This window comes from Primulina huaijiensis, chromosome 1 (assembly GCF_012295235.1).
Source record: "Primulina huaijiensis isolate GDHJ02 chromosome 1, ASM1229523v2, whole genome shotgun sequence".
Taxonomy (NCBI): domain Eukaryota; kingdom Viridiplantae; phylum Streptophyta; class Magnoliopsida; order Lamiales; family Gesneriaceae; genus Primulina; species Primulina huaijiensis.
The window spans coordinates 20,069,448-20,135,078 of NC_133306.1; the positions used below are offsets into that span (position 1 = coordinate 20,069,448).

Consider the following 65,631-nt stretch of genomic DNA (forward strand, 5'->3'; position numbering starts at 1 on the left):
GGGTTCAAAATTAATTGCAGATGACTTTGTAACCATTAGTCTATCTGATGTGACAATACCCTAAAAAATACATGTGAAAGGATATGACAAAAACTCTTGATCTGGACCTCTCAGCCACGCAGCAACGCGTCACAGACGTACGATCACCTAAACCTAAACCCTGGATCTGGGCAACACGTGTCGCCAACCCTTTTCACGAATTCAATTTTGTCAGCAAATTAGTTTCCTCTACAGGCGGATCCCTGTTGTTATTATTACATGACAATTGTATGTATACTCAGGTTTTCCCGAGTAGCAGTTCTTTTCTGCAAATGTTTCTTGGAAGCTATGGCGGCACTGATTTCCACGTGCCATTTTTGGAGTACTAATAATAATAAATTTTAACGGATCCAATAAATTTATTTTAAAGAACTCACAAATCCCATTTTTTAATAAAAAAATATTTTAAAAAATGCAGAAAGAGATAAAAATATCTTCTCTGTATAGATTGATATGAGGTGGCGTCATAGATTTGATTTCTGGATGAATTTCAAATGACAAATGTTTTAGTTGTATTTGAAATCTACTATAGTCATTATATATCATAATAGTATAATTTGATATAAAGTAAATTTGGAATCCACCTGAATTTTTTTCTTATGAGGAAGACAAAGAATTTGAAATCAATGAATTTAAAATCATATATGGTTGTATTTGAATTGATGAGTTTCAAATATATATTTGTAGTTTTGACCATGAACTTCAATCCGCATCTTGCATATTTATGTAGTGTTTATTGTTAATTATGATGAATTTCAAGTTAACTCAATAACAGAATAATTTGAAATCAAATTTACTTTGTGTAACTTATGTGTGAATAAATAATATATGAATTTAATGTTTTATCTATAGTTTTATTGTTAAAAATAAAGCTATAATCCAAATTCATAGACTTCAAATCTATTCATCCAAATACAACTTACGTTAATTATTCTACCAACTATTTAACGACTCAAATTACCAAGATACGATATTCATAATGGCGGAGCCATGAGTAATCAAGGGGGTTTAAATTAGACACACTCTCAAATATATATTACCTATGTAAATTTGTATTCTTTATTTAAATTAATACTCTTTATTATATAAGTTTTATATATCTCTGTTTTTTTTTCATAAGAACGTATTGATAATTTTAAGAAATTTTAAAATAATGATTTTTTTAAAAAAAAATTACGAGTTTATAGTGCTAAAAAATTTAAAATTTACTGAAGTTATAATTATTAGTTAAAAATATCATAATTGCTCAAAATATAGATACATTATTAGTTGTTTTAACCGTAAAAATTAATCATAACCATAGTCTTTGTTATTTTCCATGTCACATTTTTAATTAGATATCAAATTTTAAAATTAGAAAAAATTATGAGAGTTTTAATACTTTGACCCAAATTAATTATTTGGGCATTTGTATTAAAAAATGGTAAACTGTCTTATATATTACATTTTAAATATTAAGATAAAATAATTAATTTCATCAACCTTGAAAAAATAATTTCGTTTCATTAAATTTTTTTTGATGATCATTCTTTAATTTTAGTTAATTCAGAATTATTTTTAATAAATTTATAACATGCAATAATTTTATTCAAATGTAATTATATATTCGTACACTATCTAAATCAGAATCCGAATTTAATAAATAATAATAACTAGTTTAGAAACAAGATTTATTTATTACATATTTGAAATAAAAAAATCAAGAAATCCAAAATATTTGAAATAAAGTTAAAAAAAAACGAAATTACGATTCTGATGTCACTTCATTCTACCCATCAGTATTTGGCTAATTCTTTTTGCCTCTCTTTTTATTGTGACTGATCCGATCCATCTTTCTTATCTGAATAAACAACTGACTGAAGTTACTGCTCTCAGAAGCTACGTACAGTTCAAAAGATCTGCTGCATGCCATGAAACAATGCTACCCTTTTATTTTCTATAATAATAATAATAATAATAATAATTTATATTTTATTTTTGGGTAATTAACCATATTTATTTATTTAGATTTTTCATGATTCTATTTAATGAGATTAATTAATAATCCATGTGCGAAGAAGTAGAGTCAAAGAGACACCCAAAATTTCCGGTTTGCCAAGCATATAATATTATTATCTTCTATCGTATATGTCCAAATTATATATATATATATATATATAGTTTTGATATCCTGCACACCTACCGTGCACACCTATGTGAGCACCGATGAGGTGTCACTCATCCATTGGATGCGCAGTTTTTCTATATTTCATCACATCCAATGGGTGAGTGACACCTCATCAGTGCTCACATAGGTGTGCACGGTAGGTGTGCAGGATATCAAAACTGTNCAAAGTGGTCATATAAAAAAGAGTGTGTTTCATAATACGGTTTCACATATCTTTATTCGTGAGACTCATATTCACAAGAAAAAATTAATATATTTGACATAAAAAGTAATATTTTTTCATAGATGATCTATATAAAATATCGTTTTCACAAAATTGACCTGTGAGAATGTTTTATATGAGTTTTTGTGTATAAAAAATAACTAATATGCTCATTCTTTATGATATATAATATAGAATTATATGTATTAATTTTCATTCAAGTCATTTTCTCATTAATCAAATTGACTATAAAAAGATATGAACTGGATATACGAAAATGATAGATGCCAGAATTGTTTAGCCGTGGCTAGCGTAAATTCAAATTTATATAATCAAATAATATTATATAAATTTTTTTTATATAATAATTATCACCGACACACACGTTATATATTATAGATCTAGCGAGTCATATAATTGTAATAGAACTTCAAAATTTACATTAATATTTTTAGGTATTGAGTTGTGATTAAGTTAATTTGTTCATAATCTTCGCCTATAAAACTTGTTAATGCAAGTAATTAAATAAAAACCTAAACAATTTTTTTTATTAAACAAAAGTTTTTTTATAAATACACAAAAAATAAAAATAATATTTAATATAAAAATGTAAGGGGAGAAGAGGACAAATGAATTAAAACTAACCAGATACTATAAATGAGTGAAAGAAGGATGAAGGGTCCCTTAGCCCCGACAAGCGTGGGGTTGTCTAGTCTTGTCATCTTTAATTAGTTTTTAAATACCTTTCGTATTTCTTTTTTAACATATAATATAAATATTAATTAATTAATAATATTAATAATATAATAATATTATAATTATTATTATTACAACATACCCATCAATCAATGTTGCTCCATTTAATGAATGCCCACCTCATAAAACAAGTACTAGATTTATTCAAGATTTGAGTCTCGCTCTAAATTTAATTTGACGTGAATCAAAGTTGATTTACATTATATTTATATGAAAAATTGATTATTTTGTATTATTGGGTGAATAAATGACACATTAAGATTTTAAGATATGTTTGGTTCTATTTTGGATAATTTTTTAAGAACACTTTTTAGAAATTAATTTGGGAAATTGTGATGTATATTTTGTTATTATCCTTCTTGGATATTTAAAATTTTTTGAGTTAAACTATAATACAATGATAAAATAAAATAATTAATATATGATGCTGATTAAAGATTTTCTTTTTTTTAAAAAAAGTGAACATGCTAATTTATGTTTTCAAAGAGAAACTATTTTTGAAAAAGATATAGACATAAGGAAGCATTATGAATCTTACGGCTCGTTTAGATAAGTATTTATAAAATATTTTTTCTAAAAAATACTTTTATGTAAAAAAGTTTATAGAGTTATTATTTGGACAACTATTTAAATTAACTATTTTATAGTTAAAATAATTAAAAAGATGTTTGAAAAATTATTCTTTGAAAATATTTTAATTCTCATTTAACCCTATTTTTTAATCTCAAAAATATAAAAAAAAAACATATCTCAATTGTTATTTAAAAACTATATTTTAAAAACATTTTCATTCAAAAATATCATCCAACACATATATTTTAATTTTTTCACTTATAAAACACTCAAAATATTTTTAAAGTACTTATAAAAATTAAAACTTTAAAATTTTAGTCCTGTTTTTGTTTTGGTGTTTTCGAGTCCAGATGAATGAGCCCACTGGACTTGTTCTGACCTGAGTCGAGCCCAAATTGTATTTCCACAAGGCCCAATTCATGCTGTGTTATACAAAGCAATATTTGGCTAAGCCAGGATTTTTAGCACTAATAGACACTAGCAAGTTTGAGGAAGCGAAATCATATTTCTGCATCCACTGATCTAATCTAAAACAATCAAACGGATATATAAAAGAATAACAAGTTTTAATGAGAAAACCACGACCATTTTCTTTCCAAACTACGGTAATGGAGACCGGTACAAGACGCTCGATCAGTCGAAGTCCAAAAGAGCGGTGCAATCGATGTCTTGAAGAGTCAATCTCCCCATGTATACTTCGCTTACATGGAAACGACACAAGGGAGCACACTTTCTATGTAAACTCTCATGAATCGAGCCCATCAGACAACCTTGTATACTCTTATTGATGAGGTTTTTTTCGAGGCCGTTCAGCTGTAACTGAATCCTGTAAACGGTTGTATCACTTCTGTCACAGAAGTGAGCGATACAGCGGTGAGAAGGTTCATCAGAGGCTAATCTGATCAAAACCAAATCCAACGCCCCATCCACGGGAATCGGTTCTGAGAGATTCCTATCTCCCATCATCTTGATCTCCTTTTCAGAAGGAAAGTGCACGTCTTCAACTCCATTAATATTGTTTGAAACTTTTAAATCCTTAGTGAAATGCTTAATTGTCTCGCGCTTGGTGGCTTCGTGTTTTTCTGCTAAAGTCAAGATACAAGAGAATCTAAGATGATAAGTTACGATGATTTTCACTGCTCGGAAGTTGTGGCAGCAGCAATAGAAATCAAGCCATCTTCTTCCCACCCCGGCATACCATTTGATTATGTCAATATCTTCAAGAACCATAAGCCAAGTTAGAGGCCTAGGACGACCCATGCTATTGGTGAATCCAACCATCCTGACTGCTTTCCGGATGAGTTCCATGGGTGCATCGACTTTGATGCACCGTCTTGTCAAATCCTCAATGGTTCTTTGGGCATATTTCTGTTCATCTTCCTCTTCTGCTCTTTTCAATTTTTCCTCCAACATCTTCTTCGCCTTCATCGGTTTCAAATACTTATCAACTTGATGTTGGAAGTTGTCATATGCATCAACAAGATCATGTGGAAGAGAATTTCGAATCCTTTCCAAAGAGAGAAAATCACCAGCAGACAAATTCCGGTGCCATTCAGCTCGTTCATCCACGGAGCCAAGAAACTCTTGAACCACTTCCTCCCCCCAAGTGCGAAAAATTTGTCTCACCTCATTCTCAATCTGAAACCCAAATTCGAATTCACTGTCTTGTTTCAACTTCCTGAACACATGCTTCAATAATTTCAATCCTAACTTCTTCCTATTTCTCTCTTTTGCATTTTTCAACTCCAAAAGCCGGACTTCTTTTTGCCTAAGATACTTTTTTCGTGCCCTGATAGCTTTCTCTGTCTTAGGAGGACGGAGCACTGAAGGTGCAACTGCCTGAAGCTCCATTCCCATGAAGTCTATCTTCTCATCGACCGCACTATGAATGACAGTTGAAAGTCCATCCACTCTCAAATCCAAATCATGTTCTAAAAACTTTACAACTTTATTTTTCAATTCTAACGTCATGATCTTTGTTCCTGAAGTAACAATCAATATCTCATCCAAGAATCGGACTGCATGAATCTTCAATGGCTTATAAAAAACATGGTCTGAATCTCTTTCAGCTGAGACAAGACCAATTTCCATGAACTTAGGATTCTCTTTATTCGTCCTTAACCGTAATTCTTGAACTTCCTTATCAAACCCATTAAAGTAAACATTGATCAAAATCGAACTCAAGGCAGATTCTTGAGGCAGCCCCCTGCCTAAACAAACCCCACCCAATTCAATGTTGACTATCTTACACTCAAATAACCTTCTTATCAAATCAAGAAATGCATTATCTTCAATTTTGTCCCCCAGCATCAAACACAATTTATCAATATGGCTAGAACTGAATAATTCACGATCAAGTTTAACACTAAACCACCAACTAGGATTCTCCACCGAATTCTTTAAATACCGAATCGCGGTGTGGCGGCCCAAGTTTGCTCGCCCACCATAACAAAAGGTAGCAAACCTGTCATCATAAATAACTTCAAGCACAATCCTAATAGCTTCAATCACAACTTTAAGCTTCAAGTTGGGTAGCACAAGGGGTGTACCTCTCTTCCCTCGTTGAGAAACAGGAATGCAGCAAGATTCAACGTCAAATGAATTTTGACATAGCTGAAAGGACAATTCTTGGAGGGAGAAGAAGTGGGTGGAAACTGAATCAATAGTGAGTGGCGGCGGAGGAGTCTCTGGGGTATGCTTTTTGAGGTTCTGGCAGGCGGTGAGGAGGAGAGTGGGTGCAGCGACGACGTCAGAGAGGAGGCCGTGGAATTTGCCGTGACGATAGCGGGAGAGTACTAGGGATTCAAGCGCTTGCTTTGAGAGAGAATGAGTTTCGGTGGAGAAGTGGGGCTGTTGGCGGCGAAGGGTGGAGGAGAGGTGGAAGTTTGCGGTGGTGACGGTGGCGGATTTGGACTTTCGGAGGAGGCTCAAGAGCATTATATTGGCCCGTCTAAACTCGGACTCCGTTGCTTTGAAATGTCACCTCATATTCGAGGTTTATTTTCCAAATAAATAAATTATTATTATTATTATTTATCTAAATATTCTTAAATTTAATATTTTGTCGATTTTTCTTTTTAAAAAAACTTGTGCATAATACGTGTACATTACACCATCTCCAAAGTAATTCTTTTATTAAATGTTAAAATTTTCCAAAAATATAATAAAAATTTCAAAACAAAACCGACAAAATTCTATTTTGCCCTCTCCTTACTATTTTTTTTACGCAAAATTTGTTGACGTGAAAATATAAGTTGTATCATATAATTTTGAAAATATTAAGGTCATGTTTAGATAAGTTTAAAATTTTTTTTAGCATTTTATAAGTGAAAAAACTCATAATATGTGTTGGATAATATTTTTGTAAAACATTTTTGAAAAATAATTTTTAAAAGTGTTCTCAAAGTATTATTTTAAAAAACAATTAAGATATCTTTTTTGATATTTTTATAAATGAAAATGGTAATAGAAATTAAAAAAAAAATTGTTATTATTTAATTATAAAAATATTTTTTATAAAATAATTGTCAAAACACATATTTGTTCTTAAAACAATTTTAAAACATTTTCATAAAAATATTTTATAAATACTTTTCCAAAGAATATAACTGTAACGTTTAAACACGATATTCATATGGCAGAGTCTATTGTTGGGAGCTTCAAGCAAGGAAAATCACAGTATTCATGGTTTTATTTCTATGAATTTGGTGAAAACTGGTGATTCAGGGAAAAATTGCAAGAAAAATCTTTACAGGAAGAACCATAAATTTGGCATATAAACAAGTAGATATTCGGTAAAAGAGCTGGACTCAGACAAGTATTTACTTATGTTTCCAACATCAGTCACAGCAAAATTATGTTCACCATATCTATAGTTCTTCCCATTCAAAAATCACGCATTTTAACGCATTTACGAAAATTGTCCTTCCCAGATGACTTCAGGATATTGTTGCTCGTCCCCACCTGCTCCGTTCAGGAAATCTTTCGATATATAAATATTCTATTCAACGTTTCCTTTCCTATCGCCATTTATACACGGGTCTTGAAGTGGGACTAACCATTTCAGGTACAATTAAAAAAATTGGATTAATACATAAAAAATTTAAAAAAGAAGGATTTTGATTTTTTTTTTCTAAAAAAAAGAAGGAGTTGACTCTTAATTATTATATTAAACCTTAATTGAACTGTCAACTTAATAAATTCATTGTTCTCTTGTCGTTTTTTCTCTTTCTTCTCAGTCGACCCAGTTCTTCCTCTTCATTCCCGGGAAATTTGGGTTACCAGCTGTCCAAATGTAAAAACCTCATCTACCACATCAACGGCTGCCGCATTACATTAATTAAATAGTGTAAAAACCTCATCTACCACATCAACGGCTGACGCACTACATTAAAGAGAAGTTGACAATCTGTTGTACCTCATTCTTCATATCTAGATCTATATCTATGGCCCGATTCTTCTGTATTTGAAGATCAAGTCGTCTCCTTTTGAAGAAAAAACACGGTAATTTTTCTCCATTTCCATCAAACCCCATTCATTGTTTTCTTCGTCTAGCCATCTACCAAAATTAACCTCGCCGAAAATTAAGTCTGTCGTTGAAGAAGAATTTTTTTTCCTCAACTTGGTCGATCAAGAAGAATTCCTTCTTGGTCGACCAAGAATGGAGTTTGGTCGACCAAGAAGACCATTCTTGGTCGACCAAGAAGAATTCTTGTTGGTCGACCATTCAAGAAAGAATACTTCTTGGTCGACCGAACAAATTGAGGGTGGACATAGTGTGGTCTTTTTTTATAATTATAATTTAATAAATTTTGCTCATTCTAATTATTATATGTTTTGTTGACTAATTATCATATGTTTTGGTGAATTTTGTAGATATGCCAACAGTTATTGTTGTTCATTTCGATTGGAAATGGGAAAACGAGGAGCTGGTATATAAATGGAATCCAGGGCCCAATGCAAAGTTTGTTGCTATTCCAGTGGACGATGATATTTGTGATTTTGAAAATTTAAAAAGTGAACTATAAAGAGCTGAAAAATTAGAAGATAGTGTCATCTTGAGGATGAGTTGTCTTCTAGATTTGCCGTGCAACATTCAACCGATTTACATAGAGAATGACCATGATTTGAAAGTATATTTTTATCTTGGTTGTCCGAGAAGTAGACCAGTGCTTCAAGTTGAAATTGAACGTGCTGCTTCTGTTGATGTTTTTGATAATGTGCATGAAAGCAATTACAATTTTATCGAACAGAGACATTTTGATGATTATTTTCACTTGAATATTGTTTCTGTGGATGGTAATAACAGCACTGACTTTTTCGACGAAGCACATAACGTGGATGCCATGCATGTGGATCGTAGTAACACAGACGAGTTATATGATGAAGCACGTAATGACGCAAACGATGTCGAGGCAAATCTTGTTGCAAGTGTTGACGCAAATTTGATTGCGGATGTGAATATTGATAATGACACATTTTCATTCACTGATGGTTCAAACTTGTTTGTTGGTCAGGAACTTCCAAACCGAGAAGCAGTGAAAAAAGAGATAATTAGAATAAGTTTGGAAGCTTGCTTTGAATTTGAGACGGTTAAAAGTAGCCAAAAAGTGAACGCCGTAAGATGTGTAGTGTCTGATTGTAAGTGGAGAATTTGGATCTCAAAGATTATGAATAATTCACATGCATTTTCTGTTCGGACATATTGCAATACACACACATGTGGTTTGACTGGGAGACGAAAAAGAATCCGTGGAGCGAGTTCTGCTGTTGTTCGTGATATTTTGGTGGATAATTTCCAAGGTCATCCAGTGCCAATTGTACCAAAAGCAGTGATGGCGATGATGCGCAATAGTATGAATGCTGATATATCATACTACAAGGCTTGAAAAGGGGAAAGAACTAGCAGACAATATGTTGAAAGGTGATCCTACGAAGAGTATTGCTTTATTGACTTGTTATTTGCACATGGTTGAGCAGATGAATCGAGGAAGCATAACAGACATTTTGTCGACGAGGAAAAGCGATTCAAGTATATGTTTCTTGCCTTTGGTGCATGCGTCAGAGGATATCGAAGTATGCGGAAAGTTGTATCAATTGATGGTACGTGGTTGAAGGGCAAGTATAATGGTGTTTTACTGGTGGCATCGGCACAAGATGGAAATTATCACCAATATCCTTTGGTGTGGGGAATCGTAAATGTCGAGTATACTTCTTCGTGGAGTTGGTTTTTGACGAAGTTGTTAGAAATAGTACCAGACGAGGCTGAATTGGTGATAATTTCATACAGGCATCAAAAAATCATAAATGCGATTTCTACTGTATATAGAAATGTGCATCATGGTCATTGTACGTGGCATTTATCTCAAAACCTGAAAACTAGATGCAAAAAGAAGGGTGCAACCGAAATGTTTTTGCACATTGCAAAAATTTATAAGCCTTTCGAGTTTGATAATGCATACAATGAATTTAGGAATAGATATCCTAAGGCAGCGCAATTTTTGGACGAGAGAGATTCACTTGATAGATGGACTCGAGCATATTGTCCAAAGACCCGTTACAATATTTTTTGAAATATAACATCATTTTGAGATTGATTCATATGTAAATTATAACATATAACATAATTTTGAGATCGTGACACCTGTAAATTATATCATATAACATAATTGTGAATTTACGATTCATATTTTTTGAAATGTAACATCATTTTGAGATTGATTCATATGTAAATTATAACATATAACATAATTTTGAGATCATGACACCTGTAAATTATATCATATAACATAATTGTGAATTTACGATTCATATTTTTTGAAATGTAACATCATTTTGAGATTGATTCATATGTAAATTATAACATATAACATAATTTTGAGATCATGACACCTGTAAATTATATCATATAACATAATTGTGAATTTACGATTCATATTTTTTGAAATGTAACATCATTTTGAGATTGATTCATATGTAAATTATAACATATAACATAATTTTGAGATCGTGACACCTGTAAATTATATCATATAACATAATTGTGAATTTACGATTCATATTTTTTGAAATGTAACATTATTTTGAGATTGATTCATATGTAAATTATAACATATAACATAATTTTGAGATCATGACACCTGTAAATTATAACATATAACATAATTGTGAATTTACGATTCATTTTTTTTTTTTTGAAATGTAACATCATTTTGGGATTGATTCATATGTAAATTATAACATATAACATAATTTTGAGATCGTGACACCTGTAAATTATAAACCCTAAACCCTAAACCCTAAACCCTAAACCTAAAGCATTGTGGTCGACCAAAAAACACAGTGGTCGACCAAAAAGCACAGACTTGGTCGACCATAGTTGTATGGTCGACCAAAAAAGAGAGTGTTTCACTTTGCCTCCAGAGCTCGAGCACCCGAGTGATGACCGCATCAGGTGCAGAATCAACAAAAATCCCGGTTGTGTAATAAGGTGAAACTAGCTCCTCAGGAGTAGAAGTCAAAAATCCAAGACAATCCTGCATATAACTAATAACAGATCATATTAATAAAAAAATTAATGTCCACAGTTATTATATCAAATCAATTCATATTACTTACATCTATAGGAGAACCACCAAAGCCTGCAGCGATATCAGCGCTAGTTGGGGCACGGTTTGACGACCATGTGTTAGTCACCCACTGAAACATCCTGGGCAATATCAAACCTTCCACATCTCTTCTCCTTGCTACCTTTTGTGCCACGCTCGGATAACATTCATAAGCAAGGATCTGTAACATAACTTTCAAACAATGTTACTAGTAGAAATAAAGATATCAAATCCGCTTTAACATTCAAAAAATAATATACCTGCAGAGTTAGAACAAAACCGCCGACAAGGAAGCTGCCGTCAACTTCTTTCCGACCTTGTGCCTCGATGAGGTAATTATATTGCCCTAAAAGGTCCTTCTTCAAATATCGAACAGCATCCCGATAGGCTACTCTACCCCAGGGATAATGGTTGAACCTATCCAAATCATCTATAAGCCTCAAGTATTTAGGGTCGATCTTCATCGTCTTTTTCCTCGTCGCCTGACCAAATACACCACAACAAAAGTATAGACTAGCCAACTTTATCTTCTCCACATCTATACCAGTCTCATTATGCTCTTCGACAATAATCTTTCCCTCCAAATCACTCAAAGCAACCTCAGACTTACCGGGAAAGTGTGTGGTGCCAAATACTTCTCTATCTGATAAATCTTCGGGCTCTATAGAGCAATCGAGACCCGTTATTAAACAATATTCTAAAAAAAAAATCTAACCGGCCTTTTGCGCACCACCATCCACAAATCATCACTACTACTATCAACAATCTGATTACTCATTAAATACCATATAATTTGACTGAAAATATTAAAATCTCTATAATACCTAACCAAATTACCAAAAGCCGACTGCACAAAAAAATGGGTTCTCTCGTCGTTGTTCAAATAGCGATGAATCTTCTCAGAAACCTCTTTATATCTCGATTGAATTGTCAATTTGCATCGAAAAATTGCATCTCTGCCAAGTTTCCTCGGCAAATAAACCTGTGACAAAAAAAATTAGTACAGTTAGGAAAATATAAACATGTACACAGAAATATTGGTTGACCACAAATTGTCGACCATAACCATTTGTGGTCGACCATAACCTATGGTCGGCCAATAGATTATGGTCGACCACCTTGTTTGTATGGTCAAGGTGGTCGACCATGTGGTCAAATGGTCGACCATAGGTTATGGTCGACAAATGGTCGACCACAAATTGTCGACCATAACCTATGGTCGACCATTTGACCACATGGTCGACCATACAACAAGGTGATCGACCATAATCTATTGGCTTTTTCACTTTGATGGTCGACCATGTGAGGTCGACCATACGTTATGGTAGACCTCTCATCGTCGACCATCAAAGTAAAAAAAGAAACGGCGATTCACACGCACACAACATACATAAATCACAAAAATGGACAAAAACACAGAAGCAACAAATCGAAATAAACGCGAATCTTACCACATTTTCGTTTGTCATTCCTTCGATTGAGTAAGCGTCGCCTTGAGGGAAGGGTTTTTCGAGGGTTTTACGGGAACGGTCGGAGATTTTGAAATTTTTTTCGAAAAGAGCTATGGATGTTTAATCGGGGATAATTAGCGAAAAAGGGTGTGTTTAAAGAATTTAAACTTAAAACGTAGGGACATAAAGGTAATTTTAACCATGAATCTTTTTTTTTAAAAAAATCACAATACAGTCCCTTTTTCCTAATTTTCCCAACCATTTCATCTTCGCGCATTTTGCGTTTTGTACCCTTTTTCTGCACCACCGAAGTATTCATGTATATTTTCTCTAGATCTTTCTGCATAGACATATCCATGTATATTTTCTCTAGATCTTTTAATCGGTCTTTTCTAGCCTTTAGCTCTCGACACGAACAATCCGTCTTCCTGCATGTCGACCATGTTTCCATACAGCATAAGAAAAAGATTAAACTTAAAAGGAAGAATCCAGCACCGGTTACCAACAAGCAAGACCCTTTGGGGAATCTGATAAATATTAGTTCATGCTACAAGAAAATTCAGTTGGATTTAAATGCTCTAACGCAGTTACACTAGTGCAGCAATTCATTTTCTTAAACTAAAGTCCATCAAGTGGCAAGGATCAAAGACGTAGAGAAGTATCATTCCCTAATTCCCATAAAAATTAATATAAAGATACAACACTCTCAACGACAGGATAGAATTGATCTCTGGAAAGGATAAGAAGGCAGTAGAAAGTCCAGACAAGACAAAAGAGGACATATGGCCATAAATATTTACCATGCCAACATAAATGGAATAAAAATTAACTCAATCGCAAGCGATTTATACTCCCAATTGATAAATAACTGTGTCCAACAAATCCATCAAAATTTTTTAAGAAATGCTTGAACAATAGCAGGGAATGCTAAAGAAGCGGAACTTAAATAATATATTCAGTAAGAAAAAAGAAGATACTATGATAAGTCACCAAATATCGAGATATTCAATTAATAAGTGAGGTATTGATAACTTCAAAGGGGAAAAGTACAGGTGGTGAAGAGGGGCTAGGTGGACAAGCAGACCTCCAAATTCAGATAACCAAAGCAAATTATTTCTGATTGTCAAGCAAAATCTCTAATCCACTACGTTTTTGCAATATAGCCTATGGATTGACAGTAACGATCTCATTCAGTAGGGATCTTAATTTTGGGGAGGCAAGTAGAAACAAGTTTTCAACCTGGCCATCAGATTTTGTAGGAGGCAACGACTACAAACATAGCGTGATTAGTTCAGTACTTTTAATAAATTTTGGCAAATCTTCAAAAGCAGATGGTTTCCCTTGTTATGAAACTTTTTTGCACACTTCTCTTGCTTCCTCCCTAGAAATAAATCAACAGCCAGTCAAGTCAATATGCTGCATGAAACACAAGAATATCTACTAATCTCAAAAACACTATACTACGGAGCAATAATTACAACTTACAATCTTATGACCCAGTAATGTGTGTGATCTGTACATATTACCACCAAATCACTGTCTTGGATGAAACCAAAAATTTTCTTCATTTGCAAACATATAAGAGTAAGCATGGAGTTAAAGTAATTCAAACAGAAGTTTCAGAGAATACAATCTGATTGCCTGTCGATCATTGAATTATGGAAATCCGCATTCGGATAATTTTATCTTTGTTGCCTAGATGACATTTAGATGTTCATTCTAAAGCAAAAGTTTGCATAAATGATTTTGAAGAAATGAATCAACTGAGAATATCGGAAGCGACCATAACTAGTAGCTAAAAATGAGAATAGAAAAAACTTTGGCGTAACATGACTGATTTAACATGAAATCTACTTAACTATATGGAATGGCTATCAAAACTATCAAGAAACAGCAGAAAAACAGCTTGATCACTCACCAGTTGTCTGCATAATAAACATGTATTGTTGATGACTGATGGTCAAGAGAATGCAGCATACCATTTAGTCTTTCAATTTTCTGGATCCAAAAAGCTAATTTTCAGAATAAAGACCCGTGACAGCTATCTCGAGGTCCAAAAAACCAGAGACTCTGAAATAAAACCTTTATCTCAGTTCGAAGTTTCTGCTAAATATATCCAATGCCTCGGGTCTTCATCAACATTTGATCTTCGTTAGTGTGCTTATTAGTCTGGCTCCTATGGTCACATTCAACAGCTCATATTCAAAATACATTCAAATGAATATCCTCAAAAGGAAACGGATAACCTTATAATAAAATAAAACTTTCCAGCTTACTCGGGTTTATGGACTCTGCCAAGAGTTTTTTAATCATCTTGAAGTAAAATTCATCTGGATTCCTAAATGATGTTTTTTCCTTAAGTTTCTGTAATAAACACGCACAGGTGACTTACCACCATAATAAAAACCCACCAAATATCATTCATGAAATGTTACCAAAACCAACAACATGCAAGGTCATAAAAATTAACGGTAAAGTCTGCTCCTTTTGGTGATAGGCTGGAGCACGATTGACATAATCTTTATGTTTTTCGAGCATCCCAAATTTCCTTCTCAAATACCTGATATACACAATAAATCATCAATCAATTGAACACAAATTATACATCTAATATTTCAAAACGGACAATTAAGAAATGAATGGCCCCAAAAATAATCACACTTACGGCAGAGCACGCTCCTTCTGAGATTTTCTTGGAATAACATTTTCCTTAAAGACGACATCTTTACGCCACTTTAACAAAGGAATTTCACAGTAAACTTCAAAACAAATTAACACAATTCAGAAACGTAAAACCACTACAGAAAACAAAAAGGGCTAGTAAAAATCTTGAGATGAAATCCTTTACCACGAAACAGCAAAGATTATCGGTACAACATGTAGAATACAAAGAACAAAACAATAAATTTCTCTCGTGTTTCACCAAATTCTAAAGAATTATTAACCACAGAAAAAGGTTGAGAACTCACCGGTGGAAAGCAGATAAGGATTAGGGTTTAGACGAGATGCCAACGCAGAGATTCCTCCGGCAGCAGCCTACAGAGAGATTCTTGAGAGAAATATAATTTATCTTACCTCTCACATTTTAGGTTGCTGAAATATTCGATTTTTCTCTCAGCCCTCGATTCAACCATGATAGCTTCATACACATATGATGATAAATCATCCTAGGATATCATCGTCGTCGTTCAAAGTAACATACATCTTGTATTGTAAAGCTACATATTGCAAAATATAGATTTGGTAGTAATCTCCGCACATTTCTTTCCAAACCTCACAAATATATCCATCAGATTACCACAATTTGTAAATTGAAATCACAAAGCTTGTACTTACAACTATCCAAAAACGAAATGATGCAATACCCATTTACAGCTTTCATTTTGCACCTAATACCATGGTTTGCAATCGTGGTCGCGAAGACTGTCGCGGAGGTCACCGTTCCAGTTCTCGTGATATTTCACAGAACGATCACGGCATCGATATTTTTTAAAAATTAATATAAATTAAAAATTTTGGAAAAATATTTAAAAATATGTAAATCAAAATAAATATCATTTAAATAGATTATTTGATGAAAACATTATAGTAAATATATTTTTAAAATTTTATTTTAGTCATATTGAATCACAAAGCATATATTTGTTATATATCAAAATTTTCACAACCCTCTCAAAATTGAAATATACTATTAAGAAAGTTTTGGGTTATGATCAATTAAACTTTTGAAAAAAATTTAATTAGAAGTACATATGTTAACCCAAATTGAAATCAAATTTCTTCCAAGCTTATTTTATAGTAACATATTATTTAAGATCAACTAAAATCAATATTTTACAATCGATTTAATTATTTTATTATTACATATTCTAATTAAAATTTCTCAATATAAATAGCTAAATCTCTTTATAGCTCTTCTTTCTTTGATGGATAGAGTGAGAAGTAGACTCGAGATTCACCATCTTAGATCAATTGATGTGCTTTCCAACGTTCCTAGTCAAATTATTGTTAACACTGTGTTTTACAGCAATGCAATGTACATTATTTGAGAAGATATATAGCAACTGTAGGTTCACTTGGAGACGTTATTTGAAAAGATATTTTGCATCTAGATCGATCAACTCGACCCAAAAGATACCAGAATTTGGGTCGAGCTCGACCCATGTGTGAAGAGCTCGACCCAAGAGCTCTTCACATCCAGAAGAGACCAGAGTGATGTGAAGAGCTCTTCACTTTTGTAAAGAACTCGACCCAACCTGGGTCGAACTCGACCCAAAAAAAGAGCTTGACCTCGAGGTGGGTCGAAGACTCGACCCAATTTTTAACGATTTTAATGTTCCGTTCCGTGACATTTCGTCGATCCGCGCCGTTCCACCGATAATACTGCATTTTTTATCTACGTAACGATGATCCAAAGCATCGACGTTCACACCCGGAACTTGAACAAGGCCGAACTTCTCGTTCCGACCTTTCCGATATCGTTTCTACAAACCATGCCTAATACACAATACACAAAAACATAAAAAGTTAACAACTTTTTCATTAAAGAAATAAACAAAAAAATTTCTAGATAAAATTGAATTAATCAAGAAATCTATATATATCCCAGATAATCAACTCAAAATTGAAATAAATAAAACACAAAATCAATAATAATACTAAATCGCAAATATTGGAAATGAAATCGATATAATTCACAAAATGTAGGAAATTTACACAAAATTATACAATAACAACCACAATATTGGGATTCAATTGAAACAAATAAAGCGAAACTGACTCATAAAGATGAAATTTAAGGAAAAAATCATAAAGCTTTAAAAAAGAAACACACTTCCAACTCGTTTTCATTGGTTTTTTTGTTCGATTTTTAAAATTCAGCAATTCTACACTTCAATGGTCTTGTCACCTCTCCGGTTATTGGCTTCAAGGTCGACAGATTTCTTATCAGCACGATGTCTTCAAGGGTCTTGCCAGCAATTTCGGCAGATTTCTTCTATACAGTGTCTTCAACGGTGATGTTCGCCTGAAATAGGAAATTTCTTCTGGAAGATGGATGTTTAAAAAACAAAAGGTAAAAGTGTGTTTCAATTATAAATGAGATCAATTATGTAATTTGATGTAAATCAGGGAGTATATTTGAGTTTTGTCAGATAGTGAGAAGATACATCTTCTCAACTAGAGACTTACAACAAATTTTAAAATGGTGTTGGGGATTTTAAGACAATTCACCCACATGCAAAAATAAATTTATAAATCTTAGGAATCTTTTTACTATAAAGTCCGACCATTAAAGAATATTTTAGTGCTTTAGAGTTTTTTTTTTACCTAAAAGTTTTATATTATCAAATATTTAAAATAATTTTATAAAAAAAGATAAAATTTAACTTAAAATCTAAAATTTTAAAAGTTAAATTAAAATTTTTATTTAAAACACTCGCACTTAATCGCGCTTAATCCACGGTTAATATGGTGAAACTTAGATTGACGGGTTTTTAACGTTTTTATCCGAATCAATACATTTTCTTTATAATTTGAGCTTAATGTGGTCAAACTTATATTAACCATTTTTTCACATTTTTGTCCGAATCAAAGCTTCATCTTCATGCTTAATCATGATCTTTAGAAAAATGGTACTAGGTAAACACAAATTTGGCCGCTCGATGACGATGATATTTATACGAGAGTTGAAAACATAAAATTGCGTTTTTATCGAATACTTTCATTAGAAAAGACTAATCTGGCCAAATTAACAACGATGTAATTTCACACGGAACATCATCAGGCAAAGCTAGAACTCCTACCCTGGAAAAGATTGGAATATTACAGAAGTAAAAAAATTTAGCCACAGTTTCCAAATGATCGTGTTATTAAAACATGTGTGCTTGTTTGTGTACGAGTCCAGCACTGCTAGAAGACGCAAGTGATGTGTGCCGAGTAAGAAAAACCACAAGTTTTGTCATTGCCGCAAATGATTTTATGAATAAGGTTTACATGAACTTGGCCTGCATGCGTAGACAGAGTCGTGGCAAAGGTGCCAATATTCTTTCCAGGGGATTACCATCCATGGCAATTTCGAAGGGACATCAATCACATTAGAGGATCGAGTGCTGCAGATTGAGAATACATGAAATGAACACAATTCGCTAAAAACACAGATGATTAGCTTGATATATATGGATGAGGACAGTTGTGTGGAGCACAGTAGGTGTTGGGGGAGGGGGCAAGAAGGAATACCTTGTTCCAGTTAGAAGACTATAAGCTGATGAAATTATGGACGACTTGGAAAATGCTCCATAGATGTGTCTGTAGTGTGGCCAGACCACTTCTCCTGAAAAATTATTACAACAAATAAGAGCGAACATATACAAATTTGAGTGTGTAACTGTATAACTATAGACGAAGTGATGACCTCAACAATAGAGAGTGAAAAGATCCGGAATATATAACAGGAATCCAAGAACTTAGCTGCATACCCTAAGAAAGCTCTTTTTTTAGACAGAATTATATAGAGGTTCAATAAATGTTTCCTGAACTTTTAGCAACACAAAAATGCAGCCAGGATCAAGGATTCCACAGAAATTTACAAGATTCGACGCAAACTAAAATAATTTGTGAACTAAAGTTGACGGGGTCCTTTCTTATGATATAGAAGAATCAATGAATCCACAAGATTTCACAATAGATAAATTTTCCACACTAGGTGGTCTTACCTAAATTCAAGTAGTTGCTCCGAAGAAATGAAACCAAAATGGTGGATTTACCACCAGCACAATCTGAATTATGCAGTTTCCGAGTGGATTTGTCACCGTCATTGACAGCTCCACTCTCAATACATTTGCAAGATGCCACTTCAAACCATATCCCTGATGGAAATCTCTTCTTCGTCTTTAGCCAAATGAAAATTTTAGAATATGGAGTAGCATGAATGATGGATATAGTCATCCCAATAACTAAGCAGATAAAGCTCACAGCTGTGTGCAAACTGCTGAAGAAAATGTAGAATGCAGACGTGGTTGGCAATAGAAGTAAAATTGGGGTGAAGAGGAGAGAACCAACTACATGTTGCTCCACAGTATAGTCGTAGCTATCTAATCTTTGACGTAGAGGATTCCACTTCCTACCCCTGTCATTGATTTAACATTTATGTAAATACACACTGAGTAGCAGCCAAAGTAACCAAATAAACATGGTATAACTTCGAAAAGATAATATCCAGCTCCTTACTAATTCAAGCTATTGATTTAACAACATGAAAGAAGTCACCGGTCATAACAACATATATATACACACATAAATTTACAACTAAATGTATACAAATGTCATTTGCCCATTCTATGATTCTTTTTTGCGTCCGTGTGTGTGGATGCACAAAATATGGAAATCTAAAACACCAATACACAAGTTTGAATTTCCGCCTGAAGCTTGTAAACTAGTAGTCCAGAAAAAATTATGGATTTTAGCACATGGTGTTGCATTATATAAAACTCCCCGTAGTCCACTTCTTCCTTCGCAAATAAGAATTCTAAGTGACAATCTCAAGGACTGAATTTGAAACAAAACAACACATTTCTATATCATCCATCAACATTTCAACCATATTTATAGTGGAGTAGATAGCCAGTCTCCGTGAAGTACATATATCAGATAGCAGCAACTTTTGTGGAACTTGAACCTGATGTATTTTACTTAAGTCTCACAATTTCCTTAACATCCAGGTCTAGTCGGATCATTTGCCTCCCTAACCAAAACAAGTGTTCATTCACTAAAATTTTGTTAGTGGGCGATTGGCGACCAGACTGCTCTTCACAACAGGTAATGTTATACTCGATGATGTAAAAGAAACCACCAGACAGACTAAATGTTTGCATCTAAATAATAAACATTCTGAGAAGAAGAAAAGCCGAGAGTTGAGAAATGCAAGTATGTAACCAAGAAAATGAGGTTACAGCACTCGAGTATTACAGGACAAAAGGGGGAAGAGCAAGCAATACGAACATCATGTGAGACTTTCAAGGACATGATATCGTTTTCTGCATCTCAGACTCTTCAAAAGGCTGGATAAAGGATAAATTCTCCAGTTTCAGATATTTACCTCAATACAATAACATATATTTTTTAAAAAAATCAGGACTCTGACTTTCACAACATTTTCTCACTGATCATATAATCATGCCAATTAGAATAAAAAGCTACAAACGGGATATAATAAAGTAAGACCTGAAGAGTCGCCATAATGCTGCCACAGTCTGTATCTGACACGAATAGAGAAGGGACAGTAATAAATGCAATGTCAAAACATGAATTGTGGCTATGGATATTGTATCAATTATTAGAGCTGCGGCTGTAGTTAAACCCAAAGAAATCCCACATACAGCAAGTCCTTTCAGAAAGTTGATGAAGAGAAAACTCATAAACACCCAAAGAGTGGACCAAATTTGAATGCCATTTAGAGAAATAATTCCAAGAACTCCTGCCAGCTCAGTATTCAACTTAAAACCTGCTGGATTTCCCATCAGCCATACGCTAGTACTTAAGCAATGATTTGTAATGTCATAAGCACAGCTTGAAAACCATAAGCAACAAGGTTCTGCCAAATACCAAAGCAAAATGCCAAATACATTCCCAAGAAACACATCAACCACAATATTTGACCACATTAAGTGCATGTGGAGTGCAGCTTTCTCCGCAAACTCAACACATGTCTGAGACCTATAAGATAGTCAAAACAAAAAGGGAATATGAATATAACATGTTGAACATTGACTTCTTTGCTGAAAATGGAAATATGGATAAATCAAGTATAGATCACCAAATGAATCGAAGGAAAAAGACTTTCCTAGCAGCCGTGCAATAATTCCTCACGTCACATCAAAATTCCTCAAGCATAGACAAATGATAAGGTCCAACAAATGCAACTGAGTTGAATTGTATCTGTTTCCAATGTATTCAATGTCGGTATTCTCTCTATCTCTCTAAATATTTACGTGATTTGGTTGAAGAAATGCTAAAATTTCATGTAGTGTAAAAAGTGAATTTTTCTTACTATATTTTCCAGGGATGCTTTAATTTATGTTTGGCATTAATTTCTTGCCTAGTATCACACCACTTTGGTGTCCATGGGCCCGTGTCCTACTAAAGAAATGACTGTGCATATGGATTAGATATGACAAAAAGCATGGAATCCAAAATAAGCTTGATAATTATGTTTCAAATGATTCACTATATCAAACTATCAATACAATTGGATGAGGATTAAAACATAATCAAGAAGCCATATCATCAGGTCATCACCTTTTACCATGATCTTGTAGAAAGAAAGGCCAATACAATAACTGACAGCTGCGGAGTAGGATGCTTTGCCTAGTATTGCAAAATACTTTTCCCAGTATGTTATACATGAATGTGTGAGACATGCAACCAAAAAGAATATGTGCGTATTGAAGAAACATATATATGACTGTTGAAAGGGAAGCAACAGATATTGAAAATGCTTTCCAAATGAACATTTTGATCCTGTAAAGGAACAACAAGCTGTTACATCATCAAGCATAACTTTTAGTTCTAGGGGAGGGACATAACCATTGTCAGGAGAGGTTACATGTAAACAATTAGGAATCGAATACCGGACTCGGCATTAAGACTTCTACTAAGCATCATTTGAGCAGCACTAGCAGTATTCATCGCCATAATGACAGCGTCCTGATATGCAATTCAGTCAGAAAACTGATATCCTGAAATGACAGTACTTCATAGTTCTTAAGCATATTTACCAAGCTGAGATGTGAATCTTTCTGGTGAAGCTCGTCAAACCATTTGGGTTTCTTGCATGGAGTTGTGCACGAGTTGAATGAACCCCGGAGGTCCAGGCAATAATGGTGATCATTAAAAGTGGGAACTTCATAAATTATGACCTACATTAAAAAAATAAAATAAAAAAAGACGAGTTAGGGCGTAAAAGGGAGCATATGAAACCAAGAAAAAAGTATGTGTTGCAAGTGAAAATGACTTACATACGTGGATATCCAACTGGAACACTATTTCTCCATTCCAATGTAAGTGATCAATTTTGGGTATGGCTCGAATTCTTTGACCAACAGTTTCTGTTAGACCACAGACAAACTTGATCCACATGTTTTCTAGAGCCGCAAGTCCAACTTGTTCTGATAACCCATCGAGCTTGTGGCATCCACATCTTAAACTTCCGGAATTATTCGTACAAGCATTTGGGCTTCGTGACAAACATTGTCTATTGGTAGCCGAATTATTGCACGTCTTTTTATCATTTCCATACACAGCCGACTGTCCATTGACACTATGCTCTGCTACATAAGACCCTAGCAGAGAAAATTTGCACTTGTTTTGAAGAAATGCAGGCATATTCTCATTTGTCACCCGAAGGAATTCCTAATTGGAAGATGATGGTTACTATTCAAGTAAAACATTGCAACATGGTGCACAGAAAAATTAAAGGCTACTGAGTAATTTCAATCAGAAGCACCCAATTCAGTAACACTAACACCCCATGTCTGGGCTATACAGTAAGTGTAACTTTAGGGTAAATGTTTGTTGAGTCTGCAGGATAATTTCAAAAGAAATTAACTGTATGATTAATTTATTAAATGAAATGATTAATTTATTATAACAAAGAACAAGAAAGGGTAAGCATAAGCATGGAACTGACTTAGAATTTAGAAATTGCAATGACTAATGAGACTCAGAACCACTAGTGTCAAAGTAGAAACTAATAGACTCTAACCATTATAAAGATCCACAGAAAAAACTGATTCATGGAAGATGGCTGAATTAAGCTTTTGGTGACTCGACATAGTACTATCACTTATCCAATATTGACAAAACATTTTGCTGTAACCAAAATAAAAAGGCTAAACCATAGTGAGCATCCAACTTTCTACAGATCTTCTTTTATCCAGAGATGATCCATCTATTGAGGCCAGAGTTAATTTTTTAACAACACGAAGAGTTTGGGATGAAGTAAATCAACAAAGTAGATCAGGGAGAGGCATATCAACGTCTATGGAGTTAAAGTTCAAGAATTCCAAGCATCTTAACCGCTGTATCCGTTATCGCTAAAATCAACACAGTAGCTAGCCACATTTAACTTATGTTTACAGGCTTCCACATAATGCGGCTTTGGCAATTTTACCGAAATCCACTCATTAAACCTCAATAAGCATATCATAATTTCATGAATATTGCCTGAAACATAATGCAATGAAAGAATTAACTTTAGCAACGCTATCGAATTCATATTCACTCATGAAAAGGTGAGTTAAGCTGAATTTGTTCCTTGATCACCTCAAATGAATCAAAATTAAGCCCATAAGTGCAGAAGTATCTAACTAAAAGCCACATTACCGAAAATATTAACAAAAATAGTAGTAGAATATACCTGGACATCTGATCGTGGGGCAATTGAGGAAGAAAGTGTCGGCTCGTCGCAGGCGAAAGCAACTACGATATCGATAGAAGCTTCCGAAGAAGAAATGAACCAACCTAAAAGGTAACTGAAATTAGACGGCGCATGGGAGGAAAGATTCTCGGGCCACCAAAGCCTGCACTTTCTTCTTGCCGCCATTTCCACCATCAATCACGCTATCTCATTTTTATCTGTTTCCAACAGATCTGAAGGCGGAGAAGAGCGCGAATCGAAAAGTCCGGTGCCCGCAGGCAGTGGAGAGAGAAATTTGTAAACGGGGATAGAAGAGGAGACTCACTAGGCCCATAACTCTAACCAATTTTTCTGCAAAAATATTTATTCAATCTAAAATCTAAGGAGCCCAATATAAAACTTGACAGATAGGCCCAACATGTGGTGGTCTGCACCGGTATATTATCCATCTATTAGGTTGTGCTTGGTTGCTTGGATGCCGATCTTATCAAATATTTGTTTTTTGCTTTGAATTTTCGTGGACGTGTTATGTATACAAAGTACAATTTGAATGTGAAATACACTACTTCCGATTATCAAATGACGTGAGTCTTCGATTTGGCCTTGATTCTAGCATCTTTGATTTGATGCGACTATCACGAATAAACTAATGAAAAAGTGAAGTGAAATTCTTTAAATGACATTGATGTGACCGGGTGAATTGGGTGCGAGATAGGTGGGCAATTTCACTAGGTCGGGCTATATTCTTTCAGGAAGAAGTTCTCCCTGGCTCTGGAAATATCTGCACGCTTAAGATAACAGAGATCGTTAGTGTGGCGACAGATGGTTTCCCGGCGTAATAACTCCGATGCTCAAGTCAATATTTTATAAAGAGAGTGAATATTTAGTTTGCAAGAGAAAACTTGGTTTTCAGTGTCCAGCTGCTACTCATGATGGATAATTGCCCATATCATACTTACTGGCACTGTTGAATCTGACAACCCATTCCTAGTCCGATTGAGTCACATCACTCTTGCGTGCTTTGAAAAGTCTCGTAATGATTATCAAGTCATGGTGCCCCATACCTATAATCTAAAACACGACACATGTATAAGAACTCCTGGGCTCATAGATGAACTCCACCCTTGCTGCTTCTTTCTCCTAGCTGCCCGGGCTCTAATATCTCGGGATCACAGATGAACTCGGCCCCCGCTGGACACGGAGCAAGGCTGCTCTAATCTCCTGACTGCCCGGGTTCTAAATCGGCGATGACCCGGGGTAATATGGGATATTTCTCGAGGTATCACCACTTCTTCCCTTAAATAGTTTGGTTAGAGTTCTATTCGCTGTCCCGAGTGACAAGAAGTGGGTCTGGACGAGAAATTTATACGACATATGGCTAACGCGAGCATGAGGTAAGCCCTAGTAGTCAAAAGGTCAGATGTCGCTTTGAATTCGGTACTCGTCTACTCATATTCTTTGCACAATTCCCAAGGATCATCATATCCATTCCTTTGTTTTTAGATTAACAGTTTAGATTGAATTTCCTTCACATATATAAAGCAATAGAATCTCCCTTTTTTACATTTTTATGCTCTCACCTTCTTTCCAAAATCTTCCTTGTTTCCGGCCCTCTTGGCTTCTCCTCCGGCGATCTTTTTCCATCCAGTTTCAACAACTCGTAAGTCTTTTCTACTCTTCTTGTCCCTTAGGAAATGTCAGATTCCACTTATTCTACTTCTGGAGCGAATGTGCATGGCTCACCTGAGTACGAGTCTGAAGCGGCTAGCTCCGATTCACCTTCCCTTTCTGTGAAAAAACATACCTCCCACCGCCTTTCCAAAAAACCAAAACCCCCCCACCGTTGGCACTTACCAAGCTTCTAAAAATGAGAAGGGCAAATCCCGAGCTCTTAGCTCACCTTTTCTGATGTCCCGAGTGCTCCCTGGTTTTCCACCATGGAAAGCACCCTTCGCCCTGGTGCTGAGAAATATCTTAGAGTCCTATGATCTATTCCTTCTTCCTTCCAAATCTGACTCTTTGTTCCCCCCGATCGGGCTGATCAGCCCCAGAGGGTTTCTTTACTTTCTTTAAAGACCAAGTACGCAGTGGTCTTAGATTCACATCTCTTCCTTCTTCATCGAAGTGGTCCATTTCTTCGGGGTCCCAATAAACCAGCTTCACATCAAATCTTTTCGCATAATGTCTGCCATTTACATTCTCTTCAAAATGCACAACCTTCTCATTATCCCCTTTGTCCTCGATTCTTTGTCTGTCGGTTTGGGGACAATGCATTTTCTCTATTTGCCCGTCTGAAATGCCGGTTCCTTGAAGATATCCCTTCTTCTCTAAAGGGATGCAAAGGCAGGTTCTTCTACATCACCCTTCCCTCTCCTCGTCAGTGTTTGACTGGCTTTCTACCCAACCTTCTTACTCAGCCTGACCTTCCGTGGGCTTATAAGTTTGAAGAACCTTTCATCAGAAGTCAGAAGATCGTGGAGGGGAAGAAATTTTCCTCTTCCCTCCTCCTATCCGAAGAGAACTTGTTGGTTTACGGGTTAAGTGCTCGGCCAGAGGACCCTTTAGACAGGGTGATCGAGGCAATGGCTACTGGCTCGGGCACTCAACCCGGTAATTTACTTTCCTGTTTCATCCTTACTGATCCTTACTACTTTACACTTATTCTAACAATTTTGTTTTTCTTTCTTCTGTTTTCGACAGATAACTCAGAAGCCTTCACAAGAATATGGGCACCTGAAAAGGCAGCTGAGGAGAAAAAATTTGTTGCTTGGAAAGCTACCTCTGGGAAGGAAGCCCTGACTCCGCGAACAGTTGTTGAAGCTCATGCATTTGCCGCAGTCGAGGCGGCCACACTAGGAGGTTCTGCTCAGGCCCCTGATCAGACAGAATGAGAGACTATGTCTCTTAATTCCCTGAGTGATTATGTGGATCACGTTTCTCTCATCCGGAGGAATAAAGAAAAGCTGTTTCTAGCTCGGAGATGATCCTCCTTGATGATGCTGAGGAAAGAGTCCAAGGCACTTCCCGAAAGGTCCAATCCGCCCCTTCCTCCTCTGACCAAATTCCTACCAAGCCCTACCACTCCAGCCAGCAAAGAGTTCAGGTAAACATCTTCCTGGACAGGGTTTCTTCGGTGGGGGTGAAGCTTGTCAAGAGCTTATTATCTCATGCCGAAGATGTTCATCTACGGGGTCTGTCCCCTAATTAGAAATTATTCGAGGGGACTTCTCGGACCCTCTCGGTAAGCTTTCTATAAACTTTTTTTCCCTCCCCTCCTATCTTTTTTCTCGTTTTTTTTTAAATATCATTGTTTCTTGTAGGGCCTTCAAATGCTAGTTGATGCCTTCGAAGAAGTGTCTTCCTTAGCTAAGAAGAAGGCCAACCGAGCTCGGGTTGCTACTGAGTTTCATCAAAAGATGCAGGGGGAGATAGAGCGAGACCGAATTTTACATGAAGAGGTAGTAATCGGGCTGAGGACCGTTTCGGAGGTGAACTACCAGCAGCTGGAGGAGGCCCTGAGGAATATTCTAACATCTTTCACCCGTGAAAATACCTCAAAGAATATGAAATAAACTTCCTCTAGGACCATTTACCAAAACAAATATAAGATTCTTACTTTTTTAATTTGTCAGTCCATCTGCCATGATTTTTTACTCATACGTTGCATTATTTTCTTCGTTGAGATTTGATAAGCAAGTTCGTATAATCCCACTTCATGATATGATAGAAGTTTCATTTTCAATCCATAACTCCCAATAGCTTATTACAATGCTAAATAGAATAATATTTAATAGCATTGAAAAGAATTCCGACATCATACATCCATGTAGCAAATTTCTTACCTGCAATGTCTATTAATTTATTTTTATCTTCATCAAATTGGCTTTTATTTTTCAAACATATTTGTTTGATAATTTCATCAAAATATTTCATAAAATAAAATTAATAGGTCATGTTTGCTTACACATTTTACCTTGGACCGTAAGATGGATGCTTGAAATGGATATTGGTTGTTTCTCTCTATCTTTAGTTTGATGATCAACTTTATTTTTTTCTCAATCAACAATATCATCCTCAGAAGAAATATCATCCAAATAGTTTAATGAACACGATATTATTTATCTATACAATCTCATCAATCAAATAAACGCATTTTAATAAGATTTATTCAGTGTTATATGGGATAAACCACCAGTTTATCGTCTATCTATTAATTGGATTTATTTGATAATACCCTTGGTATAATACCTCAGAAGTAGATCCAGTCACTCAAAATGGGTCATACATGCATTTTCACATGAATCAATGAATTGCATCACATGAAAAACTTATGTGAACCCTTCTTTGATAATTGGATTTACCTTATGATATTACTTCGAGGGTAGCATTAAAGTTATACTATTTATAGAGAGAACGAGAGAAAATATTTGGTGTTGATGGTAAATAGATATGTAAAAACGAATCAATCCGACCCGCCTTAGCCTACCATTAAACAGGGCAGGCCAATCCGCTAAGTGATTGGTTGGAAAAACCTGGACCCAAGCCACCATGAGTTGGTGGTTTTGACGAACCCATTAATTTTTTATTTATTTTTTTGAAAAAAACTAAGGAATAAAACAAACAACATCCATATTTTATAATATATAATGTTATTCATTATATTTAATCAAATAGTCCAACTTAAGCTACACCACCGATATAGATGGAAAATTGAAACATAAAAAAAAGATGTTTAAAAAATTAAATAGCCAATGGGCTGTATTTTAAAAAATTGATAGTGGGCTTGTTTCAAATTTTTGATGGTCATGTAGATGATAAATACATTTTTATTTTTTTAAAATAAATGATAAACCCGACTCAAACCGGCCTAACATATGATCCAAACAGCTAATTAACTTTGAGTCATTTTCTAATGAGTTGTTAAAATCTTAACTCAACTCAACTTTTTTTTTTTATCATGACCGATTGATAAAATTGACATCTTTAATGATGAAACTTATTTCGACTTACCTAAAACACTCTTATTATTTTAAAATTTAAGAATAAAAGTAAACACACACACAAAATATGTTCAAAGCAAAAATTTGTATGAGACGGTTTCACGGGTCGTATTTTGTGAGACAGATATCTTATTTGGGTTATCCATGAAAAAATATTATTTTTTATTGTGAATATCGATATCCGTCTTACAGATAAAAATTCGTGAGACCTTACGTACTCTATGTTCAATAGTCATTGAATTCATCGCCTAGCTCTACTCATATCCGCTAACAAACAAACAACTTTGTCAAAGGAAAAGGAAAAGGGATTACAAAAGTTATATAAAATTATTACAAGAAATTTAAAAATCAGTCCAAATCCCACCTCATGCAAGAACCTTTTCCTTTTGTCTGATAACAATTATTTTTTTATTCATTATGAACTTTGATATAATAATATAATCTATATTATATATATAATTTGAGGACATTAGAATAACCATTTCGGTATAACTTATCAGACCAAAAATATTTTCAATTTTATCTTAATATTATATATAAATAGAGAGATCGTTTTATAAACTTACTAGTACTTTTAACAAATCGTCAAGATTTCTTTACATTTTTGTCAATAAATTATTAAATATTTAGTAAATCACTTTTAGATAAAAAAAAATTATATTTAAAACAATTATTCGAAAATAAAACTATATTATACATAAGCAACAAATAATATTATTATATTATATACACTCGAATGTGTTATGTTGTCAATTGGCATTTAATTGTTATGACAAACATGTGATTATATTAATCATTATATCAATATCATGTTTACTTGTTTATTTTTTTTATGGCTTTTACTGTACTTGCCTAATTTAGACATTAAACTAGATAATTTATCACAAATAAAAAAGTGTGATAGATAATCATTTTTAATTAATACTCTTTTCAAACGATGAAAATTACATTAATACACTTTACTTCTCAAAAAATAATATAAGAAAAACTCATTTTAAAAATTTTCAAACATGAATAAAAAAATCAAATAATTTAAAATATTATTTAATACATTTCATTTGATTTTATCCTTATTCATATAATTTTTTAATTTATTGTATTTTATTTTAAAAAAAATAAATAATATTATACCTAATAATTTTGATGAATTAAAAAAACTTACATGTGAATTAATAATGATTACATTCTTAAATAAAAATCATAGTCACAATTTTACAAATACAAACTAAAAATAAGATTATTTATTACATAAAGACAAATTAAAAATTATAATTCATCACTTAATCATGATTTCAAATATAAAATTTATCAGTCAAAGCAAACAAAGTTGTTGTTTATCCATTGTTATTCCACTTAGATGAAATTATATTTTTAGGTCAATTTATGATAGTTAGTGACAATGGTGGATTTAATCTCAATATTGTTTATAATATCCTAACCCATGATACATTAAAATATATATATATATATATATTTGATATGATTCACGATTATTGTGCACACTTCTATGAATATCGATGAGGTGATACTCATTTATTTGATGTTTGTTCATATTAATTTGTATAAATGAATGTCATATCATCGATACTCATATAAACGTGTATTGTGAATGTGCGATATATCAAAATTATGTATATAATTAGCAAATATCTAAGTTCTAATGTAATGCTTATTGCAACAGTAGAACAGCACTCGGGAGATAATATCGTGTATAATCATTGGATTAGGTGGGTTTCTACCCACCAAACCCAAACCCCATGTGCGCTACGCGGATACACCTGGATTTTATCTCATAGCCCGGGCCCACTACCAAACACTTGAATGTTCTCCCCTTCTCCTTGCCGTCGGATTGTTTTCCTATATTTTTATCCGTTGGATCACCAAACGACACCTGTCAGATATAAATGCTGCGATTCCAAGAAACCTGTCCCACCGGTTTGGATGATTTCAAAATCTTTAAGTTTATCTTCGTTGGTCCTTAAATTTAGCATAACAATTTTGGTGGTAAAAAACGTTAATCTTGTGATTAAAGTTAACAGAAATAGAAATCATTAACTACATAAAAAGTTGTATGCATAAAATAATTAATTTAATTTGAAATAAACGAAAAACGATATAAATATAGAAATGTCTATAAAATAATTTCACCAACACTAAAATATTTAAAATAAGGTGTTTAACTTTAGACAAAAACTTGTGTGAGACAGTCTAACGGGTCGTATTTTGTGAGACGGATATCTTATTTGGGTCATCCATGAAAAAATATTACTTTTTATGCTAAGAGTATTACTTTTTATTTTGAATATTGGTAGGATTGACCCGTCTCACATATAAATATTCGTGAGACCGTCTCACAAGATACGTTCTCTTAACTTTAATATGAGAAATATAGATATAGATTTTTGTGGAAAATATACTTATCTCAGAACAAATATTTTTCTCATAAAATATCATGATTAGATATTTTTTTTCTTTATATTTTTTACGTTACAAAAATAAGGATATCTCCTGCTACTAATTTCATAAAATGATGATTTTTTATTCAAAAAAATATAATTTTATATTATCAGTTCTCAGATAAAAATTTATCATCCCATTTTTTATGACCAGAGAAGAAGCCAAGCGTCATTTGAACCTACCACATCGTTTTGAAAATGTTTCAATTATTTGAATGATTTTGATGTGAGAAAAAGCCCTTGAAATTTAAGCATTTGTGTCAATAATTATAATAGATTTTTATTGAGCTTTTTGTATTTTCTTGTCATGTGATTAAGTATTTGATACTTATCTTTCTTATGTGTCATCATTTATGTATTTTGATTGATAATGACAATAAATGTCAAATAATTTAAATACAGAATAGTTGAATTCAAGCATTTCGATTTTCAACATCTTGTATTAGTTTGTAAAAAAAAAAAACATATTTTATTAGTTGAAATCCAAATTTCCATAATTTCTTCCATATATTTATGTGAATCTAAATCAAATATTCCAATACAAACACAATATTGAAAATTTTTATGAAATTTCAGCTAATTTATCTGCATTTTGCATGCTATATTAAAGAAAGATCGTTTCTCTAAAAAGAAAAAAAAAAAGATAATGTTTATCATGAAAATTTGCGGTTGTCAGACACTTGATCGTGTCAAATGTGAAACAATCTCACTTCTAAAATACAAGCGACGTGGATCTCGAATCGATCGTTGGTTATAACTTCACCGGTAAGCCACTAAAACTAATAAACTGAATAAGAGAATTAAAGGAAACTCAAGAACGGCAACAAATTTAATTTCTTCATCATGAATTGATTCAACATTTTACAACTAGAATCAGAAAAATTGAAGGAATATGCTAAGAAAATTAAGCTATTGAAAACTTGTAATTAGTGAACTAAATCGATGAACTTGAAGAAATGTGCACAAATAATTTTGTTGTCATTTTTGTGAAAGTTGATTGCCGAGTTGTGTAGGGACTTCTTTCTGATCATTTTTTTTGTTTTTGTTCGACTCCTCAGAACAGTTCCAATCACTTTCCACGACTAGTGATCATGGATCATGGACTAACTCTTCTGATCATGTAGGCCAACCGACTTCTTCTTGTGAATCGGCAACTGGGCTTTCGAGACTGATCTTTCAAGATTTGGGCCAATCATAATTTTGGGCTAATTAATGCCCTGGTAGCCAATATGGCTAATGGGCCAATTTGGCTATATTTATTAATTCAACCTTTCTCATAACTCGTTTAGAAGTATTAGATCCAAATACATAATACCAAATATTCAAGGATGAGGAGGAAATGAAATAAAGATGTGGTCTTCTTCCAACTCTAACTTCATATTTCAACATTTTTTTCCATTCTTCAAGACACAAATGCATTAGAATTTCTCATGCTCTCATGATTATGCACTCAAGGTGTTTGAGATTTTGTGAATAAGGCTAGTGTGTCCAAATTTATGACTTATCTCAGATTTTTTTGGTCAATATATTTGAAACTTGAAGCTATGTTGTCCAACATTTTGTTCGTGTGGCTCATCATATTTCAATTGTTTGAGTTTCGGCTTGACTTGAAATCTTCCATGAACCGGCTATTCTCATTTATTTAACCAATATGCTTCATCTTCCGCAGAGACTGATGTGCAACTTTCCTCTCAAGTTTTATTTTCTTTCCGGCATATGCAGTAGCTTCAGCTTCAGCTTTTCTTTGAGTCAATTCTGCAACCTTAGCTTCAGCTTGCAGGCAGCAGCCTTAGCTTCAGCTCACAAGCATGCTTTCTCTTCTATTATATGCTTTTCAAGCTCCTAGCTCTCCGAACTTACATCTTAGACAACGACAACACCTGAGATACTAAGCACCCAACACTTTTTTATGGATTTATTGAGGGAATTCTTCATTTCTCTCTCTGAACACGAGTCTTTTATCTCATATATCATTTCTTTGGGAATCCGATACATTTCTTCATGTTTTTCTCATCATTTTGGTGGTTAACTGAGGATGGTGTTTTCCAAGGCACCCTCTCGAACGTCTGTTGATCAACTCTTATTCCATCATTCATTGCCTTAGCAAACGAACTTCCTCCAAGGTACTGATTCGCTGGTCTTTTGGCCATGGATCTCCCATTATACCTTGTATTCCTCGAACTATCAGGTGTCACCCCCTACAATAATGATGATCTTCCATCTTGAAACATTCATCCTTTCTGTCTTTGGCTTCAAAAATCATATTACGGGGTACACAACAATTCTTTATGACTTTCTGGAGATGATTCTTGTTCTTTACCTTTACGCACGATTGTTTAACATCAAATATCACTTCTATGGGAATCAAATGCTTTTTCATCACATTCTTCTTCAATTTTTCTTTGTTTCCTTGATTAATCAACATTCTGGGTTCCCCTATTTTACCCTCGAGCTATCCACATTACTCAGTAAAGTCTTGGAAAACTTTTCAACTTTATTGATTTGACCATCGTTTTGGGCAAAATCTTCTTTCATATGAACCCAATCTGAATTTTGGATATCTTCATCTACATTTGAGTGACCTGACAATGCATGAAAATAATGGTGATGAGAATTCCCTGATGATTCTCCAAACTAGGCTTTTTTTTTTGTGACTATTCTGACCTTCCTCTCCTTGGCCAGAAGTTTGCTGATATTCTACAACTTCTTCAAATCCCCTCACTATAGTCTGTATGATCTTGCTCACATTTTATGTCATACAAATCATGGCTTTTTCTAAATGTTTTATGAAATTTGACATCATAAAATTCGATTTTTCTTCCTCATAATCCAAGTCTGAAGTAACATGAGAAATTGAGGGTTCCTCGTAAATTTCTTTGGGGTGCTCTTTTTGATATTCCACCATATTATGAAATAATCATCTACCCGATACTTCTTGTTTTCCAAATCCTTTCTCTATTCCTTCCCTTGAAACACATATCACTTCGTTTGAAATATAATCTTATGGATATGGAAAATCAAATATCATGTATTCCTTGGTATCAAATAACGCATTCCATTCTTGTGAATGCATCCATCTACTGTAGCTTTCACTTACATTTTGCGTCATTTCATCTGAAAAAATTACTCGAGGAATATGCATTCCATCTCCAGAAACACCACCAAATAAATATGAAAAATTAGGATTATCATATTCTCCATGTTTCCAAGGATTTATTCGTGCATTCAGTTGATGTAGTGAACTCCCCCAATAGTACTCATAATCTAATTCATTCAGTCCTTTCTCGGCGGAAGTTGCTTGAGAATTTCATATTTTATTTTGTGAAAGATCATTATATGAATCAGAAATCATGTCTTTCATTTCAAGTATCCACTGAGCCCATTCCCTTCCGGTGGTTCATAAACATACTGGAATTTGCAGCAATCTTTTGTCATTCTCAGTGTTTCCTTGCTTCTTTGATGGCACGGTCCCATCGGACGTGCCAATTTGTTTATCACAAAAATTTGCGAGCGTGTCAAGCACGTGATCATGCGAAATTTGAAATAATCTGACTTCTAAAAGACAAGTAACGTGGATCACGAATCGGTTGTTAGTTATAAAGCCATCAGTAAGTCATAAAAACTAATAAATATAATCAGACAATTAAAGGAAATTGATGAAAGACAACAAATTTAATTCTGTCATCATGAATTGATTCAACATTTTACAACTATAATAAAAAAATTGAAGGAACATGCTAATAAAATTAAGCTATTGAAAACTTGAAATTAACGAACTAAATCGATGAACTTGAAGAAATTTGCAGAGAGCATTTTGCTTTCATTTTTGTAGAAGTCGATTGATGAGTTGTATAGCGACTTCTTTCTGATCCTTTTTATTTCAGTTTTTGTTCAACTCCTACGTGCAGTTATATCTACATTCCAAGATTAGTGATCATGAGTCGTAGACCAACTCCTCCAATCGTGCAGGCCAACCGACTTCTTCACGGGCTCTGCAAACTAGACTTTCAGAACTTGAGCCTATCATAATTTTGGGCTAACAGATACCAACTTATACTTTATAGAAATTGAAATGAATGTGTATTATTAGAAATTTTTCATTCGAAATAGATGACAAAATAATTAAAATGACAAGATAGCAAAACACTAAGAAATATTATAATTAATATGTCATTTTGATAGTTATTTATATTTTTGTGTTGAATTGAAAAATATGTTATTGATCAATAAAAAAGAAAAATATGTATTTTTTCTTCCCGAGTAAATACTAAATACTCCATATATGTATATATAATAATTAGAAATCAGTAGCTTTCTGTCTTTAATTAATTAATAATTACACTATATAATCTTGTGTGGGAGAGGGGACATAATGTCGTCGCAACTTTTTTAAAAATATATAAATTAAGATTAATTAATTGAGCCCGATAATTTCAAAAATAAAACAAAAATAATTTAATTTAACCCACAAAACAATTTAAAGTTTAAACCACATCCTCCGGTCACCCGAGCCTAAAATTCTCAAGTGACTTCTGGAGGTCAATCATGGCGCAGCTTCGGTCATATTCCAAGCCTTATATTCTAAACGCCGATCTCACAGGCTCGGATTCATTTGGCCTATAAATAGCGTCCGACTTTTACTTGGAACGACTCATTGTTCTTTACGTGTACTGCACAACTCCTTGTCATATTTGATATTTTTCCAAGGGTATGTCTGGTAGACTCGGTCTTCTCCCAAATTTCCGATAACATATTTCAAAGTTTGATCGATTGATTTATCGAATTATTTGAGTTATGGATTTTGTGATTTGTTGATTTTGAGTTTAATTGGATAGATCTGAAGATTTCTTGTTTGAAATGAGTGGTTTTGATTTGAATTAGGTCACTTTTCGCCGATCCTGAGTTAATTGTTATCGGAATATCGAAATTGGGATTTGATCCGTAGGTTTTATGATATTTGGATGCTTGATTTTCTTTGTTGACTTGTATGAAGTGAAATTACAAAACATCAGTTAAGATTCAGAATTTCTGTCGCTAGTCTTTCCGAATCTAACTAATTTTGAATGAAATTATTCAAAATTAATTCTGGAATCTGGTCTCGGCCATGAGGAAGAGATCGTTTAATTTTCTGTAGATTTCTTATCCATCCATCTTTTACACTTGATCTCGCTTTGTTCGGGCCGTGAGAAAAAGAAACACGCGTTATCTTGTTTGCCTCTGAGATTAAAGGCTTAGATTTTACTTGCACAAATTGTTTGCGCCATTTCTTTTTTATGCTACGATGGTGAACTTTTATTCATACGAAAGTTTTGTCACTGAACTTTTAAATTTCAAGCGTTAATTATCAATTTTACTATACTAAAAATCAATAATATTTTTGGTTTTATCATATTAGCAAGCATGGCTTTAGTATCTGGAAGAAGGTCAACACTCAATCCGAATGCGCAGCCTTTCATCCCAGCCGCTGTGCGGCAAGTGGAGGATTTCTCACCAGAGTGGTGGAATCTTGTAAAGACATCGACTTGGTTCCATGACTACTGGATCGGTCAACACCAAGGAGAAAATGTTTTCGCTGATAATGATGGTTTTGTTGGGGAAGATGTCATTGAATTGTTGCCCGATACAATTGACCTGGGTGTGGATGAAGATATATTAAACATGGAAGCGCAATTTGAGGAATTTCTCCAATTTGCCGAGTCTGGTCATGGGAACAAGGCGGTTAAGGGGGTGTCTGAAAATGGTATACTACTTTTCCCTTGAATGACCACAACTTATGAAACCTTGTATGGTCTTTATCAGCACTTGGATCTTTTCATGTACCATATTTGTCTGGTTTAATTTAATTAATATTTGGAATAAAGTTGTAATTTTCCCATTATGCATAGCTGAGGATTTGTTGAAAATTGTGGCATCTTCAAGTTTTAAAGTACTTATTTTGGTAAATTATTTGACTAATCCTGCTTCGCAGGTTGATTTAAGTTTGATCTCATTAAATATTTAAATTTAAAACAAAAGGTTAGGATGATATGTTAACACTTGTCATATATGCTGAAACATTGTTTTTGTGCGACCTTGAGTGCTTTGGATGAGAAACTGTTTTTGAAGAATTCATGTCATTAGGTTGAGGGGTTTGATTTTCTCCTCTTTTTCCTTTTTTTTAGATATAAGTCTGGGAATACCTAGCTAAAGGAGAATGATTTTTATGTTTACAAAAAGTAGAAGTTTTGCTTATGCTCGTCAAAATTTAGGACGTCCATCTCATTGTTTGTGAATGGGTTGTTAGGTTCCATTTCAAATTCAGAGGCGCTTGTGAAGAGCATCGGCGTGCCCAAAGAGAGAGGCCTCAAGTCCCCGAGGGAGCCAATGAAGTACTGGGAAAAACCAGCCAAGCATGTTAGCCCGAAATACAGCCCTCGATCCATTCAGCAGCCTCGCTAAAGTGTTTAGGTTGTAGTACTTTGCAGCTTGCTTAACAGAAGCCATCTTTGTTTCATGTAACTTTCTGTATAAAAAGCGAGGTTGCAACTCTTTGTATTTAAGTCTTGTTAATGTTCTGACGTCCCTTGTTTTAGTTTTTCACCAACGAAGTGTTGAAATATGTACACGATGTTTGTAGTCTTGAAAGAAATGATATGAAAAAGAGATTTATAGTTAAACCGTTTCTTGCTTTGAATTCTACTCCTCATTTGCTTACCTTAAACCGGTCGACGGTGCTTTTTTTTAAGGTTACGACCTTAGCTCTGCATATCACCATTTGCGTTAATCCACTAATCATAAAGACCACGTCATTTTTTATCCATCTGAAAACAGATTTAAATGTAGCCCGTTTACGGTATTTGAGATATAAGAAATGAGCAATATATGTTGACTGTAGCATAGCCAGATGTCAGATTATGGGTCCCTGTTGGCAATTTTGGCTATGATTTATTCATTCCTGGTAGATACTATATCGTATGGATCATTTGCCCAAATCTATAGTGTCCAATTCTCTTGCTTTTATCTCTGCCGATTCTCTCAATATCTGGAAATACCTTGGAATTGGAGTTTAGTTCAACATATTTGTTTGTAAATGGCAAACTTATAATGTGATATGAATGTAGATTATATACTGAATAACTTTTAAAAAATATCTTATTTCTTAAAAAAGAAAAGAATAATGTGTTTTTCATTTATTAAAATATGGAGCCATGATGCATCTGTCAACTCCAGAGGATCATATCAAAATATAGAACTAAAACAGTCAAGGTTATACTCGATTGTGTTGGGATGAAGAAGTGAATAATACACAAAATATATAAATATATTTCTTAAAATGGAAAAATAGTTCTTAAAAATCTTTTGCACTTCTTTATTCGAAATATCAACCTCTTCTCCACCTTAAAAAAGGTCGTACGGTAAAGAATAGAGGGACGTGCCGGGGCCTGGCGCCACTCACAGGTTTCAACTTCTTTGCTCCTAATTTCAAGGTTTAACCCGGCCGCCAAGCTTCTCATTGACAAAAACCCATTTACTTGATGAAATGGCGGCTGAATCTTTGTACACTTGGATGTCTGCTGGATTATTGAATGAAATTCAGCTCAAGAATTCTCGGAGTTCCTCAAATTATCCCAAAATTCACACTTCACCGAATTTCAGCTCCACTGCTTTGCGGGCTTCTCAAGAATCGTTCGATGACGGCAAGAGCAAGTTTTTCAAAGAACTAAGTTCGATCTTTTTCTTTAAGTTGTCATTCAAATGTGTGTCGTGTTTTTTTTCTGTGACAGCTCGAGTCTGCAATTGCAGGAGGAGAAACTTGTTTTAGTGCAATCTTTTCGACGAACAATATAATTGCATTCTTCATTTGAGTGTTGGTTAGTGCTCGACGAGTTTCCATATGAGAATTCTTATAAGGAAAATAATTCACATCCCAGAAATCAGGAGCAGGGAATATGTGACGAAGTTACATTATTGAAATAATTTTAACTACAAATCTATAATGTGTCCACTCCTGGATATGGGAGATCATGAGTTAGGATTTGGCTTCCATGGAGATGAATTATATTTGAGATATGATTTTATTGTATTATTTGGATCAAGTCTACTATATGTGCATGATTTGTTGCTAGTAAACTATGATTTCGAAAACACGTGATTCCTATTCAGATTTCAGTGGGTAGAATTCAGATTTAAATTGTTTCGGTAATGGATTCCTTAAAGAAATCAAGAATTGACATGATTTGTTTATCATATGGCTAGCTTTTATAGTTACCTAACCGATCCTCATCTTTCTCATCGTTGAAGATAAACAATCTCCTAGAACAAGGCCGATGGTCACTCGTCTGCAATATCCGTATTTTTAGTCTGCTGGTTGGATCTCGGGGTTCCATATATTCAGTTTTCAAAGTCTTAGTAAAAAACATGTTAAAGAAAGTGGTTTAAGGATAGCTGAGGAAACAATCTCACAGCACTATTGAAATCTCAGGAGACGATAAATTATTTGTTATTGGCACACTTAAATTCACCTATTAACTTTGTTGATTATCACCTATTATCTGTTTATATAAGAAAATTAACAATGTTGGTTTTGTTTCAAGAAGGTATGTTTTCTTTGAGGAAGAGAATAGAAGATTCAGTCCTCCGTGCGGAGATGTTAGCACCCACAGCCTTGGAAGTTGAAGAAGCAAAATGTGTTAATCAGGAAGAAGTTGTTCGTGACTATGATTTGTGGGATGACATTGGTAAATCAAATGAGATTCTGATCAAACTGGCTGATAGTGTCAAGGTGGTTGATGCTCTCAGGGACATTAAATATAAGGTAAACGAAGATAAAATCCTTCTATAAATTATAAATAGCTCACTAATTCATGGAATAATAAAGAAATCTCTTGTGAGTTCGGAAGCAAAGTTCTTAGCTTAATTTTTTTAAAACAAATCCAAAATGAATTCTCTGTTTGGGTATGGTACTTCAAAAGTACTTTTTCAAAAGAAAATTGAGCCTGACACGAAAAGTTACCTTTTTTATTTTTTGACATCAGATTTTTTAGTCCTCTTATAAGTTGCAAAAGCCAGCCAAAAATCAGTATTATATTTGAAAGCATTTTTACGGGGAAAAAAAACTCTTTTTAAAGACTTGCACGACCCTATCTTCGAAGTTTTATGGCTGTCGACTTCGTGTACTCACTGTTGGCTTGTTTTTCTACAAGACCTTCAGTTAATATTTAGAACTGAAGGTCATTGGTTTCACTTGTTGGCTGTATGATGTAGGCTGAGGAAGCTAAACTTATAACAGAGCTAGCAGAGATGGATTCTATAAGTTATGCACTTTTCAGGCAAGCATACAGAGCTTCGTTAGATGTCAAGAAGATCATGGATAATTATGAGATGTCTGGGCTTCTCAAAGAGCCATATGACACGGAGGGAGCATGCATCACTGTTGAATCTAGATGTGGAGATGTATACTCAGAGGTTTGAGATTTCTTTCTTAAAATATGGACGTCAATGAGATTGTGGGGAGTTTTTGATAGGCAGTTCAAGAGGGACCATGTTGTTTGATTCTTTTACACTTGATCAAAGATTCTAAGTAAAGAGGATAGATTGGAGACCTCCATTTGTTCTTGAAATTGATTATTTAGAAGTTAACTCGTGGTTGCATGTATCCAACTTTCTTTGTTTGATAATGCCTCTATCTTGAATTTTTCATTCTCTTTCTGTTCTTGCAAGGTTGACACTTGGAGCGATTAATCAGTTTACTCACTTTTTCAGAACACCTCTGACCTTGCAGGCTATGGGTATTGTAGCTATCATCGATTCCGTAATAAATATAGTTATAGCTTGCATTTGCCTCAGTCTTTTTGTCTAATGTTTGATTGAAGTGTGGGGTTGGTTCCATGATAGAGTTTGTACAGTCAAACAGGGGAGCACGACCTCAAGGAGTATTGAGGGTGTTCTAGTAGTATTGGTGCAGTATATATATCTGTGTGTGTGTGTATTAAACATCTCATGATTGTAACCGAGTATTTACAAGAAAAAAAGACAATTTTGTTATTGGGTTGTTCAAATCGGGTAAGGTTTTCCACTTATTGTGTGACTTTCCTTTACTGTTTCCTTTCAAAATATTTACTCCAGTCTCTTGGGCCTTTATCCACCTTTGAACACATAATAAATCGATATATTTGGGAGCTACTGCTATTCTGTTGAGGATCCATCAAATGGTTTCCTTTGATAATCTATTTCATTTTTCTTCGAGTATGTTCATAATGGTTGTTCACTTTATCCAGCTATGGGCAGGACAGCTAACACAAATGTACATGAAATGGGCTCAAAGGCAGGGCCATATAGCCCGAATAGTTGAGAAATTTCCTTCAAATAAAGTTGGTGTCAGGTCTGCTACCATCGAGTTGGAATTCAAGTTTGCTTTTGGCTATCTATCAGGGGAAAGAGGCATCCACTCTATGATCCGAAATCATGAAACCGGGAACAAAACTATTCATGGTGAGGTATGCATTTTGTCCAAAATTCATGCAGCAGTTTACTCCTGGTTCAGCTTTACACTGGACTTCCATCCTATGACCTTCATTTAATGACTTAGTAAAGTATTTCTCTGTTTCATAAATGCCAACTTGTTCCACTCACAAAATTGGTATTTTATCAACTTGAAGTCACGGTTGGTCTTGGGCTTATAGCTTTTTTCCCCTGCAAATGGTTAGCAGGCTACCTTGGCATCTGTGGATGTGATTCCCCTATTCCTTGAATCATCTCCTGACATGTTTATTGACGATGAAGATGTACTTGTTTCGTACCCATCATATAAGAAGGATGATTTAAGTGTGCCTTCATCAGCAGTTAACATTCGTCATATTCCTACAGGTTTGGAAGTTGAATCCACAGGTTAGTGCTGCCATTCGGAATACATTATTGTATATTTTTTCCTATGCTCATGCTCTGCTATTTACTTCTTGTAGTTTAATGTAAAAGCTACTTTTTTGGCAGTTTTTTTACAGAAAACCTTACTGTTTCTCATAAAATAATAGTTTTGCTTATCCAATATATATTCAGTCGCTCACTTCCAAATCTTCCTGGAAATTCTTGCTCCCATTGGACCATTTGTATCCATATGTATCAGGATCCCAATTCATGGATCTCTCGGTTTGAAATTCAAGATAAGAGGATCAAAATTCTTGGATTCTCCAAGGCAAAATCTTGAGCATTATAACAACTGGGAAAACGGCTGATATATAATTCTCTGTCATTTTACAGGTGAAAGGAGTCGATTTGCTAATAAGATCAAGGCCCTTGATCGCTTGAAAGCTAAACTTCTCGTTCTTCTGAGAAACCAAGGATTAACCGACGTAAAAACCATAGAAAAAGGCGCCATTCTTGATGTGTGGAGTACTCAAGAAACTCGTCGATATGTGTTTCAACCGAACAAGATGGTACATGATCTGAAATCCGGTATCCAAGTTCCCCGGTTGCAAGCAATTTTAAATGGCAATATCGACTCTCTTATTGCTGCTTACATTAATTCAAGACACAAGTGACCATCTTCTTCTTCTAGTATTTACAGTTGAGGAACAGAGTTTTGAAATATTATTGCTTTATTTATTTAGTTTTATTTAAAAAAATTCCGTTTTTATGTTAACTCCGTTGAATATGATTCAAGTAGAAAACTACTTCAGATGTTTTCTTTTTCTTTTTTATATTGATGAATGACACATTTTAATACTAGCTTGAAGCACGGGAATTCACTAAACACCACCTATTGGTTGTAATAGAAAGTAAGAAATTTGTGTAAAAAACAACATAATTTTTCATTACAAGAATTACAGTTGAAATGAAGCATATTATAAGTTAAAACAAATAAACACACATACTATAAAACTTCTATACATCAACACTGTTGGAATCATGAATTATTGATAAATTAATAATTTATTATTTTAAAGAGTGTATTTTTATTCAACAAAATTAAATTTAATTATATAAAAATTTTGTGTTTCATCAATTGTATCATATTTATTTAATTAATATATAAAAATTTATTATAAGTATATATTTATAAAAATATTGTTTTTTATAATTAAATAATATTAATTGTATTGACTAATCAAATAAAATTTATCGTATAAACAAAAATGACAATATAATTAAATTTCATGAAAAACTAACAATGAGAGAATCATATTTTACTATATTGTCCTACTTATGAATGTGATTTTAAAGAATTATTAATTTATGATATTGATGAGAACATAATTTTATGAAAAATTTCTTATTATTTATCGAAATTATCATTTTAGCACATTGGAAAAAAAAATTTAACGAATATTACAGAGTTTTTACTGTAACATGTTACATAAATTTGTAGTAGAGCTAGACCTGACTACGGGTCGGATTTGATTAGGGTTGAACCTGCAACTACATGTCTGCACACTGCAGCGTCCGCTGCCTTTGGCAACCAACACTGCAACACGATTCCTGGATTTTCTTGATTCAAGATTGACTATGATTTTAAAATTTTCCCTAATTTATTATAAAGATTTCGAGTTCTTTTCAAATTTAATCTTAGTTTTTCGATTCCATATTTTTATTTCTTTACACTTTCACCTTTTTTATTTCTAAAAATTTAAACACGCTATTTTATATTTTCAATTAGTTTCATGAATATAATCGGAGTGCTCTTTATATTTTGGTGGTGATATTATTATCGGAAACAGCTCAGTCAAATATAGTAGATCACATGTGAGACCGATTAGAGTATTATTATCTATTAGTTTGTTGGAACTGGTTGAGATTGTGAGTAAGAAGCTAAATATCGATCCAATGAAGTTTATTATAAATTGTCAACGAAATATTCATTCATGGAGAAATCGAATTAGAATGAAGTACATATAACCATTGTCGATGAAGAAGTTTTAAAGTTTATCACGCAATGCCAAAATATGCAGATGTTGCATTTGTATGTGGAAACATAACCAAATAACCATCATGTCGAGGGACATGAACTTGAATTATACATTCCACACATTTCCGAAGATGGTTTCAATAACCTACCTGGTACTTCTACGTACGAGACTTTTCATGAGCTGACGTCATATATTCCACATGCCACTGAAGGATTAAACAACATACATTTGGAGCATGAAAGTGGAACATGAGATCGCTATATCATGTCTCTTTTTAATTTTATTAATATCATCATCATCATCACCACCACCGTGCAGATATCCAATGCAAGGATTTTCAGATGGAAATACCTGAAATGAGATATGATATTGATAAAATTAAAAAGAGACATGATATAGAAGGATTTTCAGATGGAAATACTTGAAAGTAAACCACTTGGAAGGTTCATTAATGACGATATATCAAACTGCAGTCCTACAAATGGACGATTTGCCTGCAGTGCTGTGGTTTCTTCGCTGCCATTGACTATAAATTGGTTGAGAGATTATGTTAAAGAAAACCCATCCTTCAAGATTCAGGTTAACATTCAAAACTGAATTTAACAATGCCTGTTTCTGAACGTTACATGCTTACCAAATATCGTTACCTGCAGACAGATAATTGACTAGTTTGCACTCATCTTTGGATTGTGATCTATCTTCTATATTTCCATATGACCGATGGTTCGTGATAAAAATGACATGTCGTTCTTGTGTTGGTTATTTCAAGACGACAATAAATATCCAAGTATACAAAGATTGACGTACATTTATCTGTTATTCCCGAATTTACGGGTTCTTGTTAGGGGATCGTTGCATTTGGTTAGAGATGTACTAAAACTACTGAGGAGATAACATAAATATCAGGTCAATTTTTCGTTATACTCAGCAACTTGGAGCTAATAAACTTGGAGCTAATAAGGAAGACTACTCCTGGTACGTTTTTCAATGTGGGTAAATTATGTCCAAATCCTAATTTTTAAAAAATATATACCCAACAATCTCGTATGGTATGTTTTGCTAGATACATTGGCACAAAAATCTATCAATTTCCACCCCCACATTTTTGTTACGGGTGGGATGTTGATTGACCTGGATTATAGCATAGTTTCTTGAATGTGCATAAAATTTCCTTGTCATAGATTCTTTTGATCTATTCATGAAATAATGGGGATGAGATATTTTGTGTTGAATGAAATTTTTTCGAACTCTGCGTGTAATATAGACTCGTATAGGTATGTAAATATAACCAAGATTTTCGTTTCAAATATTAATGAGATAATTGTTGTGTGGGGTATTCAAATATGAGAGGAAAGCAAGAAGAAAATAATGAAAATGGTTTTGTAGATGCAAGTGTTGAACACTTTCTCCTTAAGAAGAATTTGCCCTCACAATGTGCTAGAGTTTGAGGCAATCTTCTCCCAAGATACAACTACAACACTTGAATAATGAGCACTCAAATATTCAAGTTCTATCACAAGGAAATGAAGGAACTTTCTCTTGTTGAAGAAAGGAAGAAGGAGATATGCAAATGATGACTATGTTCAAAAGTGTTTTTGATTTTCAATAAATCAAATATTTAATGTTTTTCAAATGAAGAGACATGATCTTTCATTCATAGGGATGTCCCTTGGCCATTGTAACTGATCACAATCATCAAACAATGCCAAGGAAATGCAAAAATGTCAGAAAATTCGAAGGGACACGAAAAACAGCCGAAGAGGTGCGCCTGTGTGCGCGCGCGGGCGCGCCTCTCCGCGCGCATGTGCGTGCCTGCCATTGGCAGCAGCGCGCACCTGCTACTGTTCACACGAATATTTTTTTTTTCGTTTTTCGTTCCTTACATGTTCCGACTACTCGTTTGAAGTTCTTTCAACATTTGATGAACTCGTTTCGAGTTTAATTCAGAACCACCGAACTTAATATTCGTTCATTAAGCTTCGTTTTTCTTTTCGAATTTTTCCAATCAAACACATTGATTAATTTGCTTAATTTTCATTCATTAAGCATCAAAATTTTCCAACAATCCCCCACATGAATGAAATTAATGCATGAATGCTCGTGATGCATAAGAGAGAGTATATACGAAAAATTATCACATCAGGAGAGGTGGCTTTTGGCTTTGAACCTTCCCTAGTGGAATACAATCGGATTTACTAGGCCACGAAGTGAACGTGATGTCTTGAACTTCTTGGCGGTTCATGTAAACCCAGACAACTGTACCCACATGATAACCTTTCTTCCATTTCCATTTTGTTTTATCGGTTGTGTCCGTTTTGGCCATGGAACACATCTTGGCTTCATACGTGTTTCATCGAGGCGGCCCGTCCTCACACGTACATAGGTGATCTCCTTGTAAAAGGGTATCCTACTTACCCCGCTTTTGCAAGCTACGGAATCATTAAAAGTACAATACTTAACCTCACTACCTTTGTAGGCAACTTCACTCATCGTCTTAGGAATGAGGAGTGATTCCTCAAGCTCTCATAATTTAGTTTTCCCATTGAACCAAGATCTTGCGATCTCCAATCAACAAGGTTGGGTTGCCACCATGAAAACTTTATTTGGTAGGTTTTAAACCCATTCCTCTTGACAGACAGTACATTTGATCTCTATTTAATGCTTTTGTAAGCGGATCCGCTAAGTTATCTTTTGATTTAATATAATCAATTGATATAACTCCATTAGAGATCAACTGTCGCAAAGGATTATGTCTTCGACGAATGTGTCGAGACTTGCCATTGTACATACTGTTTTGTGCCCTTGCAATTGCCGGCTGACTGTCGCAATGTATCAAGTTTCCTGGCACTGGACTTGTCCAACCTAGAATGTCCTCTAGAAAGTTGCGAAGCCATTCAGCTTCTTCTGGAGCTTTATCTAGCGCTATGAACTCCGATTCCATGGTAGATCTAGCAATGCAAGTTTGTTTCGATGACCTCCAAGAGACTGCTCCTCCACCAATGCTAAATACATAGCCGCTGGTGGATTTGGAGTCCTTGGTGTCAGAAATCCAATTTGCACCACAGTATCCTTCAAGTACTGCAGGATACCTTGTGTAATTTAGTCCATATTCTAAGGTGTGCTTTAAATATCTAAGCACCCTTGTCAATGCCTTCCAGTGCGCATCACTAGGATTACTTGTAAACCGACTTAACTTGTTAACCGCACAAGTGATGTCAGGTCTAGTACAGTTAGTGATGTACATAAGGCTTCCAATAATTCTGGAGTATTCTAATTTAGAAACTGGTTCTCCACGATTCTTCGCCAAATGGACATTTACGTCTAACGGCGTTTTTACTGGGGTAGAGTCATAAGTATTAAACTTCTTTAACACTGTTTCTACATAATGAGACTGAGATAGGACTATTGCTTCTGGAGTTCTAAAGATTTTAATCCCTAGAATTACATCAGCAATACCCATATCTTTCGTATCAAAATATTTTGTCAACATTTTCTTTGTACTCTTAATTAACTCTTGGCTATTTCCCATTGTTAGCATGTCATCCACATATAGACATACCATCACATAAGATTCTCGAGTGCCTTTAATGTAAACACATTTGTCACACTCTTTAATCTTAAATCCGTTTGACAATACTACCTTGTCAAAATTTTTGTGCCACTGCTTGGGCGCTTGTTTAAGTCCGTATAGTGACTTAATTAAACGACATACTTTTCTTTCTTGTCCTTTAACTATGAAGCCTTCAGGTTGCTCCATATATATTTCTTCTTCAAGTTCACCATTTAAGAATGCCGTTTTGACATCCATTTGATGTATCTCAAGGTTATGCAAAGCTGCAATGGCAATGAGCATACGAATGGATGTTATTCTTGAAACTGGTGAATACGTGTCGAAGAAATCATGACCTTCTCGTTGTCTATAGCCTTTGGCCACAAGCCTGGCTTTGTATTTTTCAATACTTCTATCAACTCTCATTTTCTTTTTCAATATCCATTTGCATCCCAATGGCTTAGTACTGGTTGAAGATCCACTAGTTCCCAAGTATGGTTTTGCAATATGGAATCCATTTCAGAGTTGATGGCTTCTTTCCAATAGGGAGCTTCAGGGCTAGCCAGAGCATCTTGTATGTCTTTTGGTTCATTCTCCAACATAAAAGTGTGGAATTCTGGACCAAAAGACTTTGAGATTCTAGCTCTTTTACTTCTTCTTGGCTCTTGCTCCTTTGAAAAGCCTTCCAATGGTGTAGCATTTTCATTTAGAGTTGGCTCATGTGTAGGTCCTTGACCTTCATGCTCCGTCTCAAATTTTCGCTTGCTAGAACCATTTTCTTTCCTTTCTTTACAAGGAAATATATTTTCAAAAAATACTGCATTTATTGACTCAATTGTCATGCCCGTATTCATTTCTACATTTTCATATTTGTGCACTATAAACCTATAGGCACTACTATTATGTGCATACCCGATGAATATGCAGTCGACCATTTTTGGTCAAATTCGCTCTTGTTTAGGCTTTGATATTTCAACCTTAGCTAGACACCCCCACACTTTAAGGTACTTGTAGGAAGGGTTGTGACCCTTCCACAATTCATAAGGTGACTTGTCATTTTTCTTGTGGGGTATCTTGTTCAGGATGTGATTAGCCGATAGTATTGCTTCCCCCCACAAGTTTTGGGGTAGTCCTGAACTTATTAACATAGCATTCATCATATCTTTCAGAGTTCGATTCTTTCTTTCAGCAATGTCATTCGATTGTGGTGAATAAGGAGCAGTCGTTTCATGAATTATGCCCACAGATGTGCAGAATTCATCAAACGGCGCTCCGTATTCGCCTCCTCTATCGCTTCAAACCCTCTTTATTTGTTTGCCTAGTTGATTCTCAACTTCGGTCTTATAACATTTGAATGCTTCAAGAGCTTCATCTTTCGACCTCAAAAGATATACGTAACAGTACCTTGTATTATCATCAATGAATGTCACATAATATCTTTTTCCTCCTCTAGTTTGTACAAACTTTAAATCACCAAGATCGGTGTGTATTAGTTCTAGAAGAGTTGTACATCTTTCAATCTAGTGGTAAGACGCTTTGGTCATTTTTGCTTCAACACATATTTCGCATTTGTGTGTTGGATCGACGTTGTGTTTAGGCAATAATTCCAGTTTCATTAGACGTTGCAAGGTATTAAAATTTACGTGTCCTAAACGAACATGCCATAAATGAGAACACTCAAGCAAGTAAATAGAACTTTTGTCTTTATTACTTTCAACAACTTTTTGGCGTATAGCCATTACATTCAACTTGAAAAGGTTCTCATCGAGATATCTTTTTCCAATAAAATGACCATTCTTGGTCAATACAACCTTGTTAGACTCAAATACTAGTCTAAACCCATGTTTGACCAACAGAGACCCCGACACGAGGTTCTTTCTTATGTCTGGTACATGAAGTGCATCAACAAGGGTTACTTCCAAACCCGATATCATCTTCAGTACCACATTTACAGTGCCCACCACCTCCGATGTAGCGGAGTTCCCCATGTATAGTTTTCTCCCGGTAGATGGAGTGTATGTGGAGAACAACCCCTTGTTGGAGCATATGTGTCGAGTTGCTCCAGTATCAACCCACAACTCGTTTGGGTTTTCCACCAAATTTGCTTCTAAAATAACTGTAGATAAATCAAGTTCAGAAAAATCAAATGGTACCGACCTTTCTTGAACTACGTTGGCTTGATGATTTCCCTTCTTTGGCTTCCTACAATCCTTAGCCAAGTGATTCGGTTTTCCGCAGTTATAACAAGTGCCTTTGAACTTCTTCTTGTTTGGTGGTTGTTGGCCTTATTGTGGTTGTTTTTCAAACTTTCTCTTCTTCTCCTTGAAACTCGCTTCAACAATATTCACCCTTGTTGCCATCTTACTTGCCTTGGCCTCGGTGCTCTTGTTGTCCTCTTCTATCCTCAATCTCACAATGAGATCCTCCAATCCCATCGCCTTTCTTTTGTGCTTCAAATAATTCTTGAAATCCTTCCACAATGGAGTGAGTTTCTCGATCATGGCAGCAACTTGGAAGGACTCGCTTAGACTCATTCCTTCCGCATGAATCTCGTGCAAGATCAGTTGTAGTTCTTGCACTTGACTCATCACAGATTTTGAGTCCACCATCTTGTAGTCCAAAAATCTCCCAACCATACACTTCTTCAAACCTGCATCCTCCGCCCTGTATTTCTTATCAAGCATATCCCAAAGTTCCTTGGCGGTCTTGACTTGACAATACACATGGTACAATGCATTGTCAAGTCCATTGAGGATGTACTTCTTGCATAGAAAATCACTTTGGTTCCATGCATCCAAAGCGGCCCTCATGTTGGTGTCTGTCTCGTTTTCAGCAATGGTGGGAGGATCCTCCTTCAAGAACCTTGACAAACTCAAGGTTGTGAGATAGAAGAGCATCTTTTGTTGCCATCTTTTGAAATTCGCACCAGAAAATTTTTCCGGTTTTTTTCCTTGTGCAATGGTTGGATGTGGTGTTGTAGATGTTGATGCCATTGAGATTCTTCTTGCAAATGAATAAAAATCCAAAATTCTTCTTAAGATTGTTGTGTGGGGTATTTAAATATGAGAGGAAAGCAAGAAGAAAACAATGAAAATGATTTTGTAGAGGCAAGTGTTGAACACTTTTTCCTTAAGAAGAATTTGCCCTCACAATGTGCTAGAGTTTGTGGTAATCTTCTCCCAAGATACAACTACAACACTTGAATAATGAGCACTCAAATATTCAAGTTCTATCACAAGGAAATGAAGGAACTCTCTCTTGTTGAAGAAAGGAAGAAGGAGATATGCAAATGATGTGTATGTTCAAAAGTGTTTTTGATTTTCAATAAATCAAATATTTAATGTTTTTCAAATGGTGCGCGACTGCTACTGTTCACACGAATTTTTTTTTTTCGTTTTTCGTTCCTTACATGTTCCGACTACTCGTTTTAAGTTCTTTCAACATTTGATGAACTCGTTTCGAGTTTAATTCATAACCACCGAACTTAATATTCGTTCATTAAGCTTCGTTTTTCTTTTCGAATTTTTCCAATCAAACACATTGATTAATTTGCTTAATTTTCATTCATTAAGCATCAAAATTTTCCAACAATAAAATAGTATAATTTTTAGCAAACATGCATTATTTTCTAAATAAATGTGGAGGGATAAAAGAAGGAAGAATATTTTTTTTAGTGAAAATTACAAAAATTATTAATTATTATCGCGTCGTATCCAAAATATATGCAAATAATTTGTGTGAGCCATAAGCAGTCAGTTATTCATATTGCATCTCTGGAGAATCTGTGTAAAACAAATAGGGGCCTCAAATCTGGGAAAACCAGAAATTAATTGGGCTTTCAGCCCAAATTGGGCTAAAAGACCAATTAAACTCAATCATAAAGATGGTCCAAGTCCAAATCCAAGTTGGCGCCACATTTTTATGTCGGTGTGGCTTTCTGCCTCCTCGCTTGAAGATACCACCATCTCCTGCAATTCGATCTACGCACTCTTCCGCCGAATGATTCAAGCTGTTAAATTAGGCTTCGGAAATTCAATATTCTTGAGGTACGCAGTAATTCCGGTGGAGTTATATATCATTTGCATTTGATTTTTGTTTGTCGTCGATGTAATTTTGCGTTTAATTTCTATAGTTCTGCTGCAGTAAAGTGTAGGAGCTCGAAATATCTTGGTCCGGTTTATGTGAATTTGACAATGGGAAAGAAAAGATGTTTGTCATTATCAGTTACAGTTAAATTGGGTGATGAACCCGACGTGGATGCGTCGAAACCCGAGAAGACTACCTCCAAGGTTACCTTTCTGCGCTCAGAGTGCATGATAAATCAATTTGCGTCATTTATTAATGTTACATTTTTTTTCGTATGATTACATTTTATTGATTTTAGGTATTTCAATGGTTTTGTCCGAGATGTAGGCAAGTATCAGGGAAAGCGGTGTTCTTGGGGATGACTCTGTGAATATAGAGAAAATGAGACTGCAACAGATAAAATCAAGATTGAGGTAGTTATTAGCTATAGTTTTTTTTCCAACATGCAAGGTGCGTGGTGGTTTTACTCTGTGAATGCGTACTATATGCTGAGATCTTTTTCAGTATTAAAAAAACACCAACGTATTCAACTCCACGAATTTTATAGCATCCATGCGGTTTTACTACTGCTTCACATTTTCTTTCCTAGTTTTTGGCTTTCAGCTGTAGTTGTTGAGATTTGAATTATTTCTCAATTGGTTTTCATTTGTAGGAGTATCGGGATTCCTGCCAAAGGACCTAAGCATGAACTTTTGTCTGCCTTGAAGAGTTTCATGGACAATCAAGATGGTATTTCTTACAATGTAATTTCATGTGTTAGTTGCTAAGAAAGTTGAACTGTTTTTAATGTCGTTTTATTATTTTATATTTATCTTCATTCTAATATCATATTTAGTGTTCAAACAGTCATTCAGCTGCAGATTATCCTTTTAATGCAGGTGGAGGTTCTTCTGATCTACAAGATCAAGTAGTCTCTGATGATATGCCAACTGTTACTATAACTAATTCAAAGAGAAAGGATAAAGAAAATCTGGAAAAGAATGATGCTCAGGAAACCAACAAGGATTCAGACATGTCTGTTGGTAATAGGACAAACAGAAGAATAAAACAGTCATCTGAAAAGAGTAATCGCAAAATTCTGGAACGCATAACTGGAAAAGAACTAGTTATTACATCAACTGATGTGAAAGGTGCTCAATTTGACAGTTTTCTTGATATTTTCTCCCTGGGAATGTGCTGTTATTATTATATTGTGCCCCCTTTTTCACTTCAGTGATCTGATAGTTCAATGTTGATATCAGAAAAAACATCTATTCAAGCAAAGAAGAAAGTTTTGTCAAGTAACAGTACTATAAATAATATGAATCACGTCGATTCTGATCTTTCTATAGATGAACCTTGGACTATTCTTACTCACAAGAAGCCACAAAAAGGATGGATGGCTTACAATCCAAAAACTATGAGGCCACCTCCTATTGCTGCTGCTACGGCACATATGAAGCTAATGTCTTGGAATGTCAATGGTTTAAGAGCTTTATTGAAGTTGGAGAGCTTTTCAGCTCTGCAACTTGCACAAAGAGAAAATTTTGATGTCTTGTGCTTGCAAGAGACAAAACTACAGGCAAGGTTTCATTTCTTTGTTGTGAGTTGGCAACTTGGAGAAAATATAATGGCGAAACAAGCACAAAGTTTTATCAAACGTGGTATAAAGTAACACATTTTGAGATCGATCGGGCATACTTACTTCGTATTGTTCTCTCTTGAGTTTAGAATTACTCCTGAGTCCTGACATCCAAGCCTAGCTTTTGTTGGGTATGAGTAATATCGCGACTCATTCAAGGTGAATATGGATTCTTAGACATTTTGGTATTATTTTAATATTTACTACCCGAACAGGAGAAAGATGTTGACGGAATCAGACTAAGTCTACTAGAAGGTTTTGACAATAGTTATTGGACATGTAGTGTCTCGAAACTGGGTTATTCAGGGACAGCTATCATTTCACGGGTAAATTTTTTTTCCCCACACATGGTCGTCATTATGCCTGTTCTTCATAACTATATGACTCTACTGATCATCTTGGAGAAAATATCCATGTTCTTTTGGTTCTTCCACTATTGGAGATACTGAAGCTGGCTTTTCACATTTATTAAACCTGCTATCATATTAATATAGCTTTTTTTAGCGAGTCTTGATTTAATGATCCACCTAATGCCATCAAATCCTTTTGAAGGGTTTTTTTACGGCTTCTTTTATCCACCGTGATATTATTTTCCTTTTAGCACATGACCTAAGAATTGCTTGTTGTGTTTCAAATTGATTTTTCACTAACCCTTTTTCTGGATTTTTTTAATGCAGAATCAATGACAATTTGTATGCTTATTATATGTGTGCCAGACTAATCCCCAATATCAACAATTCCCCTGCCGGATTTTGCTTTTCTGCCCTTTAACCATATAATACAAGAATGCTATAAAGTTACCCTACTATTTCAATTTTTCAATCATTTAATGGAGAATACTTTTTTCATATGGTTTCGGTATTTATAAATAGGTCATGATTTTTGAAGGTTTTGTGCCATAAAGTAAATCGTCTAAAAATTGAGCTGGAGTCTTTTCGTTGCTTCTGATTATGCTATTTTTGCTGGGCCTAAGCGAGGCAGTTGATAGCTGTCTTGCTCTATATAATTTAGTATATTGAACACATTGATGAGAACCCAACAATATAATGAACTAATCATGTATCATTACTTAAAACATTTCCCCAGGATGATCTTCATTTGATATATTTATTAACTATGACCAAATTATTCACTTCTTCACTTTTTTCGGTATGGAAGATAAAGCCACATTCTGTTCGTTATGGTTTGGGCTTGTCTGATCATGATAGTGAAGGGCGCCTCGTGACGGTGGAGTTTGATAACTTCTATTTATTGTGTGGCTATGTTCCTAATTCTGGTGATGGTCTCAAACGACTGGTACATGACATCTGCAGATTTCTTATGCGCCTTTTTTCTTTTCTTAAGAGTGAAATTGATAAAAATTCTGTCCTTAAAGTCGTACAGGATAACACAGTGGGATCCTTCTCTCAGCAACTATATGAAAGTAAGTTTTAGTTAATTATCGAGTCATTCTTAGAATCTGCTTCTTCCCTTTCTATGCGCTTATTTCCGAACTCGTTTGATATATGTGTATATATATATCCTCATGACTCTGGGAGATCATGTTTTCTACTTGAGAATTTGACAGCTTTAGCTGTTGTAGGACAACATGTTCATAATGCTTCTGTTATCCTTTCTGAATGTGATGATAATGGTGATCTTGTGCTTGTTCTGGTTTTGAAACTGAATTTCGTCTACAAAGTAAATGTGGCTATGCAATCATATACAACAAAACAATTCTGCATGTCTATTCATTTATTCTCGTGATTTTTGTTTAGTATCATGTTACTGTTCCGCTTCATTTTTGGAAGGCGAGGGAAAGGCTTTTGTATTGATTAATATGGAAATTTTCTTTTCCATGGTGCCAATGTTCTGCGCTTAATAAGAGTACAAGTTAAATCTCAAAGTTGAATATATGCTTTGCAGGATCTGGAACGGTCAAAGCCTATTATTCTAACTGGTGACTTGAATTGCGCCCATCAAGAAATTGATATATGGAATCCAGCTGTGAGTAGATTAGACTATGATTAATTTAGTCCCTTTTCCATTTTCACCCTGATTAATGTATCAAGGGTGAGTCGTGCTTTCTTAAAATCTTCTGAGAGTAATTGGATGGACTAGTATAGGGATGAAGGGATTGATTTTGTTTTTTCCTTGTAGTCTTTTTATTTTTAATGACAATGTAGGGTTAATAGTTTGCACAGAGTTGAAGTTTACTGCCATCAGCTATGAGCTGAGAAGTTTCTTTTATCCAATGTAGAAGGTTTCTTTGTACTATTAGTTCAATGGAATTGGTGACAGACTTTTAATTATTTATTATTATTATTGTTCTTTCAGGGAAACAAAAGAAGTGCAGGCTTTACAGATGAAGAGAGGCATTCATTTCAAACAAACTTTCTTGATAAAGGTTTTGTTGATACCTTTCGAGAACAACACCCTGACACTGTCGGTTATACCTATTGGGGCTACAGGCACGGTGGGCGAAAAACCAACAAAGGTGTGTCATAGAATATTCCATATACTTCCGCACATTTATTCACTTGATGATCTTTATAATTACCTCCATAGGGAGTCACCTGTGTAGATGAAACTTGGGAGAGGCGAGAGAGGGATTACTTTGATCTCGAATTTACGACTAAAACTCTGGACTAAGCATTGGGTTAAGTTTAACAACGCTTCAGTTAGTTTGGGTTTGCCTTGAGGGTAAATGGCAGATGGACCCCTCCTGTTATGCCAAAGAAGTTATAACTTCATGTGAAAATTTATTAGTTAAAATCCCTTTTGTGTTTTTCAATTGATAGCTTACGCCTCACTGTAGACAGTTTTTATGGTACACTCGCTAGTCACAAGTGACAAGGCAATGCATAAAATTACCTCATGTAGAGTGATCGAGCATAAAAATGTCCTTTATCATAAATATGTTTGTCTTCCCATTTTATAGCATGATCTCTCTATAATAACATTTGAAGCTTTTGGGTGCTATAAGATAAGAAGAGAAGTATTATATTTTTGTTATGTTTATAATGATATTTGACTTTTGAGAACTTTGATTTTGGGTAATTTGTATAGGCTTATATGAAGCGCTGTTTATCATATAGAACTACTGGCTAGGAGGTTTATGCTATAAATTGAATAACATGAACAAGTTTTAAATCCTGTATCATGTGAAACTACTGGCGAGGAGGTTTATGCTATCGATTTAAAAATATGGACGGTTTTAACTTGGTGGTTTTTGACACGGTTTTTAGTGAAGGGGTAAATTACCAGTATTTTGCATTGTTTAGTTCCCAGGGATGCCCGAGCTTGTGAGTGTATCAAACTTTTATGTTTTCATATGTATAATTGATTCTCACTTTTTTGCGGGCTGCCTCATATGTATAATATTTATCCCAGAAGCGACTGTTTTCACAGGATATAGTTGTCAAGATATTCCTGGATACTGTCATCACATTCACGAGTATTTTGACTCTTTCTATTTGTTTTTTAACTTGAAAATATGTTGTGTTTGTATAAGGATGGCGGCTCGACTATTTCCTTGCTTCGGAATCAATTGCCGACCAAGTATACGACTCGTATATTCTCCCAGATGTTGCGGGAAGTGATCATAGTCCTATCGGCCTCATTCTCAAGCTATAGGCCGGTGAACCAGTCCGATTCTTCAAGAATCTATTTGGGATTTTAGGTTCTTAGCTGAAGGTGAACTTGATCCACGATCCTTTGCTCGCATTTTTGGAAAGGGTAGCAACATTTGGTAAACTCTTAGTTATTGAATATCTTCGAGTTGGATTCTCAACACCTTTTGTGGAATTGATAAATTTTGGTTTGGTTGGAGATAATGGGCGAAAATGTGAGAGCGTTTTGAGAAAAGTGTTCCTTATAGCTCTGTTTTAAAGTACCAGGGATGTGAAAATGTGTCAGGTCCACCGGATTGGTTAGTCCAACCAAATAGATGGGCAGGATTGGCAATTTTTTGACCCATCCCGTCTCGTCAAATGGTAGGTTGTGGCTGTTTGCGAGTGAACCCGCTCTAACCGTCATATATAATTAAAAATTGGTTGGTTTGTTGTGGCGTGTTGCGGGCTTGTCTATCCGTGAACTCATTTTGAACTGTGTTCTGACATGTCGTGTGCTCTCTCACACACACATATGTATATTAACATGGCCAAGCCAAAACAACAGTTACATTTAGTTTTTGGTTTCTCAATGCAGCAGCCTCGGTTTTTCATGGTTTAGATAATTTTTTGAGAAAAAGCTTAACCCCGATATATGTAGGAGCGGAAGAACGTCATATTACCGTTTGAATCCGCCGTAAAAATAACTTGATCTAAATAATATTAATAAATATAAATATTTCACTTTCTGTGCATACATTTCCGGGCTTACCCGCCCGTGCTTTAATGATGTTTCTCTGTCTTTTTTCTTTTTCTTTTTTTTTTTAAAGTGTTTCTTTCACATTTTGCTTATAATAAATTAAGACATACTTCATTTAGATTGGCCTCTCCTGTTCATAAAGTTTGTTGCTTTCGGTTGTGAATGTGGTAGAATTCATACAATTTATAAGATTATTATAAAGAAGAAACTTAAATTNTTACATAACATTAGAAACTGGGCATGGATTGACCTGATCTATTGGACAGATTTTCGCATAATGATTAATCAAAGAAAAGCAAGCAAAAATTTAAATTTGTAAGCATCGTAGGTTGCGTCATTTTCTTGGGGTCATAATTCCCGTTATTTCGTTTCAATCACAAGCAAATCTTAATGTTTTTTAATATAAATATATATTATTATAAAAGTAAATAATAAACCATTGTTACTTCACTCCAGTCACTGACTGTTCCGAGGGGTTGGGCTGTTCGCCCTTTATTCATAAAATAAGCTATGAGAATTTACGAAGTAATTGAGCGTGAGTAGAAGTGGGTAGCGGGAATGGGTGGACAGAGGCACCATTTGTTATTGTTGGACAAATTTCTCCTTCAAGTGTTAGATGTTCGAGATTTAATAAAAATAAGTCTATAAATCATGTGATTAAATCCATATATCATATCATGTCAGAAATTCATGTCGAATTATCAGAAAATATAAATAACAATAAACTCTTATCAGAATCCATTGATTGATCAAGCGTTGTAATTAAAGTTCTTCTAAGACAAAAGAGAATCAACCACCATATTTTTGTCGTAGATGAGAGAAGTAGAGAGATCTAGAATATGTGAACCATATATATCACGTGTTATTATCTGTTACTCGGGGACCATAACCTTAGCAGTGTTCCACACATCATAGAAGACTTAATTGAGCCGAGTTTCTACACATAAGGTGGACAGTACCGATTTATTTAATACTTTGGAAACTCATAATTAATTAGATCACCTTATTAGGTCTTTTATTGTTAGATTGTTAATGTACAATTAATTCAATTATGTGAGCTCACAATATAGTTCCAACAACATCCCATGTAGGCCACATAAGTTGTCTAGATATTGTGCATGCAAAAACTGGATTGAGCTTTTGCTATCTAAACCAAAATATTTCTTAACAATCCGGTCTATAAATTATACCAATATTAAATCAAAACTGTCATAGCTACATTTCAAATCACTGGAGCCATCAGTGATCACAATAAGTCAATAACCATCAGTAAAAAGTTATGAAGCAGAAGTCAATTGGCGAAGATGGATCTTTACCCAATTCTCCAGTTTTTCCAGCACACATGGCTGATTCCAAGTTATGAAACAGAAGTCAATTGGCGAAGATGGATCTTTACCCTATTCTCCAGTTTTTCCAGCACAGATGGCCGCCCCAGAATCAGCCCAAGGCCAAGTCTAGATCACTGAGCACACCAAGGCAACGGCTGAGATTATGTGACACATACTCGGGCCAACATTCCCCATACAAGATCAAGATTTGTTCATCAAGTTCATTCAGTGGTCAAACAACTAACTATAACAAGAACAACATGATTCATCAAGATTAAGAAAGAAAATATTTGGTCTTCGTCTATATGTCAATAAACGTTTGAATATACAACCACTTCTGAACTTAGTTTATGATAGAGAATTCTTTTCTTTCTGTATGCAACTTTTTACATCTTTTATTTGTAAATTAAATACATTACTGCCAACTCAAATTCATCATCTCAGGGATTTGGTTCTCTAGCACAGAAACGAAGAAACATAATGAATAAACCAGAAAAATGCACCATTTTCAGTAGAATTTATTGTTTACCAGCGTTTTATTGTAATACATCAGTTGAACTTGAAGTCCTTATTCTATGGATACAATTTTTATTCAACAGTACTAGTTAAAAGTGATCGGATACTTGGGTTCTCCATTCAGTTGGTAGACCCCAAAATGCTTCTCAATCTCAGGATTCTTCTGATTTTCATCAAATGCAGAAAAAATGTATGTTTCTATAGCCGTTCCAGGTCGTTTAGGCGTTCCAGTCTTGACCCGTTGAATCAAATTCGTGTTATAAAGTCTTGCGTTTTCGACTGTCGCCGCAGTTCCTCCAGCCGTAGGCCAACCACTCTCAGATACCACAATCTCCAAGGACGATGCTCCATACTTTTCAAGTGCTGCATACACAGCATCTAAGATCGCGTAGAAAAGATTTTGATACCGTATTCCACCAGGAACAACGATTCCATCAGAGGTAAAAAGCGCATAAGGAAGGCTAATAGATCCAGGATTGCCAACATAGGAAAAGTAAGGGTATAAATTTACGAGCAAAGGGGCTCTGTTATTTGCTAGAAAACTTACGATCGGTTCAAGATATGACCGAACATCATCTCTAAACGCTCCATCTGCCGGAGGATAAGAGTTTCCAATAACTCCTGTGTCAATAGCAGTGGAAACTCTTATCTGGTTTCCGAGTCCGGAACTAGAAATCGCATTAAAAATGTTCCTCAAAGCCGGAAGAACGAATCCAACATACTGAGAGGTGTCACCTCTTATAGGGCTAACTTCATTTCCAACAGCAATGTACCTGAACCTGACATTAGGATAGTTTCTTACATTGTTTTGCACCCACGTATTCGCGTTCGCTTGGCTTGCTGCAACATTCTGCAATTCAGTGTTCGGAACGCCTAATATGACGTCGATGTTAGAGCCTCCGAGAGCCTGGAGAGTTGGCTGGTGGGGGTCGTAAATCCGTATTCTCCTGATATTGTTTCTGTTGTACAGGGACACGACGTCTTGTGGAGAAGGCTGCCCATCCCCGAGCCTTCCGTAGCAAAGTCCAGTCTGTGCCACTGCATTGTAGTGAACAAAACAACTCAGTATTTCATAAAACATAAACATGAAGATTGAGATTTGTATTTTAACTTATTCAAGATGATCATTCATCGAAATCGTCTCCCTATATTCTGAAAAGAGAAACAGAAAGGGACCTGTAAAGTCCATGGTTGCCATTATCACAAGTCCAAAAAGGACCATTCCAAGAAACACACAATTCTCTTTACCAGCCATCGAGAAAGAAGAACACAACAAACTTGTATAATGAAGTATAACACCACATTATCATCCCCTTTTATAGCTGTTTTTAGCGTAGAAAACTTGCAGGATGGAATTGGAATTTTAGCTCATCACAGGCTTATCATTCATTCTGTGGAAAAAAATGGCAGAAACAAAATTCTAAGAAGACAAGGAATTAATTACACCAATATTGTACTGTCTTATTTGAAATTTTCCAATATATATACGTTCAGAAATCATTCTGAACCTTGATTAATATTTTTAGTTTCAATGACTAAGATTTTTCGCAAAATCTAACTTCAAGAGCTGTCGTGTACAAATTTTGGGATAAATTCATGATGTTGTAATTTTGTGTACGTGCAAGATAAGATGGTCTTATCAGTTTGCTTGACTAGTCTTCTTAGGCTGCTAATTAGTATATTATTTTCCAGCTTATGTTCATATACCCTTAATCTTAGTCGGGACTAATATATTTGTCTCTTTTAATGTATTTACAAATTTCAGTTCTAAACGTAAAAAATGATCAAAAAATATCGAAGATAAAGTATAAAAATAAAATATAATTTCATAGAATAATACCAAATGTTAAAGAGATAAACATGCATGAATTAGGTTTATAATAAAAAAAAATCTCGAGAAAAATATTCGTTTTACCCATCGCAAAAATTTGTGTGAGACGATCTCACGGGTTGTATTTTGTGAGACAGATCTCTTATTTGGGTAATCCATGAAAAGTATTACTTTTTATGCTAAGAGTATTATTTTTTATTGTGAATATCGGTAGGATTGACTCGTCTCACAGATAAAGATTCGTGATACTGTCTCACAAGAGACCTATTCTCGAATTAAATGGGTTGATAATCTTTTCTTCCCTTTCAACTAATAATTCGTGCCATCATTTGCTCCAATATTTGGGCGAATTTTTTTAGAAAATTACCTAAAAATTCATAAATTAATAATATTACATCCAAAAAATCAAAACAATTATTGGTTTTCTCTAAAATAAATTAATTTTTAACATTATCATGCCAAAGGAAAATAACTAAATATTTTCTTTATAGCACGTTTGTTCTACCAAAAACGAAATTGGATATATAATCATATTATGTTGAAATTCATATAAGATTACATACAATTTGTTTTTTTCAAAAAAAATTTCCCTTGATAAAAATTTATTATATTAAAATTCATATATAATTTACCTACAAATTTGATTTCTTAAGTATTCATTTTTTAAATATAGCAGCGGCAAACGGCAATCAATATTCTTGAAATAAATCTGATGCCAGTGTTGGAATAAGGAAAAAGAATTTCACATATTAAAGACATTAATGATATGAGAAGAAAAAATGTAAACGTAAGTTAAAGGTTAGACAAAGACTTGGGAAAAAAAATTCAGCATGGAATGAGTCTCGAAATACTGGAGATTAATTATTTACGCTAAATAGTCAAAGAGTACGTATAAGACGTCTCACGTATCTTTATTCGTGAGTAAAACGGGTCAATCATGTCCATACTTACAATAAAAAAATAATATTTTTGACATAAAAAGTAATATTTTTCATATGTGACTCAAATAGAATACTCGTCTCACAAAATTGACTTGTGAGACCGTCTCATAGGAGTTTTTGTGATTGTAAAATTTAGAAGGAGAAAAGTTTTAAAAACTAAATTAATGAATTTGATAATAACTAGAGGGGCTATAATAATCAAACGAAATCATTAACAAAAATCAATATATACATATTTTTTAATTAAAAAATCCAAAATCTATCCTTCAAATTCATTAAGTTATGCAACTACTTTCCCATGTCAGCTATCTGTTGCATTAATTCTAGAACGAGATATTACTAATGTTTGACCAAAACCCCCAAAAGAGAATCCAATTTTTTTTTTTTTAAAAAAATAATCTAGCCTTTTAATTGGTAGATCTTCCTAATTTCCAAATTAATTAATTATTACCGTGGAGTCGACGGAGGACGAAACCAAAGAAAGATGATGGAAGAGTTGACCAAAATGAGCACTAAAGACTTTCCATGGCCTTTTGGAATTTGTGACATCTATATCAAATATTAGCCTAAAATCCATTAGGATAGATAGATAAATCAATCATATTGCAAATTTTAACAGTTGAGAATGTACGTTTATTCAAGTTAATTACTATTCTCCATGGAAATTTAAAAATTTAAACATATACGTCCACATAATTAGGAGTGTTTGAAACTACTAAAAAAAAGTTATTTCTCTTTGCAAATTTACATAAGAAAATCTAATGATCACTTTTATTTTAGAGTTTACAAACACTCACTTTATCGATTTTCATGTCAAGAAAATGTGATTGGAATTTAGGTTAGAGATGGCAATGAGGCGAGGCGAGGCGAGCCGAGGGCGGGTTTGTCATCTTCATCTCCGAATTTCATCATCACTTCCATACATGTCTCGATTCTCGCTTTTTTCTCGAACCCGAAACCGCGGGGATCAAATCAAGGAGAAGGCAGGTTTGGAGATTTTATCAAACCAAAATTTATTATTATCTATTATTAGCCCAACTGATACCAACACTTTAAGAATCTAGGTACTTATGTCTGGAGGTCTTGGGTTCAAGTGTTGGGGGAAGCGAAAGAAACCATTTTCCAGGGGTGAGATATTCTATGAGTGGCGGTGCATGAGCATGGGCTAGAGCTCATGATGGCTTATGCTAGACCATCCTAACGACTCATGATCAGTAGTGGTGCATGGATATGGGCTGGCGCCAATGTTGGTTTAGCCTAATGGCTCATGATCGTTATTATTAGTGATAATATTAATATTATTAATATTTTAAAAAATAATATTTTTATATTAATACTAATAATATTATTATTTTATTATTAATATTATTTTCGGGACGAGTTTATGGATGAGATAGTAATCTCATATCCGTCCCGAACTATTTCGGAGATTTTTTATTAAAATGATAAAAAAAAAAAAAAATCAATTATTCAACATGGAAGACTCGAAATAGTCCAATTTCTATAAATCTGATTAAATCAATTATGTTATTTATTCAGTTTTCCAACTCAATCAGAAGCCTCCATAAATCACTAAAATTATTAATTAATGTCATCCCGATCAAAAAATTTCATTTAATGGTTGGTTTTTACTTGTTAATTGTTCAGCCAACACAAAAGTGGATACAACAGAAGTACTTGCATTCAAATGAATTTAGATATATATATATATATGCGATCCGGGTGAAATGGACGAGGCGGGTCCGGTGCTCCGCCGGATCTGCTATCAAGATAATAAAGGAAATAAGAGCAAGAGAGAGTATATCTGTAATGAAGATATATCTCTGTAATATGGCTCCAGCTGTAACCTGCACACAAGGAAAGAAACTCGTGAATGGGCGCCTGAGGGGTGTCCGGTGTGGCCACTCCGATGCTTAAGTCAGCAGGGTACTCAAGCGATAAAACCAATGTAGTCAAGTGATGACTGTGTGATTGGTGTGTAAAAGGGACAATAAAATGAATGAATCCCAAATGCAAAGAGATAACCTGGTATTTATAGTAGGAGATGCATTGATGACCTCGGTCAGCGTGCTACCTACTAATTATAGTAGGACGGCTACATTCTGACATGTCAAATCATTCACTAGTCACATCCCGCATGTCTGACTTTGTCAACCACTTGGATTAGTGTCAGAGATAGGACGGTCGCCCACATCCTATTCTTCTAGTGTACTCGAGTACGGTACTCATATCGAGGTGGCCCGATTAGAATGCCTACCGGGGGCTTATATAAGAGCCCGGGCGTCTGGTTGCCCGGGGAGTAGAGCCCGGGCTTGCACCTGCCCGGTTTCAGAAGAATCCATCTTGCAGATGGACCCTGATTTGGGAATCCATCTTATATCCCGGGTCATCCATGACCTGGGCTCTTACAGGGGTATCATCACACATCCCATAAATAGTCGGGCTAGAATCATACTCGCTGTCCCGATTAGTCATGCTTAGATTCCCAAAGAGATGATCAATCTGGTTTTATAAAAGCATCGGGGGCTTCATGTCTCCAAGAGATGGAATGAGGAGCCGGAGTCTCGTGTCTTATGGACTTGAGATAAGATGTCGGCGCCTCGTATCTCCCGGACTCGAAATGGTCGAGGTGCGGAGCCCTGGGCCAGGGTGTGGGTCCCTGGACTTAATAGATAACAAGGTGCGGAGCCCCGAGCCAGGTTTGAGAACCCTGGGCTTATAAATAACCAAGGTGCGGAGCCTTGGGCTGGGGAACATGTCCCGGGACTTGGGAATGGTCGAGGTGCGGAGCCCCGAGCCAGGTTTGAGAACCCTGGGCTTATAGATAACCAAGGTGCGGAGCCTTGAGCCGGGGAACATGTCC

The 65,631-nt window shown here is 34.7% G+C and overlaps 6 protein-coding genes and 2 long non-coding RNA genes across 17 annotated transcripts; 3 read left to right on the forward strand and 5 right to left on the reverse strand.

Annotated features, from left to right (window-relative positions):
* Nucleotides 1-4,112: 4,112 nt before the first annotated feature.
* On the reverse strand, nucleotides 4,113-6,719 carry LOC140982998 (nuclear intron maturase 3, mitochondrial-like). The gene has a single exon (XM_073449845.1). It carries the CDS (start codon nucleotides 6,672-6,674, stop codon nucleotides 4,371-4,373), a length of 2,304 nt encoding a protein of 767 aa, XP_073305946.1. The 5' UTR covers nucleotides 6,675-6,719; the 3' UTR covers nucleotides 4,113-4,370.
* A 6,338-nt stretch (nucleotides 6,720-13,057) lies between these two features.
* Nucleotides 13,058-15,165, reverse strand: LOC140958966 (uncharacterized). Of its 4 annotated transcripts, XR_012171889.1 has the most exons (4): nucleotides 15,072-15,165; nucleotides 14,714-14,964; nucleotides 14,035-14,176; nucleotides 13,058-13,463 (listed from the first exon to the last, which is right to left on the reverse strand). It is a non-coding gene; the product is annotated as an uncharacterized lncRNA (long non-coding RNA). The 4 variants fall into 4 exon arrangements; XR_012171866.1 differs by having other exon boundaries at nucleotides 13,058-14,176; XR_012171869.1 differs by having other exon boundaries at nucleotides 13,058-14,211.
* A 101-nt stretch (nucleotides 15,166-15,266) lies between these two features.
* On the reverse strand, nucleotides 15,267-15,926 carry LOC140959075 (uncharacterized). Its single transcript, XR_012171910.1, has 3 exons — nucleotides 15,765-15,926; nucleotides 15,461-15,554; nucleotides 15,267-15,355 (listed from the first exon to the last, which is right to left on the reverse strand). It is a non-coding gene; the product is annotated as an uncharacterized lncRNA (long non-coding RNA).
* A 2,570-nt stretch (nucleotides 15,927-18,496) lies between these two features.
* On the reverse strand, nucleotides 18,497-24,550 carry LOC140983005 (uncharacterized). 2 transcript variants are annotated; one of them, XM_073449864.1, is made up of 9 exons: nucleotides 24,209-24,550; nucleotides 22,813-23,132; nucleotides 22,569-22,709; nucleotides 22,397-22,497; nucleotides 22,090-22,311; nucleotides 21,016-21,507; nucleotides 19,509-19,921; nucleotides 19,033-19,126; nucleotides 18,497-18,905 (listed from the first exon to the last, which is right to left on the reverse strand). In XM_073449864.1, the coding sequence occupies exons 2-9, from the start codon at nucleotides 22,927-22,929 to the stop codon at nucleotides 18,773-18,775; spliced, it is 1,713 nt and encodes a 570-aa protein (XP_073305965.1). In that variant the 5' UTR covers nucleotides 22,930-23,132; nucleotides 24,209-24,550; the 3' UTR covers nucleotides 18,497-18,772. The 2 variants fall into 2 exon arrangements, with proteins under 2 accessions (XP_073305965.1, XP_073305957.1); XM_073449856.1 differs by having other exon boundaries at nucleotides 22,813-23,202.
* An 11,621-nt stretch (nucleotides 24,551-36,171) lies between these two features.
* On the forward strand, nucleotides 36,172-38,218 carry LOC140983017 (protein EARLY RESPONSIVE TO DEHYDRATION 15-like). The gene is made up of 3 exons (XM_073449875.1): nucleotides 36,172-36,372; nucleotides 37,060-37,404; nucleotides 37,948-38,218. Exons 2-3 carry the CDS (start codon nucleotides 37,065-37,067, stop codon nucleotides 38,100-38,102), a joined length of 495 nt encoding a protein of 164 aa, XP_073305976.1. The 5' UTR covers nucleotides 36,172-36,372; nucleotides 37,060-37,064; the 3' UTR covers nucleotides 38,103-38,218.
* Nucleotides 38,219-38,997: 779 nt separating this feature from the next.
* LOC140983025 (peptide chain release factor PrfB3, chloroplastic) lies at nucleotides 38,998-43,329 on the forward strand. Of its 5 annotated transcripts, none has more exons than XM_073449887.1 (6): nucleotides 38,998-39,367; nucleotides 40,238-40,458; nucleotides 40,908-41,108; nucleotides 41,921-42,139; nucleotides 42,350-42,530; nucleotides 42,900-43,329. In XM_073449887.1, exons 1-6 carry the CDS (start codon nucleotides 39,184-39,186, stop codon nucleotides 43,178-43,180), a joined length of 1,287 nt encoding a protein of 428 aa, XP_073305988.1. In that variant the 5' UTR covers nucleotides 38,998-39,183; the 3' UTR covers nucleotides 43,181-43,329. The 5 variants fall into 5 exon arrangements, with proteins under 5 accessions (XP_073305988.1, XP_073306022.1, XP_073306005.1 ...); XM_073449921.1 differs by having other exon boundaries at nucleotides 38,998-39,340; nucleotides 40,241-40,458; XM_073449904.1 differs by having other exon boundaries at nucleotides 38,999-39,367; nucleotides 42,353-42,530.
* Nucleotides 43,330-51,989: 8,660 nt separating this feature from the next.
* Nucleotides 51,990-57,987, forward strand: LOC140983050 (DNA-(apurinic or apyrimidinic site) endonuclease, chloroplastic-like). Of its 2 annotated transcripts, none has more exons than XM_073449933.1 (12): nucleotides 51,990-52,141; nucleotides 52,228-52,384; nucleotides 52,509-52,594; nucleotides 52,834-52,910; nucleotides 53,060-53,311; nucleotides 53,423-53,742; nucleotides 54,018-54,128; nucleotides 54,961-55,098; nucleotides 55,178-55,225; nucleotides 55,708-55,788; nucleotides 56,119-56,278; nucleotides 57,296-57,987. In XM_073449933.1, exons 1-12 carry the CDS (start codon nucleotides 52,017-52,019, stop codon nucleotides 57,415-57,417), a joined length of 1,677 nt encoding a protein of 558 aa, XP_073306034.1. In that variant the 5' UTR covers nucleotides 51,990-52,016; the 3' UTR covers nucleotides 57,418-57,987. The 2 variants fall into 2 exon arrangements, with proteins under 2 accessions (XP_073306034.1, XP_073306043.1); XM_073449942.1 differs by having other exon boundaries at nucleotides 53,513-53,742; nucleotides 57,296-57,983.
* A 1,978-nt stretch (nucleotides 57,988-59,965) lies between these two features.
* Nucleotides 59,966-61,454, reverse strand: LOC140983059 (glucan endo-1,3-beta-glucosidase, acidic-like). The gene is made up of 2 exons (XM_073449955.1): nucleotides 61,173-61,454; nucleotides 59,966-61,034 (listed from the first exon to the last, which is right to left on the reverse strand). Exons 1-2 carry the CDS (start codon nucleotides 61,249-61,251, stop codon nucleotides 60,082-60,084), a joined length of 1,032 nt encoding a protein of 343 aa, XP_073306056.1. The 5' UTR covers nucleotides 61,252-61,454; the 3' UTR covers nucleotides 59,966-60,081.
* Between the last annotated feature and the right edge of the window lie 4,177 nt (nucleotides 61,455-65,631).

What these genes read in the sequence shown, in the direction of transcription:
- LOC140983059 (XM_073449955.1), bottom strand. Translation starts at nt 61,251, where the DNA reads ATGGCTGGTAAAGAGAATTGTGTGTTTCTTGGAATGGTCCTTTTTGGA. An exon ending in GGCAACCATGGACTTTACAG is followed by an intron (nt 61,035 to 61,172) that starts GTCCCTTTCTGT and finishes ACTACAATGCAG; the next exon opens with TGGCACAGACTGGACTTTGC.
- LOC140983005 (XM_073449856.1), bottom strand. Translation starts at nt 24,403, where the DNA reads ATGGTGGAAATGGCGGCAAGAAGAAAGTGCAGGCTTTGGTGGCCCGAG. An exon ending in CGATTCCTAATTGTTTACAT is followed by an intron (nt 22,312 to 22,396) that starts GTAACCTCTCCT and finishes GTTCCTTTACAG; the next exon opens with GATCAAAATGTTCATTTGGA. An exon ending in AGTCTTCTAACTGGAACAAG is followed by an intron (nt 18,906 to 19,032) that starts GTATTCCTTCTT and finishes CTCAATCTGCAG; the next exon opens with CACTCGATCCTCTAATGTGA.
- LOC140983017 (XM_073449875.1), top strand. Translation starts at nt 37,065, where the DNA reads ATGGCTTTAGTATCTGGAAGAAGGTCAACACTCAATCCGAATGCGCAG. An exon ending in TAAGGGGGTGTCTGAAAATG is followed by an intron (nt 37,405 to 37,947) that starts GTATACTACTTT and finishes ATGGGTTGTTAG; the next exon opens with GTTCCATTTCAAATTCAGAG.
- LOC140983050 (XM_073449933.1), top strand. Translation starts at nt 52,017, where the DNA reads ATGTCGGTGTGGCTTTCTGCCTCCTCGCTTGAAGATACCACCATCTCC. An exon ending in TACATCAACTGATGTGAAAG is followed by an intron (nt 53,312 to 53,422) that starts GTGCTCAATTTG and finishes TGTTGATATCAG; the next exon opens with AAAAAACATCTATTCAAGCA. An exon ending in TGGGCGAAAAACCAACAAAG is followed by an intron (nt 56,279 to 57,295) that starts GTGTGTCATAGA and finishes TGTTTGTATAAG; the next exon opens with GATGGCGGCTCGACTATTTC.
- LOC140983025 (XM_073449887.1), top strand. Translation starts at nt 39,184, where the DNA reads ATGGCGGCTGAATCTTTGTACACTTGGATGTCTGCTGGATTATTGAAT. An exon ending in CAAGTTTTTCAAAGAACTAA is followed by an intron (nt 39,368 to 40,237) that starts GTTCGATCTTTT and finishes TTTTGTTTCAAG; the next exon opens with AAGGTATGTTTTCTTTGAGG. An exon ending in TTTGGAAGTTGAATCCACAG is followed by an intron (nt 42,531 to 42,899) that starts GTTAGTGCTGCC and finishes GTCATTTTACAG; the next exon opens with GTGAAAGGAGTCGATTTGCT.
- LOC140982998 (XM_073449845.1), bottom strand. Translation starts at nt 6,674, where the DNA reads ATGCTCTTGAGCCTCCTCCGAAAGTCCAAATCCGCCACCGTCACCACC.